The sequence below is a fragment of the Acomys minous genome (genome assembly GCF_964271855.1).
Source record: "Acomys minous genome assembly, chromosome: 2".
In the NCBI taxonomy this organism is placed as follows: Eukaryota; Metazoa; Chordata; class Mammalia; order Rodentia; family Muridae; genus Acomys; species Acomys minous.
In genome coordinates, this window is record NC_140484.1 from 45,789,968 (window position 1) to 45,862,056 (window position 72,089).

Genomic DNA, 72,089 nt, shown 5'->3' on the forward strand with positions numbered 1-72,089 from the left:
TGGATTGGCTGGGTGATCCTAGGTCAGATTCACCCATGCTCTATACCCTGCAGTTTCCACTGGGCTAGCCTCCCTGATGCAGGTGCTCTTCAGCCCACAGTTCAGTATGAGTCACAGAGTCTATGATGTAGAGTGCAGATGCAGCCTGCAGGCAAGTATACATCCAGACTCTGGGGACTGCGCAACCTCCTGCCAGAACTCAGAGACTACTCAGTGACCCAGGTGGATGGCCTGAGGTCATAACCACCTGTGCTCCACATAGTTTATATCCCTCTCACCCAAGGCACTCCAGCTCTGGTGCTCTGTAGCTCCCAACCTGATCCCTCAGCTCAGCTCAGCCAATCAGACACAATGCATGATCAGCGCTGACATCTTGGATTCACCAGAAACTTTATCTTTCTAAACCATAGACCCAAGAAAAATGCAAAGCATTCTATCTGACTGATAAATTAAAATAACAGAGCTGGGGAGGTAACTCAGTAGGTAGTATGACTTCCACACAAGCATGAGGACATAAGTTCAGACTTCCAACATCCACATAAAAGTAGACAAGGAAGTAGATGGCTGTAACCCAGGAACTGAGGAATTAGATGTGGAAAGATCCTGAGAGCTTGCTATCCAATTTTGTGGGCTCTGTGTTCAGTGAGAGGCATTGCTTCAAAAAAAAATTACAGGTTTACCTATGACTTCCCCATGTATATGCACAGGCATGTGCATGCACATATGTACATACACATGCTAAAATACAAACATAGAATACAAATAAAGAAAATTAAAGATGTAATTCTTACACTAAATTTAATAGTAATTTTTTTCTTGCAGATAAAAACAGGACAGTGGAAATTTACCACATTCACCTGTGTGCTTTGATCTACTTTAAACCACATCATTAGTACACTTCAAGAAAACTATAAATATCACAAATGTGTTTGATCAATAGAAGGTCAACCCCCAGAAGGAAGCATTTTCAAGTGCTGCTTTTTAAACCTTTTCCTGCAAAGAGAAATAATCCCTATTCTTTGGTAAACTATAACTGAACTTCTTCAGACTTCAAAAGTTGCAATGGCTCAGAAGGATATGGTTCCCTTATTTACCTGCCTAAGTCCTAATCGCACTAAAAGACTGCAGGTGAAGTTTATTGAGTATTTTCCAGAGGGCATTTTTCACCTCTTTGTTCCTTAGGCTATAGATCAAGGGATTCAGCATAGGAATCACTACAGTGTAGAACACAGATGCTATTTTGCCTGTGTCCATGGACTGACCAGAACTGGGATGCAAGTACATAAAAATTATTGTGCCATAGAAGATGGACACAGCAGTGAGGTGGGAAGCACAGGTGGAGAAGGCTTTCTTTCGTCCCTCAGAAGACTTCATGTTTTGAATAGCAATGAATATGAAGAAGTAAGAAATTAGAATTACAAAGAGGGTAAAAAACACATTGAATCCCACAACAAAAAAGACAACCAACTTACTGATTTGTGTGTTGGAGCATGAAAGGACCAGGAGTGGGGGTATGTCACAGAAAAAATGATTGATTTTATTAGAACCACAGAAAGAGAGTCTGAAGGTATCTGCTGCATGGATTGAGGCGTTGAGGAAGCCACAGGTATAAGAGCCAATGTTCAGGATGTTACATATACTCTTCGTCATGGTTGTGGTATAATGAAGAGGCTTACACACTGCCGCATGGCGGTCATAAGCCATGGAGGCTAGAAGATAACACTCAACAGTGGCAAAACCCACAAAGAAGAAGAACTGGGCTGCACACCCGTTATAGGAGATGACCTTATTCCCTGACTGGAGTGCAGCTACCATCTTGGGAGCTACAGCCGATGAGTATCCCAGATCTACAAAGGACAGGTTACTGAGGAAGAAGTACATGGGAGTATGGAGGTGGGAGTCTGAGAAGACAATGACCATTATCCCTCCATTTCCAATCAAAGTGATAAGGTAGATGAATAAAAATATCAGGAGGAGAGGAACCTGAAGATTGGGGTCATCTGTCAACCCCAGCAGGATGAACTCTGTCACTTCTGTATTGTTCTCCATTGAAGTCAACATGAATTTCACCTAATGATTAAAGGGAATGAAGCTATTGAAGAGAATGTTACAAAGATATAGAAATGAGACATTAACATATATGGAAAATTACCATTTAAGACACATGCTCCACCCTTTCATTTTATTATTATAGTCTTCAATCCCTTGAGATAAATACAGTAGGCCTATTTTACAGGTCAAAATAATAATTTGGAAATATTGATACTACCTAATTAGTAAAAGTCAAGATGAAATTTATCTCTTTGTAGTTTTGAGTTCAAAGTGCATGTGGATGCACACTATCATGTGCTTGTGTCAGAAAAAGAGTGAAGTTAAAAAAAATCTAGTTCCATTCTTCCTTCTCTGTCTCATTTTTCCTTAACAATATGCTCTCAATAGGAACTTTATGAAAAATGTATGTGTGAATAATTAAATCACATTGACTATAGAAATCAACATAACATAGTACCCACTATATCTTTCTCCTAAATATCTGCTTGAATCTTAGCACATTTAATCATCAAATGAGTACTTTGGTGATGATTCTACTAAAAGAGAACTGAGAACACCAACTGAGTTACAATCCCTTTGATCTACAATGCTGTCATGCCTGCAAAATATGCTATGACAATGGTCATACAAATCCCTAGCTGATTTGACTTAAGGCCCATGCCATGAGATGGAGCCCATACCTGACACTGACCAGAGACTACATAGCCCAGAAGCCAGATTCTAGTTTAGTACTTTTATGGAATTTCTGAGTGTGTGAACAAATGGTTTTCTTATTCTTGTGCCTTCCCTTAGGATTTTTTCCTTCTGTTGGTTTGCCTTGTTCAAATTGATGGTCTTGGTTTACAATGTTATATTTTATTGTGATATGTTTTATTGTTATCTCGTAAAATCAAATAGAACATCAATGCCCAAGAAGACCAAAGATGATGCTCCATTGTTATAGAGAGTTTGGAATGACTGTTCAGGCAGCAAACTGTCTCTGTCACTTTTTTCCACTTTGGAAGCTGCTAATCTGCACTTCTTATCTACTCAGGTAATTAATTTTATTTCTTCTCAACTCTCTTATGAAATTGAAGACCAGATAGTTTAGTTTTACAATTAAGCTTAGTTGTTTAGGGGCTAAGGTGTTTTTAGGTCTAGATAGATGTTTTAAGTTGATAAACATGAGACATGATAGATATTGATTGACATTTAGAATTTTAGACACGCCAAGATAAAGATGTTTTCCTCAAGGTTGCCAAATACAAATAGCCAAAGCACTATGAATGTAACATTTATATAATTCCTGATTGTTTCAGGTTTTTCTTGCTGTAGGTAGTTTATTGTATATACGTGTAATACTATAAATGTACATGTAAAAAAAAGAAAAATAATTTTAAAATAAAATAATTTTTAAAAATAAATAAGTAAATAAATAAAAAGAACAGCAATGTCAAGGTACTAAAATAATTTCCATGCTATTTAAATTAACTACAAACATCACATTATTCTCTAGTCTACCTGAGGACACATTTCTGCCAAAATATTAGCTGATAAATACTCAGAGAAAATTATGCGTTTGGCGATAGTTAGGGCTGGAAAATGGCTCGGCTCCTGTCCTACTTTTCTGCATGATGTCCCTCCAGTTAGTTTTCCTCTTCTGGAAACCTTTACATCACAGACTTTGCCTGCCACTACTTACACAGGAGGTGGGAGCAGGCTATGGAAAGTGAAAAAAAACGTGGAAAAGGAGAACGGAAGGAGAGGAATGGGAATTAGGAAACAGTTTTTTTCTGCTTTGCCTTAGTTTGCCTTTAGCCATTACTATCAATTTACTGAGGAGCCCTTTCTATATAACATAAAAGAAGAGGACATCACAGCCATCCTGTCCTATTTGGATGGTCATGCAAGCAGTATGCCTGGTTTCATCAAAACTGGTCCAGCTAGACTGGGACACCTTTATAAGCGATATTCCAGTAATAGCCCCATTCATATCTTCTTCTGCCTCTTTATGCTCTTAGAGACATTTCCTACAGTTTTATTTTATACTTTCTGCCTTCTTTACTTGTGCACAGATTTACAAACAGAAGTGTTTTAATTAACTCTCCAATAAGCAATACATCCCATTAAAGTTACCCAGCCTTTTTGCTTCATATTTATTTTGATATTTGTGTGCTTTACAATGTAGCAGACACAGTATGCTTTCCCTTTAGCAGACAGTATACCGATCTTACGTATTAGGAAATTGCAGCACATGTTGCCCCTTGAGGTCACATAACTACTAAAATGCTCATTTATACACGTTCTTTGGGCCAGACTTCTCAGCATCAACAATATGAACACAGCAGGCTAGGCAATTAATTGGTGCAGACCACACTGCTTCAGAGCACTTAGCAGTTCATTTGGCTTCTACTCACTAGATTCTAGAACATATCCCCCTCCAATATTTCCCAAATATGTTTCTATAGAAAGATATCTCCTGAAGTATAGTGTCCCTAGTGGAGGGTTCTATTTTAAAGATTGTTCAAAAGAATAGTTACAGAACTTTTAAATTTTTTGTGTGGGTTGTAGATATGTCATGAGCTCTCTCTCTCTCTTACTCTTACTCTCACGCCCTCTCTTTTTCTCTGTCTCTGTCTCTGTCTCTCTCTGGGGTACCCCTCTCCCGTTCCTCCTCTCCTCAGGCTCATTTAATAAACCTCATAAAAAGCTATGACATGAACATGGATGATATAGATTATATGTGAAGAAATTGTTGCTGCCTATTGGTGAAGGGATTCCAGGGAGAAAAGCAGGCTGTCCACTCCTGTCATTGCTTGATGAAAAAGATAAGTTAAGATAAAAACAGAACATTTTCAAGACTTAAATGTAGCTGACTTGGGATAAATTCTGAATTATTTTCCAAAACACTGCACTAATGCTTCTGCAGTCAATTTCATTGTATAGTCCATCCAGGTATATTTTGGATTACATCAAGGGAGGGTGAGGACTCCTTCAGTCATCACACCCTAATTGAAATGTTGATGGGATAAATATATTTCATGAAGGAAGGAACAAAGACTATTTTATTTGTCATTTTAAGGTGTTTTTACTTACTGCCTAAATGACTTGCAGCCACAGAGTGGACTTGAATGCTTGTTAAGCAAGTAAATGAATTGCAATACCACAACAAGTAAAGGTTACGGCCCCATTTTTTATATAGGGGCTCACTATATTGCATCAGCTGGTAAAATGACCCTCCTGTTTCATCCTTAGAAATAACTGGCATTAAAGACATGTGGCACCATGCTTGCCTAGGATAATGAAGTCCACAGTTATTTGCTATGGTAATTGGAGGCAAGTCAACTTCCTACTATCAAGAGAAAATGAACTAAAGTAAAATAAGGGACAATTCAGCTATGGCATACTCAATAATGGTGTTAAAAGTAAATCAATTATCTATGACTTTATTAAACTGTAAGTCAAATATTTGAATTTGTGTCTTATGCTTTATCAGCATCATTTGGTGGCAGCATTCCATCTAGCAATGACTACAACAATGATCCTCTTGTCTAAGCAAAGGTGACTTAAAAGCAGTTATTAAACATCTCTGCATCTATTCTTGTAAAATGGACCAGAGGAACCCAGGAAATAGAATCTAGGCCTTTTGTATGTATATTCTGACTCAATTTCTCCAATACCAATCCTTTGTTTCTACCCACAATGTAAATAATGTTATTTTAACTTAATAAATAAAATAAAAGTCATGGAAAACATACCTATGGTCTCAATTCAAACTGGATTCAACCACTGAGCTGTTTGAAGCCTGAAAAATAAAAAGAACTGTTTGCTCTCTGGGACCCTTTGATTCCAAAGAGTACTAGAATTCCTGAAGCTCTGTGATAAAGTGCAAAGACAGTTCAGAGGCTGCTACAGGGATGAGCCCCAGAGAGACACAGCAAACTTACTGAGAAGCTGAGATCTCCAAGAGGTCTATGTAGATACAAGGTCCTCTGAAGGGAACTTCCCCCAAGGAATCAACCCTAATTCAGAGCACAGTGACATGCAAATACACAACCAAAACAATACTTTCCCGAGGGAACTAAGGCCTTACTATAATATGAAAGTTCCTGAAAGACCCCTCAAGGGACAAAGGAAAGAGAATTCCTTCTGGTTGTAGGCTAGGATCATTTATTGGAAAATTTCATAGATATATTTTGGAAGAAATCTTTGAGTATACACATTTTTCCTTCACCTTACACACTTCATATGTTGAGAGCTGCCTATTTACTGAAATTCCAATGGGGAGAATTTTTAAATAGTCAAAACAGGCTGTCAAAGCCTCTATTTTTTCATAAACACAGGAAGGATTACAGAAATCTATATACAAAGAATCCTATGAACAAAAATACTTTCAGAAAACTGTTTTATAATAAACTTAATTATAAATATGCTAGGACATAGAGCCAGCCAGCAATAAGCATAGGATGCTGTTTCATTAATATTAATTTTCTGAATTAATACATGCAGGGGATCTACTACATTCTAGCCTTTGTCCATCTCTGTCCTTTTATTTCACATCCACACAACTCTTTGAAAAATCATTGTTTCACTAATCCTACAATTTTTAAGGCATTCATGTATTTCTAACTTTGACATCAGTTAAAAGGGAAGGAGAAATCCAAGATGATGGTACCAATCACACACTGTGTCTAACCAGCAGGACAGCTACTGAAGGACCAAACTGAGAGCTACGCAACTCCAGTGCTTGTGTTTCTTTGGTTAGGAGATTCACACAGTGTGGAATACAAGTGGGTCCAGGCTCTGGCCGCCTGGATAATCCACAAAAAATGTCTCTGGGTCCCTACAGGCATGTTCTCAGTCTTCAAAGTCTAGCCACCCACCTACATGCATGTATCACCTGAACTATGGGCCACAAAGCACTGGTGTCTGGGTCTTGGAGCCCAGAGGAGACCCCACTGTAAGAAGTGAATCTGACCACAGGTCACTCAGCCAATCCACAGAAAGTTACAGGGTCTATACAGGTTCAGGTGTAGTCTCCAAAGTCTAGCCATATGCCTACTGGCATGCAACACCTGCGCTCTGTTGTCTCAGACTGAACTGTGGGCCACAAAACACCAAGAAAAAAATTAGGGAAAGAACACCCTTCACAATATCCACAAACAATATAACGTATCTTGTAACTCTAACCAAGCAATTCAAGAACCTGTATGATAAGAACTTCAAGTCTCTGAGGAGAGAAATTGAAGATATCAGAAGATAGAAGATCCCCAATGCTCATGGATCAGTAGTATTAACATATGAAAAATGTCCATCTTACCAAAAACAATCTACAGAACCAATGTGATTCTCATCAAAATAACAACACAATTCTTTATAGACCTTAAAAGGACCATTCTCAACTTCATATGGAAAAACAAAAACAAAAACAAAAAACAGTATAACGAAAAATAAATCCTATACAATAAAGAAACTTCTGGATATATCTCCATCCCCAACTTCAGGGTGTACTACAGAGCAATAGTAATTTTTTAAAACTGCATGGTATTGACATATAAACAGATTGGTTAATCAATGAAGTCTAACTAAACACAAAGAAATAAACACAGACACCTACAGACATTTAATTTTTTAGAAAGAAACCAAAACCTTACAATGGAAAAGAGAGCATCTTCAATAAATGGTGCCAGTCTAACTGGATGTCTACATGTAGAAAAATGCAAAAATATCCATATTTATCACCCTGCACAAGTCTAAAGTCCAAAATCAACCTAAAGATTCAATTCAATCCCTATCAAAATACCTACACAATTCTTTACAGGCCTTGAAAGAGAAATTCTGAACTTCATATGCAAAAAAATTAAAAATACAGGTTAGTTAAAACAATCCTGTACAATAAAAGAACTTCTGGATGTATCATCGTCCCTGCTTTCAAGCTGTACTACAGCGCAATAATAATAAAAACAACGGAGTATTGGCATAAAAACAGACAGGATGATCAATAGAATAGACTCAAAGACCCAGAAATATACCCACACACCTATTGAGACTTAATTTTTGACAAAGAAGCCAAAACTATACAATGGAGAAAAGAAAGCATCTTCAACAAATGGTACTAGTCTAACTATATGCCTGCATGTAGAAGAATAAAAATGGGACCATGTTTATCACCCTGCACAAACTTCAACTTCAACTAGGTCAGAGACCTCAACCTGAAACTGGATACACTAAATAGTCTTGAATGCTTTGGTATAGGAGACATCCTCCTGAACAGACCACCAACATCTCAGGCTCTGAAATCAACAGTTAATAAATAGGACCTCAATGAAACTGAATATCTTCTTTAAGACAAAGGACACCATCAATAGAACAAAATGGCAGCCTACAGACTGGGAAAAGATTTTCATTAACCCTACATCTGACAGATGGCTACTATACTTTTCAAGAAGTTAAACACTAGCAAAACAAATAACCTAACTGAAAAAATTGGATAGTGAGCTAAACAGAATTATTAACAGAGGAATCTTGCAAGAAAGAGGTAATTTCTCAAGAAAACATCATATAGACTTACCTGGTTGCCTAAATCATATAAGACACTACATAGGGGCCGTTAATCTCCAGGATACAGAGATGATAGTTATGGTCCTGGTGCCAACAAACTAGTTCAATTCTAGCTACTTCCTAGTGACTTGAAGTCTCATACAAACCTTTTATATTATGCATTGGTTGAAAGAACCACAGAATGAAAAGCAATGAGGAACTTGGGATAATAAGTGTTACTATAAATATCTAATTTTACCAAGGGCTAATCTGGAAGTATCTGTATAAAGCCACACAGCTGTATAGTAACATAAGCAAAACCAGAGCTCTAAATCATGGTGGATTATTTTCTGTCCATCAGTTTCCCTAGAATTTCCAGAGTGATGGTAGACTGCAGAAATTTTAGAGAAATTACTCACTGCAGATTATGACCTCACCTCTCTACTTCAATTTCCTAAAAACCACCACGTATTTTCCACTCCCCTGTCTCAGATTTCCTTCTCCCCATTTGTGTCGCTGATCCCCTACTCATTTGTAAGACTTTACTGTAGAAATTAGTTCCTGTGCCTTCCACGCCACTCATTTTACCAAATTGTGTGCAAATCATGTTTATGTTACCTGTTCCTCCCCCAGAATTTCTCAAAACTTTTTCCTATCCTCCTATAAACTTGTGCCAACTCATTATGTCTCCTTCTACCATCAGTGCTTAAGTGGTCTGCTTTTTTTCATCAGTTCACTGTTCATTTCCTCAACTATTTCTACAACATTCCATGGAAACAGTATCCAGGAAGGTCACATTGCTTCTTGGTATATAGATATATAAATAAATGCAATCACTCAAAAGCCTGTGGCCAGAAAGTCCCCACATATGTAACTAATGTTATGCAGTTTCTGTGAAGGTTAATTTTTATTGTCTTGACTTAGAATCACATTGGAAATTAGGAGAAACCACCAGTTGTGCCTGTCTGGACATTTCAGAGGATTAACTGAGAAAGTAAGACTCATCTTGAATACAGGTGGCAACATCCCATAAGCTGGGTCCTGAAGAAATAAAAGGGAGGCCAGCATTCTGTCACACATCAACTGGCAGGCTGAAGAAACCCAGAGATGTGTAATGCCTCATGCAGTGGCAGGTGCACAGGCTGAAGACACCCAGAGGCAGACAAGCATTCATGTAAAAAAGATACCCAGAGGCATGACGGCACAAGGAAAACCCAATGACAAGCAAATATATGGTGGAGAGATGGGACAGAAAAAGAAGGGAACCATTTGTGCATTATGAAAAGAGGCAGAACTGGAGATAAAATGTGGTGAGGAACAACCAGATTTTGGTATCCTGTGCTGCCACCTGAGGCACTGTTGAAGTCCTGAACCATGCTGCCACTGAGAGTTATGTCTGATTCCATGGTCCTACAGCAGCAGCAGGGGTCTGTGTAAACATCCCCCCATATTGCCACCAAAGGCCATGTGAATGTCCCATGTCTGGGTTGCCTCTTGGAGTCATCTCAAGGGCTGCATAGAGTTGGTCCTGCCCCAATCTGGCTGTGACACTTAGAAAAGCCAACCTTGCACCTGGCCTGGGCAGCTCAGTGGAGTGCAGACACAGAAGAGCCAGTCCTGAGAGTATAATCATGGGAGAGATGGCTACAACCCTCACCTTAGCAGTATGGGAAAGCTGGTCTGCGGGCATGACCATAGGCTAGCTACCCCAGAACCTCACTGGCTTTAGCACTTAGGAGAACAGGCTCTGGTGGTGTAGGCATGGGAGAGCAGGCCCCAAGAGCACCCCACCTTCTGTGTATTAACATTTTTGCAAGAATGCACTGTGTGCATGCTTGATGCCAGAGAGATTATAAGTGCTGGATCTCCTGGAACTGGATAGCAGTTGTAAACCACCATGTGGATGCTGGTCCTCTTAACTTCTGAAAAACCATCCAGGCCCTTTAACTTGCATTTTGTAAGTAAAGCAAAATAACAAATGGTGAAGGCACAGGAAGCTTGAAACCTCAGCCCACGCAGTTGCAGCCCCTGACTCTTCTCACTCTTTTCTCAACCTATTGTGCTGAACCATTAATGACCATTTGTTTCCTACAGTATAATATATATTCTCTCTATCCTATGGATAAATATTGTAGGCTTTGAACCTTTTCAAACCTAGTTTGTTTGGGGTTCATCAATGCTTATCCCTCCCATCCAACCCTCCTCTCCTAGATAGGAGAGAAAAGAGGTTAATGGGAACAGGAGAAGTAGACATGTTTAGACTCAGTTCCTTGGAGCAATTCCATTCTTTGTTGTCAGGATTTCAGCAAATTCATTAAACAGCACACCAGCAATTCAGCAAAGATGACAGAATCTGGAGCAGCAGCCAGAACCCGGAACCAGAATGTGTTCTCTGGAGCATTTCTCTCTAGGAGCATCTTGAAGTGGAGTGATGAACAGCCAAACAATAGGAAGCAATGCCAAAACCAAAAAGTCATAACCTCTTGTTTGGTGGCTCAGAGTTCATACTAGGATGTTTATCAGTATGCAAAGATCATGCCCCTGAAAGAGGCAATCTTCTTCTAGTGGAAAAACACCACGTTCTTTCTCCTCTTCTAGGTCTCTCTCCCCCCAAAGCCCTTGAATCTTGGCTCTGCCTACCACTCTCCTGCCCAACCCAGCCCAAGTATAGGCAACTTTATTTGCCAATCAGGGACAATTTGATAGCCAAGGTTTATACCATATCATTTTTGATATGTGAGAATTTGCTTGTAAGGATCTTGGGCAAACAATAAACATTTGAATACATAGTAGCTCCAGATGAACCCAGTGTGCCTTTTGCGTTTCATATATGTTTCCATAATTTGGGGAAATTTTCTCCTCTGATTTTGTTTAAGATATGATCTATACCATTGACTTTCTTCTCCCTCATATATTCCTATAATGTCTGGTTTTTTTCCACAATGCAATTTTTTCACTTTCCTCTGTGTGTGTGTGTGTTTGCTTTTTATTGAAAATAGATCGATGCTGCAGAAATGGCTCAATGGTTAAGAGTACTGACTGCTCTTCCAGAGGTCCTGAATTCAAATCCCAGCAACCACATAGTGGCTCACAACCATCTATAATGTGATCCTGCAGGGGTAAAAGCAGGTAGAGCACTGTATATTTAATAAATAAATAAATATTAAAAAATAGATTATTTTTCCTCACATAGTATATCCTGATCAAGGGTTCCTGTCTCTTTACTCCTCCCAGATCCTCCTTCTCCATCTTCCCTTCCCTCCCAATGCACTCCCTTTCTTTCTCTCATTAGAAAATAAACGGGCTTCTAAGGAACAATAATAAAATGTAGTAAGATAAAAACATCAAAATTTGACAAAACGAACATAAGGAAAAGAGCCCAAGGAAGGTACACGAATTAGAGACCCATTTGTTGACTCACTCAGGAATCCCATAAAAACATTAAATTGCAAGCAATAATATCTACACAGAGGATCTGGTGCAGACCCACGCAGGCCTTGTGCATGCTGCCTCAGTCTCTGAGTGTTCACATGAGCTTGATCATGTTGATTTAGAAAGCCTGGTTTTCTTGTTATCTTTCATCCCCTCTGGCCTTTACACTCTTTCTGCCTCCTCTTCCATGGGGGTTCTCTGAGCCCTGAGGGAAGGAATTTGGTGGAAGATCCCATTTAGCGTGCAGTGTTAGGAGATCTCTCACTCTCTGAATAGCGTCTGGCCGTGGGTCTCTGTATGTGTCCCCATCTTCTGCAGTAGGAAGCTTCTCTGATGATGTCTGGGCAAAGCGTTGTTCTATGGATGTAGCAGAATATCACTAGGACTCATTCTATTTCTACATTGTTGCTGTTTAGGACAGCAGTGTTTAGTTTCTCTATGCCCCCGCCTATCTATCTTGATCACCCAAGCCAGGTCAGGTATGGGTTCCATCATGAGGAGGAGGAGAAGAAGAAGGAGGAGAAGGAGGAGGAGGAGGAGGAGGAGGAGGAGGAGGAGGAAGAGGAGGAGGAGGAGATTATAAATCAAGTCAGATATTGGTTAGTTACTCCCACAAGTTTTGTGCCACCATTAAGCTAGCATATCTTGCAGGCAGGATACCATTGTAGATCAAAGGTTTTGTGGCTGTATTTGTGTTTGTTTCTCTTTTGGTAGCCTACAGAGTACCTTCCTGTACCAAAGATGCTAGAACGTAAGCATGAGCGATCTATGTAGGTAATAACAGCTCCGCTTGTCCATGTTCAATGAGTTATATGTGTATTCTCTTCAGCAATTGGGCCTTTCTGACAGTTGTTGGAAAGCAACATTGTCTTAGCAACAGCCTGGGCTGCTTAGGGATCTCTATGGGGTCTCTTTGGCAAACAACTCAATCAGATGTAACCTAATCCCAGTAATAGAGGCTTCCTTGGGTGACACGTGATGGCCAGTTGGGGTTCTGTCTGCCCAGTTATTTGGCAATGTCATTTATCTCGCCTTCATATATGTATTTTAAGAAGTTCCTACTATCTTAGTTCCCATACTGCACCTCACGTGCCCCTTAATTTTAGCTATCTCTCCCACATCCCCTCCCACAACCACCTCTCCCTACCCATTTCACCCCGGTTCTCGTATTCTTGCCACTTCCCACTTCCGTCTACATCTATCTAACTTATTTCCCTTTTCTAACAAGATCTATCGGCTCCCTCTAGTCCTTTACACCTGCATTCCTCTTTCTCTGCTGCCTCGCCTACTAAGATGTGAAACAGAAGCTCCATTCTCCTGTTGCCATGTCTTCACCATTAAGATGACTGTATATTCAAACTATGAGCCAAAATAGGCCCTGCTTCCTCTTAAGTTGTTCCTTATCAGGAATTTCATCACAGCAAAGAGAGAAATAACTAATGCTTTGCTGGTTAGACCTGAGACTGGCCCATTCCAAGAGCAGATGCTCAGCCCTTCCTAAATTACATGAACCAAAAGCGCAGAATGTGATTCCTAATGCAGAATTTGGATCAAAGAAAGTTAAAACTGGCTTCTACTTGATTTCCCATCCCTGTCATCAATTACATCCCTTCGTCTTTACCCAGCATAATGTTTCAAAGTCCAAAATCATTATAGTCTAAAATCAAATTCCCGTATGGGCTAAAGTTTAAAGAAAGTGAAGTCCTCCTTGTTTTGGTCTGTACATTGTTGACAATAGTTGTTCAGCAGCTGTGATCCGAAAGTGCCCTCACTGTAATTGGGCTGTTATCCCAAGCAAAAATATTAATCTATACTACAACATCTGCTAAGGTTCAGAGGTATCTAAGATGGGAAGGGAAATGGATTTACTTCATCAAGATGGAAAAGATATATGCAATGTTCCACAACCCTAAATGCAGGTGTGGTCTTCACACAAGATAGGCATCATATGCTTTTTCTATCTGGGCACTGCCTCGCCTCCAAGATTTACCAATCCTGTAGGTCTCAGTAGATTTCCATTTCTCTTTGAGCTAGGTGGATCTCAACACTCCAAATGCTGGGACCCTTTAATACAGTTCCTCATGTGGTGGTGATCTCCGACCATAAAATAATTTGTTGCCACTTCATAACTGTAATCTTGCTACTGTTATGAATCATAATATAAATATCTGATATGCAGGATATCTGATAAGCAACCTTTTAGAAAGGGCATTTGGCCCTCAAGGAGATTGCAAACCATAGCTTGAGAACCATGGATAGTTGTGCTAGTGGCAAGTTCCCTCTAACACCCTCTCTTAATGTCTTGGTGACTGGCAGAAGCTTCTCCAGTCTTGTATGTGAGTACTACTGCTGGCCTTACTGAATACCTGCTTGTAAATCATCTCTTCATTGTAAGTCACTCCTCATTTTCAAATATGTGGGGGTTTGGGTTTCTGTTTTGTTTTGGATGTGTGTGTGTGTGTGTGTGTGTGTGTGTGTGTGTGTGTGTGTGTGTGTGTTTGCAGTTGTAGGGGTTGAACCCAGAGCCTTGAACATGCTATACAAGTTTGTTACCTTTATTTCATCTGGGAAGGGTTTTTCCCACATTAGGTGTAAAGGACTAAACAAAAGCTGATTTTGGTGTTTCTTTTGTGTGGATGGTGGTAGGGGGTAATGTGTGTGTGCAGGTTGTATGAAAGTACCTGTGTATTATTTTTTTCAAGATAGTCTCTCACCATTTAAGTTATGCTGAATATCCTTTGAGCCCTAGGAATCTACTGACCCCAGCCACTTCCCTGCATCCGGATTACGGTGTACATCAGCACACCTGGAATTTTATGTACCTTGAGGCCGGACCTCAGGTCTCATGCCTGAGTAGCAAACATTTTACCAACTGATGATGAAGCCTATGATGCTTCTCAATGCTGTGTTGCTAAAAGCTATGAGTACCTCTTCCGTGTGTTTCTTGTGACACCACAATGGCTGGCTTTCCTGTTCTTTAACGCCAAAGTTTCAACTACACCTACTTGGTTGCTTTTGAAATTCTGCAAAACTAAGATCTTTAAAATGTTCACTTTGAGCATGTGAGTTTCAGATTTAAAAAAAAAACAGACAGATTTTTAAGTGTTCCCATAAGCTTTACAGAGCCCTTGTGGTTTTAGGACTTTTAATCCATCTGGCCTCTATTCTGAGAATGATTCCACTTTGTCTTATGCCAAACTGCACAGTGCAGGCCCCCAGCACACTCATATTCACTGATAGGAATCTTATCTATGCTGGTCTAGTTAGGATGACTCACCACAGTTTTGTTAATAAGAACTAGAAAAAAACCCAAAACTTTTCCTCTCCATATAGTTCACAGAGGAACACATGTCTGGCAACCATCACACACCATGAAAGGAACTCATTACCAAACTTGTATGGAAAAGCAACTGTGTCTGTCAAAGCATCACCCTGGAGAATGCAGGATTTCTTTCACAGAATAGTGGGCCAGGCCAGAACTCTCCATCAACAGCAGATCTCTGAGTTCTGAGTCTGTGATAAACTACTCTCTGTGCACATGGAGCCACGGAGGGAAAAGTCTTGCCCAAGAAAAGGGTTTTATGTTTCAAACACCTAAAAGCTACTTAGAACCAAGAAAAGGAGGTAGGTGATCATTTAGATAATCTACTTCTGGGCTTGAGGGAGGGGTGTTCTTAAGGAGAATATTTACCTGGGGGTGGTTTTCCTGTTAAAAGACTGAGTATCACAGCAGCATCTTTTGTGGAGCAAACATAACCACAAGAGAAAGGTGTTTTCATTCTAAACTGGGTGCTCATAAGTTCTAGCATTTCTCTGATATTTTTAAATATTTAGACTGTAAAGAAATCTCAAAACAGCCAATTCTTCAAACAAAAATAGACACTGAGAACCTGGACATTCCTTCTTTTGCATTAAAACCCAAGTTTACTTTGTCAAACTGCCAAAGTGACTGTGAACACTGCTATGATGTCATCAGTGAAGATAGAGTGCCAAAGACACTAAGAAGCTGAAAGTGCATTTTGCTTCATGTGGTATGTTCAGATAGCCAAACAGGACAGAAAGCCAGATGGCTCCATATCTCTCTGGTCTCCTACATATGTCCCTATTTTAGAGAATTAACTGTCTCTACTTCTTTTTACCTCTCAAAACTCTCTTTTTATTCACCCTAGCAAAGGGGACTTCTAATATCTTGGCAAGAATCACTCAATCCATTTTAACCTTTTTAGAAATATTATTCTCCTACCTATCTAAAAATAATATATTCGGTCCTACTTTAAAAGTGGAACACCTTCTAGTGAAAGGGAGATTGCCTTAGAATTTTTATAATCTAAGATTCTAAAAATCTGTGGCTTTTGCTTTAGTAAAAGAAGCATATTATTATTTTTAAGTTGTGGGAAAAAAAGTATACCACCCCCACCACAGAAAACAAAGTCTAAAAGCCTCACTTATAGAAGCATGGCTCCATATATATCCTATTTTATAAACAAACCAATAGGATCCAAGAAACTCACATTCTTCAGTAACTTGTAAAGTTTTATATAGATTAAAGTATTTTGAAAGAAAAATTACTTAGGGCACATGGCTTGGATTTCCTGTCCAAACTAAAGGACCATCACTTAATTGTTTTTAACATCTTTCCTCAGAGAACCTGTGCACAGATATTTGTCATCTGTCACCATGAGGCAGTTTTGAGTTTGAAGAAGATATATCCTTTATTTTTCACTTTTGAAATGTATTTGTTAGGTATTGAGAGAACAGCCAGATCATTTTACAGAAATGAAATGATGAAAGCAAATTCTAAAAGCCTTGCTATCTGGTAATGATTCAAAGATTTAAGTCTGAAAAATAAACTGGCTAAAGGTCCAAATTAAAGAGAAGAATTATAAACAACGTGTCTCTTGTAGTTTCTTCTGATTTAAGAAGGGGATAACTGCTATATGCAAGGAAAGAAGAGAAGGGGTAAATTCTAACTGCAAATAGTGCCTCGTGTTCTATAACATGGGTAGCAGAAAGTTTATCTACCAAACGAATATGACAGTGAGTCATCAAAACCACAAGCTGCTTTATTTATCACATATGTCAGTTAAAATACACTTCCTCTTAAAAAGCAAAACGAAGAGACATTAATGGTTTAAGAGTAGTGTAATGACTCCTAAACACTGCAAGAGAGCAGACTCTGGGGCCCACATGCGAGGATCCGAACCGGGCATCAGTGGAGGTAAAAAGTGAAAAAGATTTAGTATATTATATATTTTAGCTTTGAAAGCCATAGAAATCAGTTATCCCAGTTTTTTCTCTATAAAAGACCCATTTTTCCAAAGCATTATGCACAAATAATTTTAATAGACTATAATGACAGATGATATTTTCATAATTTTTAAATATAAAATGAAGTCAATGACTCAGAAAAGTTATCTGCTGCAATGAGTTTGAGGGAAGATTTCATAATCTTTATCATTACAGATATAAAGTGTGATGGTTCAACTTTTTAGTGCTTGATAGGGAGGAGTCATGATAAAAAGGTAAATATGAAATCATTTGATTATAGTAGTAACATCTAACATTTGAAATGCATCCATGTTCTTCTGTATAATTGTATTAAGAGTCAAGTATTTTATTTCACATCTGTTATAACTGCTATTGCAAATGAGAAATACTATGTCTTATTTCCAGGAGATATACAAAGAGCAACTTTTTCTCCAGGGAATTTGTGCAAACAAATATAAATTTCAAAGCTAAAATATATAATATACTAAACCAACTCTAATATTGCTTCTTGTGTTTTACTGTCAGATTAAATTACAGCTTTTATGGATGATTAAATTTTAGTACATTTTCAAAAAAAAGTGAAAAAGAGAAAACCAGCAGTGGAATGAATTGTGTACAAGAGAAATAAACCTTTAGCGGGTCCTGATAGCATAATCTAAGTCTAAGTGCAAATACATAACTAAAAATAATGAGAAGTATCTTCAAATTAAGAGGATAAGCCCAGGAACATCTAGAAATTCCCTTATTTGTTCATCATTTTTATTCGTACTCTATTAGCCCACTGAGCAGAAGATCAGGGACAGAAATTACGCTCTTTCCTATCTTGGTCTCAGTTTTACAGGCAACATAAAGTAGATGTGGGTCAAAGGGGAACTACTGTGAAAAAAGCTTGTTGAAGCAGAGCTGACAGTAGGTCTTGTTGTTCTGCTCTTTGAAGATGCCTTTCGAGAGCTGTGTCAGGCAGAAAGCACACACAAAGTGCTCAGGATGAAACTTATGCCCCATGGCACTGATGCAGCGGCCAGTGATGGGCTGCCCGCAGCCATGGCAGAGGGTCCCTCGGCGGTGATGATAATGGAGTTCACAGAACGGACGGCCATCCAGTTCAAAGAAGGAGCCAGAAGAAAAACTACTGAAGCAGTCCTGAGGGTGGAGTGAACACAAAGAAAACGCATGTCAAGAGATAATGCCACCAAAAACTTTCATCTTCAGAATTCCTGCCACTCACCTACCAGGTTTAGGATTTTTACTTAGGTCCTTGATAACCAAAGGGTAGATTACATATTTGCAAATCAGACCAGCAAACACCGAAAATTGGTTATGTGTACTATTTAAAAACAAATAAACAAACTAACTAACATGGGTTCTTATCCTTGGACTAGACCATCTCACAAAGTCGCAGGTAATCCTCTCAGGGAAGAATATGCTTTGATTTTTCCTAAAACTTAATTTAATTGAACATACAAACCCCACAGACAAAGCACTCTGGGTGCCAGACAGTGTTCATGGCTGAAATGTAGTTTTCCAACACTGGGCGGTTGCAGCCACCACACTTGGGTGAGAACATGGCTAAGAAATCCTTTCGACAATATGGTTTCTTGTCCTTCTCATGAAAACCTGAAGAGATAAAATCAAAGATTCGTAACTGTTGCCTGGGTCCTTTAAAGCTACATTAGAGGCAGACATAAGGATATTGCTGTAACTCCTCCCAACTTCAGTGTCCCCATATTCAAAAAGGAGATGATGCAGGCGTCTTTCAGCATAGACTCTGCTTTGCAGTCTAAGTAGGAAGGGCTTAATAGCTTAATGCAAAGTTCCCTTGACCTGAAGTTATGTTCCTGACACTGAAACAACTTGTGACTCAGCTCAAATGGTCATCCTTCGAGAGGATCAACCTGGCCATTATTTGTCAGTTCTTCTGTCTTCGTTGTCTTTGTAGCACTTACTTTGCCTTAAATCATCATTACGGTCTACTTTCCCTTACTGAACTAGAAACCACTCCTCTTGCTACCATTACCCCAGCCCATATTTAAAATACCTTAAAGCAAAATAATACTTAGTAGCAGTTGCCTTTGGTAAGTTATTTATAACTAACTAGTGGAAGGAGATAGAACTCACAGTCAACGCCTGAAGCCAGTGCGTCCTATCTCACCTCTGCGTGGGAAGTGATAGGTCAACCAAGAGTGAATAATACCCTAAGCAAAACTGTGTAAACACGAGAACCCACTCTGTGCCCCACCAGCCTAACAGCATGCGACAAAGTGTGTTTAAAGGACTCCTCAAACTGCCTACTCAGTAAACATCCTAGATGTCCTAAGATGACAGGCTAAATCACAAAACTGTGATGGGACGGCAGGGGTATGACCCAATCACCTAGCCACTGTTCCTGCCCATACTTCTTGTCACTGTTGGATGCAGCTTGCATCACTCATCAATTATGTTTTCTCTTTTAAAAAAAGAAAAGGGCGAGTTGTAAAAATTATAAGAACTATGGACCTAAGACTCAAAATTAGTAATTTTATAACCTATCCTGTGCTATTCCTCTGACCTTGCAGACTCAGGAAGCTCACTTTACTTTTATCTTTTTTTTTTTTCCTGATCCATTCAAAATATTTCTAGAGTCTCTTTAAAATAAACTGAATGTCAAACCCTCACCACTTATGAAAAGACACGGCAGGCATCTTCCTTGCTTTTGGGCAACACGGTATTCTTTTTAATGTCTGCATGCTTCACTCACCTGAGAAATTATTAAAATGCAGAATGCTAGATTACCCCTCACCATGTGCCCAGGTTTTTTGTTTGTTTGTTTGTGTGTTTGTTTTTCAGTGTGTCTGGTACGGTACTGAAGACTTGGCATTTTTAACATGCCCCCAAGTGATGTAAGTTGGTATTTCCTAGAAAACTGCAAGACAAGGGACCTAACCTAGGTATGACCCCATTTAGAAATCTTCAGGGCAGTTGGTCTCAACAGTGAGACAGCAGGGGAGCAAGAGCTTCCGCTTCACCTTGTGTTAGACTCAGGAGGAGAATCAAAACAATCCACTAAACTTGCAGTAATGTCCCCACACTTACTAACCCAATAAGCTGGGAAAGTTTCAGCATTACTGTCCCTAAGGCTCTCTTTCTAGGTCCAATTACCTCAAGAGAGTGAATGAGAGACACTGACAATTAAAAGTACCACAGAGAGAAGAGAGTGTTTTTACTCCAGTGTGACTCTCAGCCACAGGAGAAATTAGAGAGCACCTGCATGGCCCTGATAATGAACAATTAAAAAGAAAGGCATAGGCACTGAGGACATAGTCCCTTAGAAAGGATGCTAAGCACCAATGCATTTAGAAACTTGAGCCTTAAAGAGGGATTCTCTGAACTAAGGAAGAATACAGATGGATTTAATTTCCCAGGAGGTTCCATGGTTAAACTGTTAATATTGAGATTCTGTATGTGACTATGTAGCTTGGAATAAAAGGATGCTATCTAATTAATGGACTGACCATACGGCAGAATACCCATTTACAAATAAGCCAGGAAAAAGGATAGAACTATAAACCAAAAGGAGCTCCTACTTGATAAATATCCCCTTTGCCTGCTGTCTCCATTAATACTTGTGTTTAATGTAGTTCCATGCTAATTCCAAATCATAATGACCCAACCAACCCTGCCAGGTCATGAGGAGCCCAACTCAAGAACAATGAGACCAGACACGCTTTGCAGTCATCCAAAGCATTGCACATTATTCTTTTGCACATAACTATGGCTGTGCTTCAAATGTGCCTTTCCCTGTTTCTAGGCAACGTCTACATCATAAATACCAACAGGCAGGGCTGTCCACCCTCTCCTTATAGGTGACTGGTGATAAGGCTAAGTTCAATTCCACTGAAGTCTAACTCTGGAGAATTAGGTTTATTGGGTTTATAGAGCAGCCACACCCACCTGGAAGTCTCCCTGAACATAAATAAGAACTTTTCTATAGCTGCATAGATGGAATCCCCTCTTCCACTAACCTTACACACACTGTAGGTTCTAGCACCTCCAGAGAACATCAGACTATGTACCACTAGGTCAGGATCATATTCAGCTGGCCAAGAAGTGACCCTTTTTATCACCTCTTTTTATGAAGAAATATCAACAACTACCAAGCTCAGTTAGTGTCTCATGAAAGTAGCCACCTCTGTTCAGATGAAGGTGATGGCTGTTATGGTTGGAGGAAAGCATTCTGCAACAGAGAGTATTCATTTAATGGCTATTAATTTATTCTAGTTTATTCACATTTCTATTGCTATGGGTACATGCAAATATGACACATTTAGAATGATTTAGAACATTGCTTAACCACAGTACAATACAGAAATGAAAGACCTAATGATTTATTAAGTGCATTGAACAAGCTCCAATGAACAGTCAAATCACTATAAAGAACATTATGTCAGTGCTACTGTGTATGGCTCTATTGTCCAGTAAACATCATGTTGGTACTGAGAAAGCAATGTGGTCTAGAAACAGGAGAAGAATCGAGTATTAGTCAAAGAGCAGTTAGAAACTGTTAGCAAAAGTGTGATGTGGAATTTATAGTCATTTGAATTTGAATCCTATCCCCTTCAACCTTCTAGTTAGACTTTAGGACAGAGGTATCAGTCAATAGAGTGCTTGCCTTTTAAACACAAGACAAGGAATTCAGATCCCCAGAACCCACCAAAAATACAAATAAGCAAATAAATAAATACACAGAACAGGCATGGTGACATACCTTCGCAATCCCAGAACTGGGAAACAGAGACAGGTGGTATCTTGGGACTAAACAGACAGACAGGCAATCCTACTTGGCAAGCTTCAGGCCTTATCTCAAAAAAAAATTTTTTTTAATGGAGGCTAAAAAATAATCCCCTAAGGTTGCCCTCCAGTGTCTACATGCATGGGTGCATTTGGGAGGTGTAGGGAAGAGGATGGGAGTCATCAGCACTTACATGGTAAGTCTGAAGCCAGCCTGAGCTACTAGGTGACACTCTGCTCCAAAGGCAAAACAAACAGGGGGGCAGGCAGAGAATATCAAAACCATTCAGGAAAATACAAACCTTGCTAACAGTTAAAAATGGTCACATAGAAAAGATAAAATAGGGATGATGAGATGTTCTAGTTGGTAGAGGAACTTCCTGCCATGCCTGGGGACCTGTGTTCAGTCACTGGGGCCCACGAGGCAGAAGGAGAGAACTACCTCACACTTGTCTTCTGACCTCCACATGCACATCACAGCACGCTCACATTCACACACAAAATAAAGATGCAACAAAAAAATTTGACAGTACAAAAAAAAAGGACAAAATATTAATGAAATTTCTCAATTATGGAAGCTGAGTCCAGTCTTAAGAATTATGAGTGCAAACAGTTGCCACCATATATTAATACACTTCCCATAGACAACTCAAGGGCAGTGACAGAATAAAAACATGTAAGCAATTATCTAAATTATAAAAGAATCACAAAAGAAAGAAAGAAAGAAAGAAAGAAAGAAAGAAAGAAAGAAAGAAAGAAAGAAAGAAAAGGGAAGGAGATGCTACTATGAAAATATCAGTAAGAGGGTTGTTTGCTTGTTTTTCAGTTTGTTTGTTTTTATATAAAGTAAATTACAGGAGTATCCTCTAACTTGACAGAACTAAGACAGAAAGAAACATCCACTTTCACTGTTGGTTCTTCAGGATGAGACCTGTCAGGAACTGAGTGCAAAGTATGCCTCAAGTTTATGACGGGACTAGTTCAAAGTCTGAAAAGGCCATTGGAAGGTCAGGTGCTCCTCCATGCCACAAAACACAGGGATTACCTGCAACAATTTAGTAGAGACTCTGGGTGCTCTAACATACCTAAGAAATAAGTCAAGCTGCCCAGTTGGAGGGGAAAAGGCAATTAAGAAAAGCTCTCAAGGGACAGCTTCCCTGCTGCTGCATCTGCCCTGCCCAAGATCTCCCACCTGCTTAAGCTCAGTGGGTCTCAAAAATCAATCCATCAAACAAACAAAAAAAATCCCAGAACCAAAAACAGCAAAACATCATCGGTTTGGAAAGGGTACTTGTCAGAAGTAAAGGGGTAAAATGAGGCAGATGGGAGATTAGAGAGGGAGGCCATAGTTATCAGGATGCACACTATACATGTAGGGAGTTTTCCAAGAGCACATTCAGTGAGATAAAGAAATGGGGTCCAGGACCCGAGGATCTGAAGTTTTAGAAAGGGAGTAACAGCAGCTCCCAGGAGTATGCTGGGGAGAATGATGAAAAGGACGGCTGCTTAGCAGAAAGACAGCATCTCAGGTTGGAGCAGCAGGGTTGGCCTCTCTTGCCAGATCACCAATAAAATAAAATGGAACAGACATATTCATAGATACAGATGACTGTTTTGAAAAATATTTTACAATTCTATCAGGTAAATTCGTGGTAAGTGCCATGAAAACTACACTAAAGGAAAGTAATTGAAATGTTAGCTCCAAGGGGAAAAAAAATGGGTTCATACCTTTAAGTAATAGGGACATACTGTGTGTGAGAGGAGTGTGGGGTGTATGTGTGCTTGCATGTTTGTGTGAATACAAGCATGCATGTGCCATGATTCATGACAACCTCTGGTGACAGTCCTTTCTTTCTGTTTGAGACAGTCTTTTCTGTTTGTGCTGTGTGCATGAAGCTAGCTGGCCTTCGAGCTTCCAAAGACTCTCCCGTCTCTGCCTCACATGCCTGGTAGGAAAGCTGGGGTCCAGACTTGTACTACCAGACCTAGGTTTTAAGCAGTCACTAGAGACTCAGACTCAGGTCTTCTTCATATTTGTTCAGCAAATGCTTCACCTACCAAGTTATCAATTGAAGCCATGGTCTGTTTTTAAATGATGAGTTCTCACTTCTTTAATTTAAAAAATAAATATAAACAAAAATTAGTAATGTTAGGGAAAGGTAGAGAGATAACATCTAGGCGTGAACTAGGCTTGTAAGTGCCAGTCCTGAGAGCCAAAACACAGCAGACAGTGGTCCCCAAGGAACAGTGCTATTGGCCTTCCCATCTCTCCCTCAGGGTTTGCTGCAGCCTCCCCTCCTACCTTCTGCACCAAACACCTCTCCACAGTGAGAGCAGAAGAAGTGCTCTGGGTGCCATGTCTGGTTCATTGCTGTCAGCACTTTCTGGAAACGGGACACAGAGAGAGGTATTAGAAGGCTTCAGGGTTGTAAAACATGCCCAGGGTTCTTAATGCATCATTATACACCACACAGAAGCTGGCAGGACCGTGCAGTTACTCACATCCGTGATGGGGGCAGCACAGTAGGCACAGCGCGGAGAGAACAGGTGGTGGTAGTCCTTGGAGCAGTAGGCCAGGCCGCTCCGTTCAAAGAAGGGGCTGGAGCCAATCTCCTCCTTGCAGTGAGTGCAGACAAAGTGCTCTGGGTGCCAGGACTGCCCCAGAGCGTGGATCACCTGGGGATATCACAGAGACGGCCATGGCAGTGCAGCCGAACGTAGCTCTACAGGGCACTCTGCATGCTGCAGTCCGTGTGGACCACACCTCCCGAGTTATACAAAAACAAGGCCCAGACCAGTGTTGTGCTAAGGCCATCTGTGGCCATGCTTAAAGGGTAGTAAACGGGATGTGACATCCTAACTGATCAAGAAGCCAGGCAGATACTACTCCTCAGCTCTGAGTGTCTTGTCTCTCCTCCTTCCTGAGTCAGATCGGAAAGCTCTGTACCACAGATTCAGAGCAAGTCTCGGTATCTCTGACTTAAAGTTACATTTAGCTGAAATTGCAGGTCATCTCATTAGCAGCAGTGAACAAAAATAATTAGGAACTCAAACCTGGAAGCCAGGCTGTTCTGGACCCAAATGTTCCCTTTGCTTCTTACTTTCTAGACCTTCGTGTTGCCAGCTAGTGTCTCTGAGCTCTTGGATTCCTTGTTTTTGCAGAAGGTACGATAATAAAACCTCCTTATGAGGTTGATTCAACCATTAAATGCAGGAATATTACAAAGCACTTAGCTCAGTGTCGAGACTACTGTAAGCAGTCAGCGATTGGTAACAAGCACTACAACATCTTATAAAGAGAAAGAGACATCCTTGGACATCCACAGACACTGGCATCCTGGACCACCCTACCTTCCCAGCAATTGGTTTCTTGCAGGAGGCACAGTGGCCCTTGGGTACTGTGGCAATCCCAAGATCCTGTAGTTCCTGTTCCAAACCCCCAAGCATTGAGTCCAGGGACGCCTTATGATCTTGCTTGTCGGGCAAGTGTTTCCTGCTGGCATCTGCTTCCACTGAAACCTGGGACAAGGAAACAACCAGGAAGACAAATCAGCTTGGGTGCACCTTTCTTCTCTTTGACATCTGTTATACAACCTATCAGTTTATCTCTGATAGCTGATCTTCCCCAACCTTCCTCCAAGGTGCTGGAGACACCCAATATGAACATCACTAAAAACACTTTTATTTCTATTTCATTTTAAATTCCTTGGACAAATGAAATCAGATCATTTGTTATTTATTTGTAAATCTTCTGTCTGCCAAAAAAAATGAATGTACAAAGATTATTCTTTGTAGCAATTATAGTGGCCCCAGATAAAAATTAGTTATCTCTTCCTTTTATTCATTTATTAATTTTCAAGCACCTAATTTGTTCCAGTCAGTATTCTAGGAACTTGTTATGAAGCAATATATAAAACATATCAAGTTTCTAGAATTCTCATTCTATGAGTGGCAGGTAATAAACATATGCTGCATGTCAGATAGAGAAAAGTTGTACATTATATAAGAGATAGATTTGAGGGGTGTATTATGATGAATAAAAACTGATTTAAGCAAAAGTGCCTCTGAGGAAGTGATAATTGAGCATAGGTACTCAAAAACCCAAACATTAGTGACATTAGTGAAAAGGTCAGTCCAAAGAGAGAGGGCCTAAGAAATGAAATATTTGATATATTAGAAGAAAATTTACAAGATCATCAGGGCCAGAACAAAAGAACTAAGACTGAACATACAGAAGAGTGTATGAAGAAAAGCAAAGATTACCTAGGTCTTTTCTGGCAGAAGTTTGGTTTGTATGCCAAAGTCATGAGTCCAACTGAAGGGCAGCAAATTTGAGAATGAGGGAAGCAGATGTGCAGGAATACTTGTAATGGTTTGTGTGATGTTCAAGCTCAGTTGAGAGGGAAGGTAGTGAGATTGTCAATGGATTAGAATTATTCAAACACAGATCCAAACTAGGTATTATAAATTCAATCAGCCAGGCTCAGTGGCTGGAAGCAGAGGCAGGTGGATCTCTGAGAGCTCCAGGCCAGTCTAGTCTATATAGCGTGTCCAGAATACCCAAGGCTATACAGAGAAAAAAATCCTGTCTTAATAAAAAAAAAAGACAAAAAATAAATAAACCATTCAATCCAGTTGTACACACACACACACACAAGATAGGGGAGAGACAGAGAGAGAGAGAGAGAGAGAGAGAGAGAGAGAGAGAGAGAGAGAGAGAGAGAGAGAGAGAGAGAGAGACTACCTTTTCCTTTATCCTTTCATGTCCTTTCCATCATGGGCTGCTGCTATATCTACCTACCTAATGTTTATCTTATCAGATAGATACAGTGATACTCTCTCTGCCTTCTCATCTATTTTTTTTTATCATCAAACAGATAGTCAAAGCTTCACACCCAACTACTCTCATTTTGTCTTCCCAATCTCATTTTCTATTTCATTGTTGAGAGCCTTCTTGTTGAAAACACTGATCCTTAAACAGATTATTTTCTCCCCCTTATATGATAGAATTAGTGTTTGAGAGGTATCTATTCAAATGGTTAATACCATGAGATACCAAAATAGTATGTTACATTTTTTAAATTAAATGAGTAAAAATATAATGTATCCTCCATATCTACACCTCTTTGCTTACGTTTTCCAAAATACTTCTAGACACATATGAATTTTCTAGTGACCTGCAGGGGGCAGAAGGAGACAACTGAGGACAGATGATATGGAAATGGTTTTCTGTAAATATTTTACTTACTGTGTATGTATTATCTTTAAAACACACATTCTAAGATACACTGGATTGTGTCAATTCACTCAACTTTAGTGTAAACATTAGCTAATTATAGAGTATTAGCCAACAGAGGGGCTTGTTTGTGACTTTTTTTTCATCTATCACTCCAACAACTATATGTTAGTGTGTGTAGGCACTGAGTGGGATATTGAGAGTCTAATGTCTTGCCCCTGCCCTCCTCTATCACACATTTTAACAGTCTGCCTTAAACATTTCATACAGATTTCGTGGGTATGCATCTTAACTTCCAACAGATTTAAAAGGGTTGGAAGGCTACACAGAGAAACCTTGTCTTAAAAAACAAAAACAAAAATGAAAAACAAAACAAAGCAAAAAAGAAAAGAAGGAAAAAAATTTAGATCTATTTCCTTGATAAATGCATAAGACTCCTTATCTGGTTTCTGCTTTCTGCCAGGATGCACGTGTTTGCCATTTTCACTCCACAGACCAGAACAAAGAACAGATTTTATCTCAGTGTGGCTCAGAACTCATCCTTCCTACTTCGGCCTCCTTGCTGTGCCCCAGCCTGCCCACGGGCCTCTTTGCCCTGCTCAGGCATGTGCCTTTAACAGACCTCCTGCGTCATCATGCCTGAGTCTTCGCCCCCCAGGCTCTCTCTGACTTTTATCATTCTGTGTCCAGGCCTCACCTATTCTTCAACGTCCATTCTAACTCCCATCACAACTGCTCAGATAAAATCCACAGAGCCTCTCAAAATCCCTCAGCTTTGCTCCACTCATTATGGAAAATCGCCAACTTTTTATTCTAAAAGCACTGCAGAATTTCATGACTGGCTATAGTAAGAGCACTCCAAGCCCCTCTAGATCAAGGCCTGTTACCTCGTATTGTGTTATGTTTCATACCCAAATGAGTTTCTCCACCAAATTAAATGTAGTCTAGGAAAATGAATATTGCCTTAGAATCCAAAGCAGATGATGACTGATGATTACCAAGCTAACTTGGTCCCTCTCTAGGACCCAGGGACTTTAACATCCAGACTGTACTCACCTTGGCCTGCATCGCACTCAGGTGGGCCATGAGCTCATCCAACTGAGCTGCCGCTGAGGTTTTAGGAGGTGGTACTGATTCTTTTGGCTCTTGGATCTCACTACAGAGAGAATAAAAGTTATACTAACACATGAAAACTTAAATAACTGTTAAGTCACACATAACATACCAGAGGATGCCATTTTACCTATTAACCTATTTGATATGAATCTAAACAACAGAGACAGGAAGTATTTTAAATATGGCTGTTATTCTAAAGTATTTAATAAGGCCTCTCTGCATCGTGTATCTGTTTCTTTTTGGCCATATAAGTAAATGAATGAATGAATGAATGAATAAATAAATAAAATAACCTACTTGTTCTCAAGTGTATAAAAAAAGCACTGGACATGTCTCCAATTGCTAAAGTCCCAGAAATCTCAGAATAGAGCTGTAAAGCCTGTTAAAGAGTTTTAATAGAATGTTTTTAAATTATACAATGAATGGTTTTAAAGGCAACCAAGAAACCTGAGTAAACATTCTCCTAAAGATGACTAACAGTCACCAGGTATATGAAAAGGTGATCAACCTCATTAATCATCCTGAAGATGCAAATCAATATTACTATGAGATACCACTTTGTACCCAACACAGCATGAGGCAAATGTTGGCAAAGATATAGAGAAAAAGAACCAAAGTAAACTGCCAGTGGTATGCAGGTTGGTGTCGTCACTATGAGAAACAATATGAAGGTTCCTAAAGAAATGAAAAATAGAACTACCATATGACCCAGCAGTCCCTCTGCTGTGAAGGAAATGAAAATAACCCACAGTAAAGAAGTCTGTGATCCTATGTTCCTCACAGAGTTATTTACATAGTGAAGTTATGAAAAGAACCAAAGTATCTGTGGATGAATGAATGATGTAGCAAAGCTAAACTGACATAGACATTGAATATAATTTAATTTTGGAGAAGAAAGAGATCTTGACTTTTGATTCAACATAAATGATCATAAAAGACATGTTGTAACATGGAATGTGGGTTAACCTAAATCTGTATTTACAGGTTGTGGTCACTCATATTTGGTTTCAGAATAAATGATGTTGTATCTCCTTTGAGGTAACATTTATGTTTTACATCAACATATAAAATCAATTTCATCAATCTTCAAGAAAACAGCTTAAGGAAAAAATTAGTTTTTACCTATTAATCATAATTTTAAAGATCTGGCAATATACAATGTTAGTTAAGATTATATACATGCATACACACATATATGTAAGCACCTATACATATGGTATATACATGTGTTATAAAGATTTCTAAAACACTCTTTCAGATAGAATCTATCAACATTTCAAATATAAATACACTTTATTTCACAACTTCACTTTTAAGTCTATATCTTTTTTGTTGTTGTTGTTGTTGTTGTTTTCAAAACAGGGCTTCTCTGTGTAGCCTTGGCTGTCCGGGACTCACTTTGTAGACCAGGCTGGCCTCAAACTCATGAAGATCCACCTGCCTCTGCCTCCCAAGTGCTGGGATTAAAGGTGTGCGCCACCACCACCCAGCGTAAGTCTACATGTTACAGAAACATAGACATGAAAACACAACCTAGGACTATTGGGGGAGAGGAAATGAAGTAGCCAGAGAGGAGACAGGAACATGTGAAAGGGCAATAAGGCAGAGACAGATTAGAAGAAAGTATAATGGCACATATGAAGATGCCATAATGAAACCCACTAACTTTGCGTGCTGTGGTGCTTTTAATGAGAAATGTCTCCCGTTGGAAGGTCCACACTTAGTGATGCTGTTGAGAGAGATTATTGGGAAGTTCAGCCTAGCTGGGGTCGGGGTTTGAGAGTTACAGCCTTGCTCTCCAGTTTGCTCTCTCATTTGGGCTTACAGTTGTGGAGGGATAAACGTCCAGAATGGCTGTGGGACATGGCCGTAAGCCACAAGCACGGCAGTGGGGCGTGGCCATAAGCCACAAGCATGGCCGTGGGGCATGGCAGTAAGCCACAGGCATGGCAGTAAGCCACAAGCATGGCAGCAGGAGAAAGAAGCTGAGAGATCACATCTCAGCTACAAGTACAAAACAGAACAAACTGCAGGGCAAAGCCATAAACTCTCAAAGCTTGACCCTGTTTGTACTTTCTTCAGATAATAACAAATAATCATGCTACCTTAAAGTTAATTAAAAGAAAATAGATAGATAGATAGATAGATAGATAGATAGATAGATAGATAGATTAAGACAGACAAAAGAAGTTGATTACAGTACAGGGCTTTTTGAGTAAACAAAAAGTAAACTGAGCTAAGCTGTGGTGGGACATGCCATTAATCTCAGCACTCAGGAGGAAGAGGCAAGAAGGTATCCGTAAGTCCAAGGCCAGCCTGGTCTACAAAGTGAGTTTCAGGACAGCCAGGACTACACAGAGAAACCCTGTCTTGAAAAAATAAAACAAAACAAAACAACAATAACAAAAATATAAACTAAATGGTGTTAAAGTTAAATAAATTATAATTCATCCATTTTTCAGAAGAGTATGTCATTGCTAAAAATAAAGCACATATAGACTTATATAAGTTAAAAGATAATTCTAAAATATGTTGTTAAATTTAAGAAGTATGAAGTCCCCGTGCATGGCTTCCGGGGCTCAAGCTCTAGGTCTTGTGCTTGCATGGCAGGCATGTTAGCAAATGTAGCCTTTTATTGAAGCCTGCTTATTCATAAACCTCTTCACCTTATAACTGAAGAAGACCTGTTCACGTTCAAAAAATATCCACATTCTTTTAAACTAGAGCCCATGTGTCACGTATAAAAAGGAGACCACAAGTCAAGATTTTCTAACACTAGCTGACTCAGGAAAATTCTATCTAAATAGGAAACAAGAACTCGACAAGCTTACAGTTACAGAGTAGAGACCCATACAGGAAATATTGCTGAAAAGAAAGAAACCTCAAATTAGAGGCCTCTGATCTGCCCCTGGCCTTTTAAAGATAGCAAAAATGCTTTACTATGGCAATAGCCACAAGCACTTCATAATTTGAAGAGTTTTAGTAATACAGATCACAAGACATGTATTTAAAAGAAGAACAGAATGTATACTTTCCAACTAAGGAGTTTCATCATGCCAATTTTTCCTTTGTTTACTTCTGTTATATATTGTGAACTGTTCCTCCCCATCACTACCAAACATATGATTTTTGCTCTTCTTATTTTCTAATAGATATACTTATAAACTATTGCCATATTGCTATTGATGTACAGTGCTTAGAAACATCCCGATACTACAGTCATGGTTGCAATTAGGCACACTCTCAAGGTTTACTGGGAGCAGTGGGACGTTTATGTAAACTAGAGTATACAGTGGAAATAGACAGGGAATCTAGCTTTGAGTTTAGCATCATCCTATCTGGGCATGGCAGTGGTCATGGCTCAAATTATTATCACCTAGGAAATTTATAAAAATCCACGCATGGTTATGGATGGATTTTATATCATTCTCCCATACCAGTCAAAGCACTCCAGTCCAGAAAATTTAAGCAAGTTTGAGTAAGCAAATGGAATTAACACAGTAGAAAACTGATTACACAGGTGGTGAGAGAGCTAAGAAGCAAAACAGGAGACACTGAGGTTACCAGAAACCCACACCAGTGAGTCATCACCACTGATAAGCGAAAAGGATGAAAGCATGACAACATCACCAGAGCCCAGGCCTCTGCTCAGTGTGCTGGAATGACAGCAGGCTGTCAGGCTCCAACTGACAGAGATGCAGCTGCTGATAGAGACACTGGAAAGTCAAGGGCTAGGACAGGGCAAGTGCCCTGCACAGCTGCTGATCTCTCCAGCACTTCTTGCTGGTCACAGCCCATGGCAGCCAGCTGTCTTGGAGCCTGGAAAGTACAATCACCAGGGCCAGATTCCTAGAGTAGGAAAGGTTAGGAGTTGGGGGGATGGGCTCAAGGGAGATCCTAAGGTGGACTGCTATTTTTATAAGAGATTTATTAAAAGAATTATTTAATATCATAAATAGATTAAACAAAAAGCAGCGTAGTAGGGACTCTGAGGGGGGTTCAGCTCCACATGGCAGAGTAAGAGTCCCTTATGCATTTTAGGGAAAGAAAAAGGCTCTGTATCACATGACTAATGAACAGTCCATGGTTTATGCTTGCTGTCAGGCTATCTCCGATATCTGGCTGTGGTGTGTGTGTGTGTGTGTGTATGTGTGTGTGTGTGTGTGTGTGTGTGTGTAGTGGTGCTGTTGTTGTGTCTGTGGTCTGTCAGCACACTATACGTAGAATAAGCTAGAAACTTGGGGTGAGCAAAAACTAGATAAACAAGTTAAATGGAAGACATTTTAAAAAAATGGTCTGGCTCTAGCAGATCCCAGAGTAAGAAAGGGGCCAGAGGCCAGCGACCCAGTGCTGTAAGGGACAATGTCCATAAGATAGTGTTGTGATCAAATAATTGATCACAATGCCAGGCACACTGGAAACTAGCTGGTGCTTGAGCTGGTTTTCATGTTACAGATTTGAGTATTCATATATATTTCTGTTGACATCTTAAGAAAACACATATTTTCTGAGGGCCTCTTGAGTACAGACACTGCTTACTTGTTTGTGTTTGTTTTGTTCTTTTATCTAGAACAGGAGGGTGAAGACAAAGAACAAGTGTTCACCTGCCACTTTCTAGAGCTGGAATAAATAGGCAACGTGTACTAATAAGTTAACTTCACTCTCACCACAGTAGAAAGTGACCTCAAGTGGGCCAGGGACATATTAAAATGACTTTGTGTACCTGAGGTCCGTTCCCTGACTTAGCCTCCTGTGTGTGCTCTATGTGCTGGGATTCAGAGATGAGACAGTGCATTGGAACACTCTGTGACAAGCACAAATCCTTTACAAAGGGATCTAATTTTTCTTTTTTTTTTTTTATTTTTAAGTTTTTTTTTTTTTGGTTTTTGTTTTGTTTTGTTTTTGTTCTCCCTCCCCTCCCCCACTCCCCCCTGCAACAAGGTTTCTTTGTGTAGCCCTGGCTGTCCTGGACTCACTTTGTAAATCAGGCTGGCCTTGAACTCACAGAGATCCACCTGCTTCTGTCTCCTGGACTGCTGGGATTACAGACATGAGCCACTGCACCTGGTGGTGCGCCACAGCTATGATTAAAGAGAGAAACACTAAAGAAGTAGCCTTTCTGTTTCTTGTTTTAGATTACTGATTCTGCTTTGGCCAGACGAAATGATTTAGCAAGTGTATCTATTTCATGTGTAACTTTTAATAAAGGGAAACCTTCCACTACTTAAATAAACTTGGAGCAGGCCTGGACAACAGAAGTCTGCACTCGTTTGTCTGTGATGGAGCCTTGTCATGTAGCCCTGGTCCTCACCCGCATGTTGCTGGACCCTGGCTTAAGTTTCCTCAGGCAGGTATGTTCTCTCCTTTGAAAACTGCTGCGTGATAAGTGGAACTGAAATGCCAACACATCTGTGCTGACTCTGAAGGGTTCACCCTTTTCAGATGGTAAAGAAAATGCAGAGACACCAATACCACTACCCCCTCCCCTGCGCCCCCCCGTTCCAGCCTGGACACCTGTCTGGAGGCAGATACTTTGAGAGGCTGCCAAGTCAGTGTAGAAGGATTCTGCTCCTGCTTAAAGGCTCTGGGAAAAGGCACACTAGAGAGAAAATCCAATGGTAATTTTTACAAACCAAATTATTGGCAAGTATTAGTAAGAAATTACCCAATAACTTTTAATTTTGAAGTTATTGGTTAGAATCCAAAGCATACCTGTACACATTGGGCTCCTGGGTATTAGCTGTACACATGAGCTGCACCTAAAACATAAGTGACAGAAAAGAGCAAAGAATTACATCTGTATAAGAATGCTGGTGCTTATCACCATGAGTGAGGGAAGTTTTTAGTTTACAAAGGAATAACCAGAATGGCATGGTGGTGTATACTTTTAGTCCAAGCTGCTTGGGAGGATGAGGAAAAACAAGCATGGATATGAGATTAGTCTGAGCAGCACAGTGCGACCTTGTCTTGGTGATGATGTTGATGATAATCTCGACGACAATGACAATGATAATCAATACAAGAAAGAAGTAGCATACTGCTTAAGTGTTTCCAAAGACAAAATTACCATCCATTAAGAGAGAAAAATGAAACTGAACACATACTTACACAGCAATGGTTATGTTTTAGGGCTTAGAATGTTGTACCCAACACAAAATAAAACAATCACCAAAACCAAATACTCTGGAAAATGAGGGTGCAGCTTAGTTGGTGGAGTGCATGACTCCATGAGGCCTGGGTTCTAATCCACGTACCACATAACCCTGGTGTGGTGGTATACTCTTGTTAGCCCAGCACTTAGGAGCTGGACTCAGGATCAAGATTTCAAACTCATCCTCCCCTATACGGTGAGCTCGAAATCAGCCTAGATTACTTGAGACCTAACTTAAGAAAACAGAAACTGAATATTCCAGAGCTTACATTCTATTGATGAGAAGCAGATATAAAAGTTAATCAGGGAGTAGAAAATAAGAAATATGCAGATAGTAGCAGTTATAAATGCAATGCTGTGGAAAATTTTACTGAATGGGCGACACTTGAGCAGTGACTTACATGAGGTAAGGAAAGCAAGCAGATAATGTGATCCATGTGCAAGGAATTAAAGGGATGACGGTTGAGGAATAAGGACGAGGCAGGGAGAGGAGGTAGATCTGCAGGTGATGATCACACGTCACACAGCTCAAGTGGAGATACTTAATACATGTTGTTTAATCTCTAATTTTAAGTGGGGAGGGGGGAGTGACTCTATAATCTAGTCTGGAACTCAAGTACTCAAGCTCCCGTCTCTTCTTCACCAGTGTTCAGATTACAAACGTATGTCCCACAATTCCCTAGTGAAATACAAAGGATTTGCCAAATAACTTGCTTAAATTGTATTGGTGAACCTATAAAATAATTTCAATCAAGAACGGGGTGTGGTGGCTTATGCCGTCATGCCTTTATCTCCAGCACTTGAGAAGTTGAGGGAAAAAGATCACAAGTTTGAGGCCAGCCTGAGTAACTGTCTCAAAATAACCACAATAGCAACAACAAGAATTGTGATCAAAATCTCTTTTCCTTACTTTTTAAATTATTTTTAGGCAGAGTCTCATGTACAGATATAAGCCACCATTCCTGAAGAGACAAGAGAGAGAGAGAGAGAGAGAGAGAGAGAGAGAGAGAGAGAGAGAGAGAGAGAGAGAGAGAGAGAGAGAGGCGCATGCACACACACACATATAATGGGGCACTTCTTAATTTTTTGATCACTTAATATTTAACTCTTGGACTTCAGTTTGGTTTTTTGGGGAGGGGGCTTGAGTTTTATCCAGGGTGATAAATAAGGGTATATTTGCATATTTCTACAATTAGACATCCAGTTAGACCAGCACCATTTGTTGAAGATGTTATTTTTTATTTTTTTATTTTTTTATTTTTTGGTTTTGGCTTCTTTGTCAAAAAACAAGTGTCCATAGGTGACTATAGGTCCATAGGTTTATTTCTGGGTCTTTGATTCAATTCCATTGATCCACCTGTCTGTTTCTATGCCAGTACCATGCCCTTTTTATTACTCTTGCTCATAGTACAGCCTAAGATCAGGTATGGAGATACCGCCAGATCTTTTATTGTATAGGATTGTCTTAGTAATTTGGGGTTTTTTTTATTTTTCTATATGAAGTTGAGAATTTTTCTTTCAAGGTTGGTAAATGATCATCCTGGGTGAGGTAACCCAGACCCAGAAAGATATGCATCATATATGGTCATTTATAAGCAGACATTTAGTCACATAGTACAGGATAACTACATACAATACACAGACCTTATGAAACTAAATAACAAGGAGGGCACTAGGGAGAGTGCTTAATTCTCATTCAGAAGGCCAAATAAGACAAATAGAATAGACACCAGAAGCAGCTGAAGAGGAGGAACAGAACTGGAGCCTACACTACAGGCCCTCTGAAAGACTCCAGCCAGCAGGAGATCCAAGCAGATGCTGAGACTCAGCCAAACTTGAGGATGGAGTGCAAGGAGTCTTATGGAAGAGCTGGAGAATAGAAGGATCTGGAGAGGTCAGGAGCTCTACAAGGAGATCAATGGAGCCAACAACAAATCTGGGCAGAGGACAGGGCTGCTGCACACTGATGCACCAACCAAGGACCATGCCTGGTGCAGACCTAGACCCTCTGCTCAGATGTAGTAGACAGGCAGCACAGTCTCCTTGTGGGCCCCATAATATGGGGAGTCAGGACTACTTCTGACATGGGCTCTGGCCCCACATGTTGATCACTGCCCCCCGTGAAGCACCTTGCCAGGCCACAGAGGAAGAGGATGCAAGCAGTCCAGATAAGTCTTCATAGGCTGAGGTTAGATGTTGGGGAGCAAGGGCTCCCCTTTTCTGAGGAATAAGGGAATGAGGCAGGGGGTATTAAGGAGGGAGGGATGGACCAGGAGGTGACAAGGGAGGGGATACAATCAGGGTATAAAATAAAGAAATTAAAAATAAAAATAAAAAATAAATAAAAGAAAAATAAATTTTTAAAAAAGAACATTTAAAGAAGCATAAGAAAACAATTACTCTCAACATAAAGTCACATCCCTTAATTGGCAAGTTGGTCATTATTGTCTCTAACATTTTGATTGTTTACTTTAAATATATATATATATATATGTTCTTTATATTTGTGATCTTCTCCAAAGTTGCACTTTATGGTTAATAGATTTAAAATTGTCTTTAACTTGTGCTTTTCTCTAGGGCATGACACCTTCAATAGAGATCTGATCTCTCTAATGTTGAGGACTCTGAGTGTTCAGGGCACATTCTGCTCTGGCAAACATAGTCTCAATTTTGTTTTCTCTATTAATGTGTAAATACATTCTGGAAAATATCTTCTTTTAATTAATTTTCTTAGTACACAAAATAATGGACTTCACTGGGAAATTTGCATACATGTATATTAGTGTACTTTGCTTGCCTTTGCCCTCCCATCACCCTCCTTGTCTCCCCTTCCCCTGTCTCTGGTTCAACTGCCGCCACAGGTCCCTTTTTTGCTTTTATAAAATTTATAGAATATATCAAACATATATGACATAAAATCCAATCTTTGTTTTTTCATCCCTTAACACTCTTGTACCCTTGTCCCCTTTAGTCCTTCCACATTTGTTGTCCCCCCCCCTTCTACTTAGTGCAAGACAATAGTCCCGAGTGTCACTCTATCCATCTCCATTCACAGCATCGCCCTTCATTAACAGTCTAATAAACACAAAGCTGTCTCTACGTGTGAGTCTTTTTACCATATTTTGTAAAGGATAGGTCAAAGCAAATTTAAACTTCCCTAATTTCATTAAATTGTGGGTTATAAATGTAGTCAATAAAATAAAGCCAAAATCCATCAAAGTCAAGATTTTTCAGAAACACATTTTCAAATTAAGCAATTTAGCTACATGATCTCTTTTCTCTTGGTTTTTGCTGGGAAAGATTGAGCTGCCTTCTTCTGTTAAACTCAATTGTATTTGTTAAGAAGCACTTTTTTGCTCTATATTGATTGAATAATGCGATTACAGATCTCCACCTAATTTTGCACGCAAGGTAACCTAGGATTTATGAAATGAGTTTTTCAGAGGGTGGAGCATTTCCAAAGCCCAGAGGATCACAGCCAACGCATAGAAAAAACTAATGCAGCCATGCTTACATGTTGCTTTGTATTTAATGTCATTTCTAGAAAAAAAAAAAACAAACAAACAAATGACTGGGATGACATTTGCCAGTCTTGATAATTTTAGTTTTGATGGGCAGAAGAATACAGCTGTTTGTTTAGATGACATCAAGAATTCTGTGCACATCATAGCCAGTTCCAGATGCACTCTGCTCTGCTGGGTTTAAGTTAGTGAGAACACTTTACCATGATGCTACTAACAATCTGTTTTCTTATTCTTACCATAAAATTTTGCTATCCTCAATGTTGAGCTTTTTGAACTTACTCTACTGACATTTAGTAACATTGTTTGTTTTGTTTTTTAACAGGAAAATAACTTCCAAGGGTTTTATTTTTGATGCTGTGCATTGGGTGAAAAATACATTTAAAAAAAGTTTGGAATATTCTAATTTTCTAAATGTTCTCATTTTCCAATTGAGACCTCTGGCATCAGTGATTTATGACTAATATTATTTGATGGCTTCCAAAGAGAATCTACTCTTTCCAACTTACTTATAAGCAGAAGAAAATACAGAATTGAAAATGAGCTAAAAAAATCATTTACAAGAGTGGTTTGCTCAAAGTGTTAATTTATATTTCATAGTGATCTGCAAATACACATCCTGCAGCTATGCATGCATGAACTGCCATCTTCAGGAACATGCTCCTGAAATTAAGTGTGAAAACTTAAGTACATCCCATTTCTTCTTCACCTTTTTTGTGTTTCCTGATCTTCAAGAGGACAGTGATATCTTTAATTGTTCCCAGTGGTGACTGAAAAACATCAAAAGATGTTTTTGTGCAAATTACACATTCCTCATAACTGCTCTGTGAAAAGAAAACCTGAAGATTTGGCTTGCATTTTGTCTTATGCCAACTGGCAGATTTAAGTGCTAGCCAAAAAGAAAACAAACACTTATAAATTTATGAATATAAATAAAAATGCTTAAATAACATTCACCATATAGTATTTGTGGTGAAAACTAAATTCTATTCCTTGAACATCATTTGTATGACATTAAGTGTTATTTGCTTATTATTCGCTGACTATAGATGCTCCATGTATATGCATCACCATACCATAACATGGCAGCACACCAAGTGGCCGGCAGATTTCTTCTGCTGCCATCTGCTAAGAGTGGTCTTAGATGGTAGCACTCTTAGACTTCATGGACATGACCCTGAATACTGTCATTAAAGGGTGTTGTTACTGAAGTTTTGTTTGAACAAGATCAGGAAGAGTCATCATTAGTCACCCTTTGGAGTTAGTCATAATCAAATTAATTCATTAATTCAAATACTAATAATAAAACTTTAAAAACAATTCAAAGTATTTCATGAAAGAAAATCAATGAGGTGTCAAAACAAGAAGCAAAAGCTTGGGTCTCTTTCAGGTAAAAAAGGATGCAGTCATCCACAAAGATCAGTGCCAACATTGTGGCTTCTACTACAAATGAGGTGGGAAGTCACTGCCAAATGATCCTTGGTCTTACTGGGCATGTCTCTAGACACACTGTAACACGGCTACGGGTTACCAGAAAGCAACATCACAGTAGCCAGCATGAACCAGGCAATACTCTGCTACTGTGCCCTTACTAGAGAAACAACAACAACAAACTTTCAAAGGCATACTCTATGGTGATTTTCTCAATTCTCATCTTTGCAAAAGCAACTGTCTTTAGATTAATATTTAAATGATACTCGTTTTTTTCTTTCTTGAATATATACTTCTCTTTAAATGAAAATTTATATGGGATACAATTAATTTCAGAAATGTAGTCAAACACTGATTATCTACAATACTATAATAGATGAAATGTTACCTTCAAGGGACTTGTGTTACCCTGAGATGACAAGGTCTTTGCAGTTTGCACAGTCTCCTGTGTAGATTGCTGATCCAGGGGACAAGAAACTGGATTTGAATATTCATCACTGTCCTGGAGGGTGGAACGGTCCAGTTCCTCCAATAAGGCATCTATACCACAGGAAACAAGAGGGGCATGGTGTAAAATCTGTGTGTCTCCAGGATTATTTTTTCTTAAATATTCTCTTCTTATATTGAGTAACAATTTGCAAACACCTTCCTCCATCCTTACCTCATGTCAAGAGTGTGGCATATTCTAAAAGATGGTTGATGTTTGATACTTCCTGTGGTTGCATTCAGTTTCATAATCTCTCTACAGTTTGGTTTCTTACATTCTAAGTATTGTATTGGTTTTTATCCAAATAGGGCAGATCTGTTCTCATTCTCTCTCTCTCTCTCCCTTCCCTCCCTCCATGCCCTCCTCTCTCTCTCTCTCTCTCTCTCTCTCTCTCTCTCTCTCTCTCTCTCTCTCTCTCTCTCTCTCACACACACACACACACACACACACACACACGCACACAATTTTCTTTCATATGAAAAAAAACAGAAGCAACTTCATTGCAATTTCTCAAAATATACCAAGAAGCAAAACGTTGCTAATCCTGATCTGTCAGTCTGTTACTTCAAGAGTTAGCCCAAGAACATAACAAAATAATTTGTTAAGTATTTTACTGTTTTTTTTTAATGGTGGTTCGTTTGTTTAGATGTAGAAAGGAAGAGAAGTTGAAAAAAAATAAAGTATTACACAATTAAGTAACATGTAGCAATGCGAATACTTGGAAGTCCTTTTGCAGTTTTCTTGGGGGAAAGCCAAGAGACTTCACAAGAATTTTTTCTAATACCGTAATCATAATGAATAATTGTGATTCATGAAATTTAACCCATGCCAATCACAGTGTATGATGAGTGTACAGTTTGCATTTAATTATTCTAAGACTTTGAGGTATAGGACATTATTGTCCTCACTTCAGATGCATGAAAGAGGCAGGGTAACTCTCATAGGCTCCTGAGCACAGAATCAGATCTCCAGTGAGAACTATCTTATCCCTGCCTCAAAAATGTAAACTTGTACACTGGAGTTGCCATCATCACCAGATTGTCCGAGTTCTTGTACTCACAGCACGTTCTCTGAAGGTCTTTCCTTCATCGGCATACTGAAGCAAGTCAAGATACTTCAGTGTCTTTTTTCAACTGCGGTGGATTTTTAAAATACATGTTACAGTTTGTATAAGGTTGCAAAGCATTAGACTGTAGGATTTCTAAGGACCTACCTAGCTCTGAAGTTCTCAAAGAAAAGGAACTTTACATGCGATTAAAAACAAACATGTTTATGTATTTCATATTTGGAGAAAATATGGTTCTGGTATGTCTAGTTTTTAAAAGAGGCTGTCATAGATCAACTTGGCCTGCATGGCCTAAAACTCATGATCTTTTTGCCTCAACTTCCTGAGTGTTGGGGTTATATGGCTGTGTCATCATATATGTGCAGCTCAAGAAGTGTCTTAGCCTCACTGCCTTCCCTCTTTACAATGCTGAACTCAGAAACTTATAAATACTAGACAAGGTGTGTTTTGCAACTAAGCCACATCCCCAGACCAAGGATAGGTATTTCTCAGTATTATAGGGGAAGAGCTAATCATTTTATTTTCACAAAAGAAATCTTCTGTAGAACTTTCTCAATCATCCATATTTATCACAAAATTTTCACCTTCATATACCATTTTAAAAATAACCAAACTGAATCCTTCATACAAATCTCCACACCTGATCTCAAGTTGTATTATAGAACAACAGTAACTAAAACAGCATGGTACTGGCACAGCAATAGGCTGATTGATCAATGGAATCGAATCAAAGACCCAGAAAGGAATACACACACATATGGTCACTTGATTTTTGACAAAGAAGCCAAATCTATTCAATGGAAAAAGGATAGCATCTTCAACAAATAGTGCTGGTCTAACTGGATGTCTACATGAGGAAAAATGCTATTAGACCCATATTTATCACCATGCCCAAAACTCAAGTCCAAGTGGATTAAAGACCTCAAAATAAAACCAGAAACACTAAATCAGCTGGAAGAAAAAGTAGGGAAGAGCCTGGAACACATTGGAACAGGAGACAACTTCCTGAACACCAACAACCCTGGCCTTAAGGTCATCAATTAGTAAATGGGACCTCATGAGACTGAGAAGCTTCTGTAAGGCAGAAGACACTGTCAACAGAACAAAGCGACAGCCCACAGACTGGGAAAAGATCTTCACCAACCCTACATCTGACAAAGGTCTAGTATCCAAAATATACAAAGAACTCAAGTAATTAAACTCCACCAAAACAAATAACTCAATTAAGAAATGGAGCTCAGAATTAAACAAAGAATTCTCAACAGAGGAACATCGAATGGTTGAGAAACACTTAAAGAAATGCTCAAGTCCTTAGTCGTCAGAGAAATGCAAATCAAAACAACTCTGAGATTCCATCTTACACCCATCAGAATGGCTAAGATCAAAAACTCAAGTGACAGCACATGCTGGCGAGGATGTAGAGAAAGGGGAACACTCGTTCATTGCTGGTGGGAATGCAAACTAGTACAACCACTTTGGAAATCTATTTGGCACTATCTCAGAAAACTGGGAATAGGGCTTCCTCAAGACACAGCTATTCCACTCCTTGGAATATACCTAGAAGATGCTCCAGCACACAACAAGAAAATTTGCTCAACCATGTTCATAGCAGCCTTATTCATAATAGCCAGAGCATGGAAACAGTCAAGTGTCCCTCAGTCGAAGAATGGATAAAGAAACGGTGGTACATTTACACTATGGAATACTACTCAGCTATTAAAAACAAGGAAATTCCAAAATGTGTTGACAAATGGATGGAACTAGAAACAATCATACTGAGTGAGTTAACCCAGAAGCAGAAAGACTCACATGGTATATACTCACTTATAATTGGACACTAGCTCAAGAGGCATGTCCCATGAAAGTCTTCACTTACCAGGAGATTAGGATAGGTGTGAGAACATCCTATTGGGACTCTAGGTGAGAGAAGTATGGGAGAATGGGGAAATAGAAGGATCCAGAGGGTCCTAGAAACCTACAAGAAGAACATCAGGACAGGCGGATCTGGACCCAGGAGTTCTGCTCAAACTACTGTACCAACCAAGGACAATACATGCAGTAAACATTGAACTCCTACTCAGATCTAGCCAATGGACAGGACATTCTCCACAGTTGAGTGAAGAGCGGGGACTGACCCTGACTCAAACTCTGGTGCCCTATGTTTGACCACTTCCCCTTGGTGGGGAGACCTGGTGGCACTCAGAGAAAGGATAAACAGGCTACCAAGATGAGACATGTTAGCCTATGACCATATAGTGGCAAAGAGGTCCCCCTTAGTCACAGACATAGGGGAGGAGAATAGGATAAAAGTGGGAGGGAAGGAGGAACGGGAGGATACAAGGGATGGGATAACAATTGAGATGTAATCTCAATAAATTAATTAAATAAAAAAATAACCTAACTGAATTAATCTCTGTGGGTCAAACTGTCCTCCAAGAAATAAACGGTTATGAGAAAACAAACAAAAAAGACAGAAGGGCACATATATATTAAAAGAAACCTAAAATACATATAATTAATTTCAATTTAGACCATTAAACTTTTATTTAAAAACTTAAACAGCCAAGAATACTGATAGCATTTGTGAGATTTTACTGAACTTGTGATCAAAAACTTAAAGACAAATACAAAAATAAATCCTTTTTGGCAATTCTGAATTCATTGTTCAGCATGAGTTTAATATTTATAAGAAGGCAGATAATAAAAAAAGTTTAAAATTTTTAAAGAATAGTCAATATTAAATATTACCATTTTAGGAATCTGAAAATATTAACATTAAAGTGACATCAGTTAATGTTGTGGTAAATAACTTTAGGTGTGGTAAAGTTATTTCATTACATTGAGGAACCACCATAAAGGTTATTAGCTATTATGGATGGGATACTGTTATGGTTGTTTTTATAAATATGTACATGTTTATGTTATAGATTAAGGCTGATATATGTACAGTTAAATATTTGAAATTCTTTGAAAACAATAGATAAAACAAACAAGCATATGAAATAAGACTATCAAGAGCTGATTATTGAAACTGATCAGATTTCATTGAACTGTTTTCTCTAATTCTGCATATTTGTTTATTCTCTACAATGAAAGTCCTGTTTTTCATATAGAAAACAGAACAATAAAGGAAATGTTTTATCTCAAAATTTTATTAGCCAGACTCAACTGTGAATTTAAAAATTTTGACATTTTATTCCACATCTGTCAAAAAATACAGCTATTCTTTTTTTCCTAGACTTGTTTTGCAGACCAGGCTGGTCTCCAACTCACAGAGATCTATCTGCCTGTCTCTGTCTCCCCGAGTGCTGGGATTATAGGCGTGCACCGCCTCACCTGGCCTCTTTTCTAAGCTTCCCTCCAATAAGAAATCAGAGGCCTTCCTGGATCAATAGAATTCATTTATATTAAATATTATGGGACAGGAGTATTATTCAGCAAAGGGTGTGAAGTTATCCTTAGAAGCATCAGCTTACCAAATCTATTAAAATTCTTTCTGCTTATGAACTACCAGAACTTTCACTTCCTGTTTCCACTCAGTGCACATTTCACCAGTACTCTGAAGCTACTTTTCTTGCTTCATGCAGTCTGTAATTCAAATTAGATGACTAATTTTGGTGTGACAAATATGTGATTACTGAGGATGAGTGAAACAAGACTAAAAACTGCAGTTTGTCTCCCTTGTCCTTGGCCTATGGAAATTAAATATCTACCTTAACCTGTCAAGAGTACAGTGAAGTCTCTTGGGAGTCTGCACAGGTTATAAAGATCCCATCCTTAAATTGTGAAGATTTAGGTAAAACCTTTTAGCTGAACACATGCTACTCTCACCCAAGGCAATACTGCAGAGAGGGAATATTTGCTGACTTGAGCCAACCTGTCCTCGATGAAATTTCTACACAAGTATAAAGAAAAGTCCACCCCAAATTTTGTGGTTGGATTTTGGTTCTGTTGCTGCTTCTTAAAGCTGGGCTCTCACTCTAGCCCTAGCTGCTCTGGAACTAGCAGGGTAGCCCAGGCTGGCCTCAAATTCTGGGCAGTCATCCAACCTAGCCTCTTAAGTGCTGGGATCATGGGTGTAAACTATGGTACTTGGTAAATACTCCCTGCCTTTTGTTTCTTTTTGGGTTTTTTGTTTGTTTGGTTGGTTTGGTTTGGTTTTTTTGTTTTGTTTTGTTTTGTTTTTGCGACAGGGTCTCACTATGTAGCACTAACTAGCCTAGAACTTGCTATGTAAACCAGGCTGGCCTCAAATTCACAGAGATCTATATCTGCCTTCCATGTCTGGCTTTTTTTGAAATAGGATCTTATATAGGGTAGGCTGACCTCAATTTTTCTATGTAGCCAAAAATAATCTTGGCCTGTGGATCCCCTTGCCTCCACCTCTGGGGCATTGGGATTTTGGGCAGGCAACACCACACTCAATGCAAATGGTGACGATCTGAAGAGACTGTTGAGGTGTCACTATCAGCAGTCCATTGAATTGTGGCCACTTGGATAAGCTGCAGTTAGCCTCCAATGCTGCATACTTTTTACACTTCTGAGCAAGATGCCCCTAACAACTATTCCACTCAGAAAGTGTAAAAAAGTAGATTACTCCACTGGCCACCGGCGCAAACACACTTCTAACATAGAACAACCTGTACCATTGTCATAATTGCTCTTAGTGTCAGTCGCTCTTGACAGTGAACAAGCTATTTTGTTTTTCCTTATGTAAAGAAAAAACAACCTATTTCAGAAGGTTAGTACAAACATTAAACTAACATATTTTAAGTTTTCCCAGTATTAGTTGCCCTTTCACTTTTTGACTTGAATTTGAATAAAAATTTGGTATCCATAAATAAAGCAAAATAAGATCCTATCAGGAAAAATAACGGTAAAACTCCATGGAGAAATGCAAATTTCCTCAATACCCACACCAGGAATGCATGCATCAAATTCTCAAAGAATAAATAACCAATATTATATAGAAAGAGAGTCTGGAAATACATCAAAATCCAAAATACAGCATTAATCACAGTATCAAAATACATTTTACTGACAAACAGTTCAGCATTTATTTAAAAACCCTTTTTTCCTTTATTAATTTCTATCCCCTACTTCCTTCCTCTGTTTCTCAAGCTCCTAAAACACAACCCCAATAATTATTTTTAAAGACAATGTATAAGCTATGCATTTTGTTACTGCTGGCATTTTTAGCATAGCTACAAACACACAATGTGGAATTAATACTGCTTGAAACCTGGATGAAAGTTAGTATCTCCATGTTAACAATGCCAAAAAATAAATAGATGATAGATAGATAGATAGATAGATAGATAGATAGATGATAGATAAAAGTTGTCATGGTGTATGAAATCAGTCCCAAGGAGGCTGGTTTTATAGCTCCAAAGCTTAGAAGTCTGTGATCTCTGATCATGGTGGCCGTTGACACTTGCACTGCTGTTTTCATTCTCTCAGATGGAAGGAAGGACTCCATTTCTGGCCAAGTAATAATCTCCTTCAAGACTTTTCTAAACAAAAAGCAACAAGAACTACTACAGTGGTGGAGCCTCTGTAGTTTAACAGTAAACTAGAGAGAAATGAAACCACTTCGGCCTTTCTGCAGCCTCTGCAGCCCCTGAACTCTGCACTGTTTTTTCCTTGTCCTTCCCCTACTCTCTCCCTCCTTATTTCCTTTCTTTTACACTTTCTTTCTTCCCTCCTTCCCTTCTTTCTTTTTTTTTTTCTTTCTTTCTTTTTTTTTTTTTAGGTTTTTCGAGACAGGGTTTCTCTGTGTAGCCTTGGCTGTCCTGGACTCCCTTTGTAGACCAGGCTGGCCTCGAACCCACAGCGATCCACCTGCCTCTGCCTCCCGAGTGCTGGATTAAAGGCGTGCGCCACCACGCCCGGCCCCTTCTTTCATTTTATTTCCTCTCCCTTTCCCATCCTTGTAAATTTTTTTTCTTCCAATACCATACCTCCACAATCACGCAAGCTGTGGAGTCACCGTATGGTGTCCAGCAGCTGCCAAGGGGGAAAGCCCTTTCGATTACAATTCCTTCTAAAAGTACTTCTCCAGGCATCTGCTCTGTGGTTAGCTCTCAATTCTCTACCTACTGTGCCTCTGCGTACAGCGATCCCATAGTTCCTCCAACAACAACAATGGTTACTCCTGACTCTCTTGATGCAACTGAGGACAGAAGTGAGAACAACATCTTGCAGCACTACCCGAAGCTTGGCTAGAGCACCCCTCATCGTCACACATGGGGTGCATGATAGCCATCGCCCCACTTCCTTGAAGCATCTTCTCCAAAAGCCCCTCACTCACCCAGCTCTTCCATGGTCCTACACCCACGCTGCTCTAGTTTTGAAGACTGCGAAGAACTGCTTTGGGATGTGGTGAAGAGGGGACCACGACGGAACTCAGTGAGCCAGTGCAGAGCAGCCTCCGGGACCCTTTTTGGTTCCTGTATTTGCTTAGCACTTCCTCACTTTTGATTTGTTGAATTCTTTTTTTCTTTTCTAGTAGCTCAGTTTTTAAAATGGTGCTGACAGAAAAAAGTAAGTTGTGCAAGGTTGAGGGTTTGGTTCCAGGGTAGTTATAAAGACTGAAAGTTGATTTTTTTTTTTTTTTTTTTTTGCAAAAATCAAACACCTACCACATACATGGGCTTATCTTGAACTCATAGAAATTTCAGGTTCATACTTGTGGGACTTTCCAAATTTAAGTATCTCACTGCACACTGATGGCTTTTTTTTTTCCTTCTGAAAAACTAGAGGACCATGAAAGCATATGCTCCTTTCTTAAATTTTCTCATTAAATAGCACGAACTTCATTTCACTATCCCTATCTACTTACTCAGAAATCAAGCTGGCCTGATTTTTCAGACAAACTGGAAAAAAAAAAAACAACTTTTAAAATTGTGTGTGTGTTTTGTGTGCACGAACGTGGGCGCGTGCGGGCACGAATGCGGGCCCTGATGATTTGTACGAGTCAGGTCTCTCTACCATCTGGCTACTACTACAAGATCAAATTCATCAGCCTTGTCAGCAAAGTGCCTTTATCTGTTGGGTACTCTCAGTGACTGAGATTATAAATTCTTTAAAGTTGAATAGAAGTGGGCTCACTTTTAAATTCTCTGGTACTGGTTTATACAGTCGTCCAAGATGCAAACATCTACAGGCTAAGGAAGAAAACAAAACACCTCATCACCGTGTTTTTATTTATCTCAAAAGGAAAAAGGATTTGTAACAGGCCCACTCTGAGAAGACAGTGAATTAAGAACTAGAACACAGCCCTGTGAGGTAGGTTTCGTACTGGTGTTTACTAGTAGAGAAACAAACAGGGAACACTATCTAGCTAAAAGAACAGAATAAAGAGATAGCTTTGCTATTTAGTGCATAATCAAAATTTTGCTTCAGTATGTGATCTTCCTTCTACAGTGCAGTGATCATCTTTTAGAACAAGTCATTTGTCTTACTAAGACCTTTTTGAGAAACGCCCTTTTTGTATTACTTTAAGCAGCCATTGGATGTCAGTGCTGTTCCAAACATGCTCATTGCAAATACAGCTGGAAAAAGCATTTCTACAGACACCGTCGAGTTTTACAGCTGAAAATGACACTAGTCCTTTGAAAGAGGAAAACAATACAGATTATAAAGCAGTAGCCTTATCTGTGTGGCAAATGCGCCAGATCCTGGGGCGGGAGGGAAGAAGAGTGAACTTCACTACATGTCTACAATTTAATGACTAACGTAAAATCCAATATTTGATCTCCAAACTTGGTAATTATCCGTGCTTTTGTGTAGATTTTATCTGAAGATATTTCCATCCTCCAGGGTTGAGGAGTACCCTTGCAAATTGTTCCCTGGTTACAATGTGAAAAGTGGAAACCAAGGAATGCAAACAATGTTATAAAAGGGAAAGAAGTGCTTACAATGTATAAAAGACACAGGAACACAAGAGGCTGCATTACCAGCAGCTGCGGCGTCAACAAATGGAACACACACACACCCGCACCCCCTTTTATCCATCAGGAAGCTACTTCGCTGCACATGCTAGTAAGAGGGGCTACTCTGACTGTGCTTCCTGTGCGGCAGAAAACGTCTGCAAACCGCAAAGGCATGCAGCCTGGGGCGGAGGACGTGAGAAACCGCCAGCCTCTCCACATAAATCACTGGGTGTCACGCTAACTCTTCGCCAGCTCCAGCTCAAGGACCACAGCCAACGCCAGCTCCGTGGCGCCCCCGGTCCTAGTAGGAAACAACTTCTCAATTCGCCCTCCGTGGTTTATTAAAATTGACCTGATAGGAGCAGGACGAGTCCCTGACCTCCCGGGCTTCACGAATGAGAGGCTCAATACAAGATGGAGGAATGAAGACCAACTTAGCTAGCAAGTCTCGGAGGAGGCATCAAGTGACCAAACCAAAGTAATTTTAGGACTATGACGAGAGTGCTTCGGAGCACTTCACAGAAACGCGGAGGTTATGAAGAAGCAGTATTCTCTCCCGGGCAACCCTAACCAGTAATTGGCTCAATCTTTGCGCCACTTGTACGCAGGCGTCGCGGCCTAACCCGGAAGCACTGCCTCTCTGGAACGTACACTCGGACAGTGGATAGAAAACTACCTTTCCCGTGGTGAGTCAGTCAAAAAAAAACTCCCAGCCTTCTCTCGGCCTCTAGTTTCCCGTCTTTTCCCTGGAAGCACTGAGTAAATAGGACTTTATCTCCCAGGATGCCGTTGGCTAGGTTGGGCCCCCGCGCATGCGTCTCAAGACTAGCCCGCGCTGTCCCCTTAGCCCCGCCTCTATCCTGTCGCCGCCATTTTTTTTCCAGAAGACTTTCATCCGGCAGCCGACGGGGCCTTTTTTTCTTAAAGGAGAAGCGGCAACGCAAATAATTTGCCCCTTCCCGCCTCCAGGGCTGGCGGTGCTGGGGACGGAAGGGACAGAGCAGGAAGGTGGGGGGTCCAGGTTGAGGCGGGGTAACGTCCAGGCTACTTGTTAGGCTAAGTAAGAGCCCTAGAGGGGACAGCGGCGCCTCGGGGAGGCAGGTGCGCGCGCAGCCGGCGGGAGGCGGTGCGCGCGAGGCTGGGAAAGGTGCGTTTTTGTCCCTTACACGGCCCTCGGCAGCCCTGCCCCCCTCCCGCCGCCCCCAGCTGGAGCTGAACTCCTGAAGGGGGGCAAAAAAGAAAAAAAAAAGGTCACTTTGGGATTGTCGCGAGACGCGGCCGTTTAACGGTGAGAACGGGTGCGCGGGGAAGGAAACCTCGCGCTCTCCCTCGGAGCCGTTTCCTGATTGGTTGACGGGCGGGGCAGGGGCGGGCTCTCGAGCGCGCGGCTGCGTGTGAGGCCGCGAGGGGGCCGGGCCAGAGGCCGGTCCTGTCCCCCGATTGGCCCGCCGCAGGTCTGTGCGTGTGCGCGCGTGCGCGCCGCAGGCGGTCGCGGGCTTGAGTGGCAGGGAGCGGTGCGGGGAGGGAGGGGGGGGAGAGCCGCGCTCGGAGCGGGCGGAGGGGCGGGGGGTGGGGGGGGAGAGAGGCGCTCCGGAGTGAGAGAGCCGGACGCTCCGGGAGCCGAGGGGGGCGGGGGGGAAGCTGCGCCGCGGGCGCCGCCGCCTCCGCCGCCTGGGACGCAGGGGTGGGGGACGGACGAGCCCCGATGCCGGGGGAGACGGAGGAGCCGCGATCCCCGGAGCAGCAGGACCAGGAAGGGGGCCAGTCAGCGGCGGCCGACGCGGCTTCGGAGGAGCCCCGGCCCGGCGCGGTGGCGGCGGCGGCGGCGGTGGTAGCGGCCGCGGCGCCTGCAGGGACCGCGAGCAGCCGCGTGCTGAGGGGAGGTCGGGACCGCGGCCGGGCCGCTGCGGCCGCCGCCGCCGCTGTGTCCCGCCGGAGGAAGGCCGAGTATCCCCGCCGGCGGAGGAGCAGCCCCAGCAACAGGCCTCCCGACGCGCTCGGGCAGCAGCCCGCGGCCGCGAAGCCCCCGTCTCCTGCTCAGGGCAAGAAGAGTCCGCGACTCCAGTGAGTAACAGTCTTTGAGGCGTTGGGGGAAGACCCCCCTCTAGTCCTCACGCTCCCCTCCCGGCTCCCGTAGCGCCCGCTCCACGTGACACCCCGCTAGCTCTGCCCCCTGCCGGCCCGGCACGCCAGATGTCATGTGGCTGGCGGCCGGGCTCCCGCTGCTCCGCAGCCTGTGGCCGCCTGGCCCACGCCCGAAGTCACCCGGCGCTGGCTGCACGCACGCCCTCTGCCTCCCGCCTGCACGGCTCCCTCTCTCTCTCTCTCTCTCTCTCTCTCTCTGGCTTCTGCGCCCCCTTTGTCAGCCTGTCGCTTCCACAGTTACATCACATCCTCGTTAGGAAATCAACTGCACCATCCTAGCCCTGAAAGTGGTTTTGCCTGTTCTGATTAACTAGTTGCTTGAGAGTCACTTCCTTGGATGCCTTTCTAGCCCTCCTGAATGGTCACGTTCATTTTTGCCGTCGGGGTGAAAACGTGACTATGCCAGTTTTAGTTTATACAACTAAACTAGATGTGTAGTTCTTTTTAGCAGCACGTGAACTTTTCCTTTATGCGTGTATTTTAACGTAGGTACTTGACTCTTAGAAATAGGTTAATCTGAATTACTACTTTGAGCTATATAGAGGCCCTTTACAGATGGCCAGGAGTGTTAGTATTTTAAATTGCTCGTTAGATTAATGCTTTAAAATAATTAAGTACTTGACTTTATAAGTTACACATTTTAGTCAAATTAGCTATTCACTGTCGACAATTTTATGACATTTGATTTACATGTGAGAAAAGAGACAAAATCTAAGAACAAGGGTTTCTGTTTCAGATAACCGGTAAACTTCCATAGAGGCAGTGCAGGCCTTGCCTTACCTAGGAAATTTTTAAAGCTTAAAAACAGGCTTGTTCCAAAATTAACATCTCTAACTTGGAATGTTTGGTATTTTGCTATCCAAGTCGTTCGCACAGTTTTGAATGGGATGTAAGTTAACACAGTTAACTTATTTAAGTTAAGAAAACTTAGGACTGTAGTTCTGTGGAGAGTAAAAGTGTAGTTACAAATTTTCAAGCTGAATCGAGAGTTGTAACTGCGGTGTGTATACACAAAAATCTTAAATGTCTCACAAATTTGAAAATAATTTGTAAATAATTAATCTCATTTGGGCATAAGTTCCGTAGACAAATTCTTTAATAAACTATGTGGCCCTCAGTTTCTTCATCTGTCACTCCTGTGGCCTGAGTTTGTGTGTATTAAATACTTTGTGGAACCATTTCACACAGTCACTCACATCAAAGTACTAATTCAGTTTGCTGTTTTGAGCAGTGGGAGCCTCACAAAGGCAGGAGTTCTTCGTGGTGGTGTTTTTGTGTCAGTTTTGTAAAGTTTCATGGTTTTGTATTATCTGCCACTTGAGAGTTAGGTACATGTGAATCAAGTTAAATTATACCTAATAGTGTTTTACTAGGTAGGAAGTACTAATGGACCTCGGAACCCTACAATATAATTGTTGAAACAGTTGATGTTGGAGGAATAGGATTGCTTGCTTGTTTTGTTTTTGTTTTAATCACACTGTTCCTTGTGAAGAGGAAGAACTGTTCTTTAATGGCCCTTCCCCCATCCAGTACTATCCAAGCTATAGTGATCTTTACCTCCTTTTGCCTTCAGATTTATCCCTCTTGCATGTTTTTAAAATCATAAATTTATCACATTCTTAAATTTTTCATTCTTTTTGTTGCAAATTTTTACTTACTCAATCTCAACATATTTCAGCTTTGTGGTCCTTGTTTCAAACCTAACTGGGACTAGTACTGTTACTCCTAGTCAGTAGAAAGCTAAACTAGACCTGGCCACATCTTCAAGGACCTTGCTGAGGAAAGAAACATTTATTAGCACTCATTAATCTAATTTGTGTACATGGTTTGCAGATGTTCTATGACAACATATTTTTAAAATTTATCTATTTATCCTCTCAGACATGTGGGTTTGAGTGTCAGTGTACTGAACTCTGACCTTGGTTAATATCTTCCAAATAAAAGGACATTTAAAAGAGAAATGAGAAATATAATTTATTATTAAATTATTATAATACTTATTCTTTTCAGATCCTTTTTGCTCCCTAGTTACTTTTCATCCATTTCCCATAATCCTGCTTTTTTATCTTACAAGTTCCTATGTAATCAGCTATTAACCTATATTTGTTTCTTTCAATTAAAGAAATAGCCCAAATGTACAGAATCATTTAAAATATCAAAAGCATAGATTTGGACCACCTGAAATTTGTGTTACTAATGGAAGGCAAATTACATAGTAGAGAAAAGCTTGAACTTGATGTTCATTTCAGGCTGAAAGTCTGATGTCTCAGTTTGTACTGCTCGTTGGCTGAGTGACCTTGAGCAAGTCACTAGCATCTTTAGAACTATTTGCTTCTCACAAATATTTTGAGTTTGTGGGACGAGTTTTGCAGCTGAACAAATAGGTTATACTTTAATAAGTTTGACTGTATAGCAGCTTGGTTCACACGAAAGAAAGGTTTTGAGATTAGGAGAATACATGCCATGAATGCAGGAAAGTAATTGCAGTGAGTACATTCAGGAGGAGGACATCAGTTAAATACTAGATGTAGTATACACAAAGACGTAGATAGCAAGTAGTTAGGAAGCTAGATCCAATTTGTATGAAGTTTATGGGTTCATGTTATTTAAGAATTAAGCTCCTAGTTTGCTGTGTTTTAGTTCCGATTCTCATGTCAAGTATGAATGCTTCAAGAAGCATGTAGTATAATAGTTTGAAGGTTGAGAGTGTAAGGTTTTTCTCCTTTGGCTTGTTGTTTCTTATGTATTGTTGTTGTTTTTGTTTTTCTTTTTTGTGTGTTTGGCTGGTTTTGATTTCTGTTTATTTCTTTGAAGACAGTCTCTCATTACATAACCCTTGCCTGGAACTTTCTATTAAACCATACTGACCTCTGAGTGATATATCTATCAGTTGGCCTCTGCTTCCCAAGTGCTTTGGTTAAAGTTAGAGGCCTGGCTTTTAAGTTAAAATGTCCATGTCTACCAGTGAAATCAAATTATATATACTTATACTAGTGGTTTAAAATTGGATATCTGCATTCCAGATTTTAGAACTCTTTAACAGACAAGTCTTAAAATATATAATTTAATTATTCCATACCCTTCTTTTTTAAATTTTTTATTTATTTATGGTATATGAGTGCTTTTTCTGCAGAAGAGCACATCAGATCACATTATAGATGGTTGTGATCCACCATGTGGTTGCTGGGAATTGAACTCAGGACCTCTGGAAGAGCAGGCAGTGCTCTTGACCACTGAGCCGACTCTCCAGCCCCTCCATAGCCTTCTTAAACTAAGACTTAAACTAGTTTTTGAAGTCTTCTTTAGACTGTTTTAATCACTGGTATATGGAATTCAAGGTTCTTTGTAGAGGTTTGTTTGGGTTGGTTGTGTGTGTGTGTGTGTGTGTGTCTGTCTGTCTGTCTGTCTGTCTGTCTGTCTGTCTGTCTCAAAAGTGAAGTAATAGTAAACCTGTAGGTGGCATTTCTTGCTGTGTTTTGCTTGAAGAGTGGTGGAGCAGGGTGAATGAGGCAGTGAATATTCTGAATTGACAAACACAGCTCTTTGTTTCTAGAACTCTTCAGTTGCACAGCACTGGAATCCTGAGTGGTTGGGATCCTAGGGCAGTCAGGATGGTAGTAGAAACATTGAACAATTTCAGAAACATCTCAGGCATCCAGCAGGTGTGTTTTTAGTGAAGATGGTTCACAATTATTTGTGTCCATTGGGAAGTTTGTGACAAAACTAAAGTCATCATAGTACTAAGCTCTTTAAAATGAGGCAAAATGACAGCTATTCTTTTACAAAGCATCTTTTAATTATGTTAAGTTTACTTACAATCCTTCTGCTGGATAGTAACTTTATGACAGAAATAGGAAGCCAGTTTACTTCTGAGTTTGGTTAGGGGGTATGGAATTCAAAATTACCCTATCTACTAGTTATGTGTGCTAGACTCTATACCACATTAATATAATTTTTTGAGCTTTTTACTTGTATTTAATTTATAAAATATAACTAATTATTTCAGATGTGTATATACTGACTAGTGGATTTAGTGATCAATTTTGGGGACTCTTAAAATGCATTAAATTGTTGGTAGGAAGGTTGTTGAATAAATACAAAGTAAAGGAAGTAGTGTAACAAAATGTCAGTATTTACAATGAATAAGAGTTACTGACATTTTACCATTCTTGGTACACCTACCTCCTAGCAAGTCTCGGGTGTCACTCAGTCTTTCCTATTGTACTGTATAAGGACATTCATTTTCTTTCATAGCTGCCTTTAATAAAATTAGCAACACTTCCTTGTGCTTTTTATCATTAAAAACAGCTATTTCAGATGTTACTCTGTTTGTGTGCTGTTGATAAGGTAGCCACTCTCACATTGATCAGTATTGATTTCTTCAGTTACAGTGGCTATTTCAAATGATGAGCAACCACATAGAACAATGTAGATAGGCTATTTCTACCACTGCTGAACGTTAGGCTTTGCTTCAAATAACTTTATCAATGCCTTCTATATTATTCTAGAGTTGAATAGAAAATAAATACTTATGTTTTAAGAAAATGTACAAAATTATTCATTTAACATTTTTATTTCTTTCAGGTGCATAGAAAAAATAACAACTGATAAAGGTAAGATTCATTCTTCTTTCCTGTGTAGAAAGCACTGACTGTCTTATAGTCTAATAGAAAGGGCACTATTCTTCGCCTGTTTATTGAGTGCTGTTCCATTCAAAGGGGAGGGACTTCATGCTGTAGACCTACTAGAAAAGTTAGACTCTGTTTAGATGACAGCAAGCAGATTTGGACAGTACAGTGAGTATAGAAACTCAATAATGGGTTATAATTTAAAGGCCTCTATAATTTTTTAAGCTAGCCATTTTTTAAGCAGTTAAAAAAAATTACATGTAATAATAGTAAAGTAACATTCCTAATCATATTTCATTTCTTGTTTGTACTCTTGACCTCATCCACTATGGACAGTTTTCAACTCCTGGAATTAACTTAATTGCAGAGTTCTTATTCAGAAGTCACTTTGGAGATCTTACTAAGCAGGAAAAATGTAGATAATTAATGAGTACTGGTGTAGGCATAGTTCTTACTAAGAGAAGTTTAAAACAAGAAAACAGTTGCTTTTATCAGAGCTGAAAATAGACTTTTCTTGAGGAAAATCTTGAACTACTTCTGGAAATGACTTTTGCTTGAGTATTTTAATCTGGAAGTGCTAGCATGCTGGGCAGCTGGGGAAAGATGAAAACTTCATTCTGGGTCTGGGTGTTTTCAAACTCTCATCTCCTCCATGTCTTAATTAGTCTAATTAGTGCCAGTGCATCTTAAAAGAGGAAACTTGTCTTCTCACCTGCTGACTTCATCGGTCCTCCTCAACTCCTGTGTTCACCTAGTTATTAATTGATTCTGTTCATAATTTTGTCTCTTTAGTACTTTCTGGACCTTGTTTTCTTTACTGTATTATCTGTTGCTGTATAAATAGTGAAAATAAGAACCTTCCAGACAAAAATTATACAGTAATTAGCTTTGCATTCTACGAATTAAAGAAAGTTGAAGGAGAAACGTGACAAGTCATCTTTTGTCCCTTAAACTTGGTGACTTACGGGTTTAACAACTTACTGTTTCTTGGTAGGACTGTTTCCTCTTGTTTTCAGTCTTTTGAGGAACTTCCCTACCATTTTTCATATTAGCTTGCTAATTTAGATTTCCATCAATAGTGCAGAGTTCTTTTGTCTAGATCCTTACTAACACTCAACCATTCTTTCTGATAATAGTTATGTTTGAGTTGATAATTTCATTGTGAGTTTATCAGTATATATAACCATGAGGGGTTTGTTGTTTAGTGTTTGTATTTGAGTATTTGGCATATACTTGTAAATCCAACCACTCAGATGCCTTAGAAGGATTGCCACAAATTCCAGGCCAGCATGATTACAAAGTGAAACCTTGTCTCCAAGAAACAAGAAAAACAAAAAGTAAATGTATAGCATATAATTTAATACTCCATAGCCTTTAACAAAAAGGAAGCTGTCATTTACAGATGGAAGTAGAGAGTGTGAAGTGAAATTAGCAAAGCATAGAAAGATAAGTGCTATGTCACTTTAATGTTACATGAATTGTAAATTACTGTTGTAGAAGTAGTAGAAGAGTGATTACCAGAGGCTAAGAGGTTGGGGAAGGGAACTGTAGATGACAGGGTACACATTGTGTTTAGACTGCAGAGTTCATTTTAGTGTTTTATTGTACTGCACTTTAGCATAGTAAGTAATAATGTAATAGACACTTCAGGATTGCTAAAGTCATTTTAAATGCTCACACAAAAATGGTTAATGAGTGAACTGGCACTTATGTTAATTACCTTAATTGAAGCATTAGAATATGAACACAAAACATACTGTGTGTGTGTGTGTGTGTGTGTGTGTGTGTGTGTGTGTGTGTGTGCGCGCTTTGAATGTAACTTCCAAGTTTCTCCAGCTTATCTGGCAATCACCAAAAGCTGGGACAGAAGAGCAGCAACAAAGGGTGCAGCTGCTTGTGTTCCTTGCAGAGTGGATTTGCTTCCTCCTGTGGCAGAAAACCACACTTTGAGTTTTTACTACTCATACATCCTGGAGAGTAGTGCCATAGGTAAAGGTCCCACACAGAGAGCAGCTGGTGAGTTCCAGCTGTGAGCTAGAAGTTTGTGGGACTAAAGGCCTTCAGAGACATCTCTGAAGGTTTTATCCATGGCTACACTGAAGGTATTTGGGGTGTGCTATTAAAAGTTGCCAGACAGTGCTGGTGCATGCCTTTAATCCCAGCACTTAGGGAGGCAAAAGCAGGTGGATCTCTGAGTTCTGGGCCAAGTCTGGTCTACAGAGTGAGTTTTAGAACAGCCAGGGCTACACAGAGAAACTCTGTCTTGGGGCTTGTGGGGACAGGTGGAAATTGAAAGAGTCTTGCCTCTGTTACTATTGTAAAGCTAAGTAGGTGCTGAGACAAGGTTAAAGTAGAAGCATTTACTACATCACTAAATAAATTACTCATCAGTTAAAATGAATTTTGAGAAACTCAGCGTCAGCTAGTAGGGTAGAAGTTCAGGTTGGTTTTAGAGTTTTTAGTCTAAACTCTAGGCTGGAAACTTGAAGTTTCTGATACAGCCTTGAAATTGAATTTCTTCCCCAAACTTAAGTCTTAAAGTCCTTCAACTACTGTAGATTGGTATTCAGGCCAACAACTGGGCACTACAACATGGGCATATTAATACTGAGAATAAACTTCTTACTGTATGTGGTAGTTAAGGTCTATAATCCCAGGGCTTGGGAAACTGAGGCAGGAGATTTAAAAATTTTGAAGTCAATTTGAGCTTCAGAGTGAGATCTGTCCCAATCCCTGCACTGTGTGTGTGTGTGTGTTTGTGTGTGCACGCGCGCGCACACGTGCGCGCACTGGAATGACAGAATGACATTTAAAATATTTATGCCTTTCTTAGCTCTCAGTGGCTTACTTCTTTTGCTTTTGCCATGATTCCCCATACACGATGTGTACTAGACCTACCTGTCTCCAGGACTATGAATAAAGGCTTTTGTTTTTTAGTTTGGGGAGAGGGTGCTGTTTGTTTTGCTTTGGTTTTTTGTAAATTATTTAGTTTTCTTTTAATTTTCCTCATGTCTGATTCTGTAGGACTAACAAACTATTAGTACAATCTTAAATTCTCAAAACACAGGTCAAATTTACCAGTTTTTGTAGAGATTTGGTCGTTTCACTTGGCAAGCAGCTGGTCTTTTTGGTATTAACTAGGATTCCTCTAATTCAGCAGTTCTCAACCTTCCTAGTGCTGCAACCCTTTAAGTATAGTTCCTTATGTTGTGGTGACCCTCAACCATACAAGTGTTTCTTTGCTCCTTCATAACTATCGTTTTGCAACTGTTGGGAATTGTAATGTAAATACCTGGTATGCAAGATACCTGACATACGACCCCTGTGATAGGGTCATTTAAGACCCTCCCCAAGGGGTTTCTACTCACAGGTTGAGAACCACTACCCTAGTAGAATTCAGTTTTGATACCCAGTTCCATTACTATCTACTAGGGGGTAGGTAGCATACCATGCCACAGGTTGCTCTCACAGAATTGTTCACCACTTCCAATGCAAATATCAAGTCCCACTAACACTAAAAATGTTTCCACATTTCACTTCATTGGGCCAACTAATTTGATAGAGCAACCCATGGGAATTGGGAAAACAATTAGAATAGAAAGGAAATAACAAGGGATATCAATGCATAGCAAGGAATATGAGACTAAACTGTAAGGAACATCTATCTATACCCTTTTCTCTCTTGATGGACCACCCTCCAGGAATTTGTATTCACTCAACCCACTTGTTTTGTTTTGTTTGGTGGTGAGGTAGGCGGGCTCTTCTGGAAGCTTCACTGAGTGGGTATGGTTGATTTAATCACTGGCCATTAGTGGTTAGCTAATTTATTTAGCCTCCGGCTTTTGATACATAATGTAGAGTAGAAAAGTTTCAAACGTTTGATCACACCTTAATCTTTATTGTTTCCTATCTTAAATCTACCCAGAAACTACTAGGCACCAGTCTTTTAATTAACATACAAAGACAGTTACTGGATACACTTAAAAATTTGTTTTGAAGCCAAGTGGTAGTGCACGCCTTTAATCCCAGCACTTGGGAGGCAAGCCTGGTCCACAAAGAGTTCCAGGACAGCCAAGGCTACACAGAGAAACCCTGTCTACAAAAAAGAAAAAGAAAAAAAAATTTGTTTTAAAAACAACACAACAACAACAACAACAAACAGGGCTATCACATTTTGTTTCCTTTATTTTTCTTTTTAGAAAAGTATGAAAAGGCAGAGTAGAAGTGTGAATGAGATGGTTTTTATTTTCTCAAGAGTAATGTGAGATAGGAAGCTTTTGAAAGTAGGAGTCTGAGGCAAACGGAGTAGCATATAGTAATCTGAGCAGGCAAGAGAAAATTGGCTTGCCCTACCTAGTTCTAGGCCCTGTCTTAATATAAAAATGAGTAATGTGTATGTGACATTTCCACAGATCAGTTCATTATCTTTAAAGAGAAATTGTTGTATATCTTGTTAACTGGACCTGGGAAGAGGGCGTTTTAGATTTTCTCTTAAATAATAAAAACATATGTAGCATGGGATCTCTATGATCAAAACTTTTTTGAGATAGAACCTATTTTCTGGTTTTACCCAGGCTTGCCTAAAAACAAAACTAAATTCTCCCTTCTCAGGCTCCCAGATGTTGTGGTTATAGGCATGTACTTAACCAGACTAATCACAAACTACTTTGGAAAACTTGAACTTTTCATTCTCCTCTATAATCTCACTTTGGGAAATGGCATTGTAACTCCAATTATTGAACCTTTCTGGAGTGATTTAAATGTATAATGTGGTTTGGGTTTTTTGTTTGTTTGTTTGTTTGTTTGTTTGTTGCTCTTTTTTTAGTTATATTTCTTTTCCGTAATGTGTTTATTTGGAGCCTCACTGCTCCACTTGACCTGAGTCTTTTATTATTGTCTATGTTGTTGAAATGTGACTGGTTGTATTGCCTCTTTGTGTGTTCTTTTGACTTTGTGATTGTGTCATTTTTATTGCTTCATAATCATTTTAGTGATATTTAAGAGCAAGCTTAAACATTATGTTTAACAAAAAGTCCTCTGAATACTCTAACACTTTGATTAATTCTGGTATCTTTTTAATTCTGTCTAACCTCTTGGAATTTGAAGAGTGTACCAGTGAGTTGGATGTAACTTCAGAGCTCATTTCCCCTATCCTTTCATTTAAAAGTGAAGGCGCTGAGACAGGAGGAATTTTTAAATTGGTGTATTGCATTGCATAAGAATACTAAATACATAGGATACTAAATTTGGAACATTAAAAACAATTTGTTACTTTTCTGAGATGGCTGAGTAATTTTTCTTTGGGACTCACTGGACATTTCTGAAATCACCTAACTTTGGAAAGAGTCGTCTGACACGTATGGTAGCTGCTGCCTACTTATAGGTTCTCTTACATGTGGCTTGTAAATGGCTAGACAAGCATTGTTACATGACAATCTTAGGGTAGCTTTGTAAAAGGGAAAGTACAACTGTAAAAGTGATAATGTCTCTAAGTTACGTTACACTTAAAGTATAACTCATCACTAGAATTCTCCACCATGTCAGGCTTTAGTAGCACTTTTAACATCTTCAATGTTAATGCCTTTACAGGCTGTTTTTTATAACCTATTTCATTGCTAGTTCTGATTCTAGAAATAATTTTTTAAATTCTTATTGAGAATTCCATAAAATATACAGTGAAATATGATCATACCTGTTTGCCATTTTTCCTCTCCATGCCTGCCCCCACTGGCCCCAAACATAGGTCACTGTTTTACGTTCAATTAGAATAAATTTTTTGAGACAATGTCTTGCTAGGTAGTCTACGCTGACCTCAAATTTGTGGGATCATTCTGCCTTAGACTCCTAAGTGTTAAGATTACAAGAGGGCCATCAAGCCCTGTTTCTGTATAAACATGCAAATCTGAACCTATCTGTGATAGTACACTTGTAATCCAGCACTTGAGAGGGAGAGGCAGGAAAATCAGTTCACATCTACCTTAGGCTACATAGTTCAAGCCAGCTGGACTACATGATACCCTATCTCAAAGAATGAAAGAAGAAGGGAGCGGAGAGAAAAAATCTGATCATGCTACTTACTTACCGGAATTCTTATTAGAATAAAATACAAATCCTGCCAGGAGCTTCCTAATGTGATGACAGTTTGTCATGTCTTCTTAAGGCATTGTGAACTAACTTTTCAATTCATTCCTTAGGGTTTTTATATACATCTGTACTTTCTGCTGCTCTAACATCAAGCTATTACTTACCCTTTAGGTCCAGGGATATCTATTAAGCACTGAGCTAATTGTCAGATAAAGAGGCCATTAAGTTAACACAAATATAAATTAAGTGCTGCTGTTTAAAGAGAAAGCAAAACCAGTCTTTTTCTGCTTTTTAAGAAACAAAACTAATTTACCTAATGTCAGTACTATGAAAGTCAAAAGGAATATGTTGACTGGTTGGCTGTTGTTTTATCCTAAACTTTTAATATCACTTAAGAATGTGTAAGTTTGTACTTTACAGTCTGTAAGCTAGTTTCTGAACTGAATATTGAAAACCAGATAATAGAGTCTAGCTTAAATGTTAACATACATTTACATATGTAGTGTATTTAATGTAAAATAAATGAACTATCTGGCTGAGGGGTGCAGGTAGCTCAGGTGGTAACTTGCCTTGCATTCTGGAAGCCTTTCTGGAGTTAATTTCCCCTATATTACGGTATTCTCACCTAAATCTCAGCACTCAGGAAGTAGCTACTGTCATTTGGCCTGCTTCTGGTCCTTTAGTGAGGCACAATTATTTTCCCCTTTTATTAAAAATAGATTCTCTTTCCTCATACAATATATCCCAGTTGTAGTTCCCCCTCCCTCTACGCTTCCCAGTTCCTCCCTACCTCCCTTCCCATCCTGCATCCACTTCCTTTCTGCCTTTCATTAGAAAAGAACAGGCTTCTAAGAGATAACAACCAAACATAACAAAACAAAATATAATTAGATAAAACAGAAAAGCATCACATGGAAATTGGACAAGGCAAAGCAACAAAAGAAAAAGAGCCCCAAGAGACTTCACAAGAATCAGAGACCCACTCATTCACGTATCCTGGAGTCCCATGAAAACACTAAACTGAAAGCTGTAAGACCTGGTGCAGATCCACGTCAGGCCTGTGCTTCCTGCCTCAGTCTCTGTTAGTTCATGTGAATTTCGGTTAATTTAGAAGGCCTTGTTTCCCTGGTGTCCTCCATCTCCTCTGCTTCTTAAACTCTTTCTGCTGCTTCTTCCTCAGGGTTCCCTGAGCTCTGAGAGGAGAGATTTGATGGAAACATTCCATTTAAAGCTGTGTGTTCCAAGATCTGTGTCTCTGTGTAATGTCTGGCTGTGGGTCTCTGTATTTGCTCCTATATGCTACAGGGGAAAGCTTATCTAATGATGGCTGAGTGAGGCATTGATCTATGAGTATAACATTTTTTTAGGAACAATAGTATTTGGTTTTGCCCTAGACCTTTTAAGCTATCTAGTCTCAGATTCTGGTCACCCAAACAGTATTAGGTATGGTTTCCATCTTGCAGAGTGGGCTTTACATCAAATCAGACTTTGGTTAGTTACTTCCACAAGCTTTGTGCCACCATTGCCCTTACATAATTTTACAGGCAGGACAGATGGTACATCAGAAGTTTTGCGGCTAGATTGATGTTCTCACTTCACTTTGGGTATCCTGCAGAGTACCTTCACACATCAAAGACTCTAAATCTTAGAAGTGAAGGTTCTATGTTGGTACCAACTCACCCTCTCCATGTTTAGTAAGTTGTGTAGGAGTTGTCTTCAGCAATGGGGACTTGCTGTCAGTTTAAGGAAAGTAATCTATTGTTTTGTCAACAGCCAGGGTTGTTTGGGGATTTCCATGTGACCCCCTTTGACCCACAGTACAACTGGATAAAATCTAGTCCCAGTACTGGAAGCTTCTTTGTTGATGAGAAATGGTTAGTTAGGATTCCATCTTCCTCGTTATTTGGAGACTTCATTAGGAGCACCGTCATATATTTTAGGCCGTTTACGCTGTACTAGGTCTTCCATACCACCCCTCAGATGGCCAGTTCTAGCCATCTCTCCCTGTGTTCCCTTCCTCAACCCCATCTCTCTTCCCCCTCCCTACCTGATCCTCCCATTCCTTTCTACCACCCCCACTCCCAGTCCACCCATAAAAATCTATTTCCCTCTTCCAGGAAGATCCAGGTGTCCCCATCTAAACCTAACTTCTCTAGGTCTTGGATTGTAACTTGGTTATCATTTATTCAACAGCTAATAGCCACATATAAGTGGATTCATACAATATTTATCTTTTGAGGTCTAGGTTAGCTCACTCAGGATTTTTCTTTTCCTACTTTGATCTATTTACCGGCAAATAACACTATGTCATATTTTTTAACAACTGACTAATACTCCACTGTGTTAATGTGCCACATTTTCTTTATTCATTCTTCTGTTGGGGGACATCCAGATTGTTTCCAGTGTCTGACTATTATGAATAGAGTAGCAGTGAACATGATTGAACAAGTGTCCTTGTGGTAGATAGGATATATTGTCCTTGGGATGTATGTTGAAGAGGGAGTATAGTTAACGTCTTGAGATAGATCCATTCCTGGTTTTCTGAGGATCCACCATATTGGTTTCCATACTCCCAGCAGCAATAGAGAAGTATTCTCTTACTCTGCATCCTTTGTTAGTGTCATTCTGACAGGTGTAAAATGGAATCTCAAAGGAGTTTTGATTTACATTTCCCCAATGACTAAAGATGTTGAGCATTCTCAGCCATTTGAGGTTCCTCTATTGAGAATTCTCAACTTAGATCTGTACTTCATTTGTTGACAGTATATTCTTTGGGTTATTTTGATAGGATAACTTGTTGGTTTTTTTAATACCAAGTTTCTTGAGTTCTTTATATATTTTGGATGTTAGTCTTGTATCAGATATAAAGTTGGTAAAAAAAAAAAAAAAAGACTTTTCCTATTCTGTAGACTGCTGCTTTGTTATTACTGTGAAGGAAAGCTGTTCTGTGGTAGCCAAGGCCCACTAACAGCTGTGAATTCCTCTGGATTAATCCACTGAAATTAGAACTCTTCATGATCCAGTAACTTGTGAAGGCCTAGCATAGATACTGTTCAGATTTTAAAAAACAAAAACAAAAAAATCCTTAGTTTTGAGTACCTGAGCCCTGGGGCAGCCCATTATATCCAAATCATGAGCCAGGAGCAGAATCGTTGAATCATTCATAATTTTTGTGTTGAAGTCTTGAGAATCTTCTGTTTTCCTATACAGTATTACATGTCTGCTTGCATTTACAAGGGCCCAGTTTCTTCAAATTTTCAGCACTCTTTTTTTTATAACCATCCTAGTCAGTATGAAATTATGGTCTCATCAGGCTTTTGATTTGCATTTCATTAATGACTACTGTTAAATATCTTTACATATGGTTTTGGTTCGTTTGGGTGTTTTTAGCTTGTTTATCTTTAATTAAATATTTGTTCAAATCTTTTGCTTATATTTCTAGTTATTTGTTGGTTTTTTTTTTTTTTTGATAAATTAAAAGATGAGCTTTATGTGCTAAAAGTATTGTGACAGGCATAGTTTACAAATATTTTCTCTCATTTATAGACTGTCTTCACTCTGAGCTTTTAAAATATTAGCTCTTAAACTTAAGTATATTATCCATTTTGAATTAATTATTAAGAGCTAAGAATCTAGCATCCTATATGTAAATACTGTTTTCCCAATAACATTTGTCGAAGGGATTGCCCATTCCCACATTCAGTAGTATTGTATCCTTATTGAAAATCAGTTGACTCGTCTGTGTGTATCTGTGTATATATACACGCAGATGGAAAGATTGCTTTCAGTTTGTCTTGCCGTTTTTAGTCTTTTGCCAGTACCACAGACTGTAACTAATTTTGTTCTTTCTCCACAAGAGTTTTCACTGCTCCAAGTCTCCAGAATTTTCATACGAATTTTAGGATCAAATTAACAGAATCAGATTTTTTTTTTCACATCTGTTTTTAGGAAGATTATCCTATTGGAAATATTTTTTCCTCTTAATTGGTAACAATTTTCTGAATTTCCTATGGGGATTATTCATTTGGTAAATATATTTAAGATAGAATTGTATGTATTGATCTTGCATTCTGCAACATTTCTGAATTTATTAGGAAAGGTGATATCAATCAATTATGAATATAAGGTCATTTAATCTATAAGTAGTAAAAGATTTTTATTTTTTCCCCCTGCTTTGAGTTCCACTTGTGCTTTTCTTTTGTTTTCTTTTCCCTAATTTTTGAGGCTTGAACTTCTAAAGAAGATAAATATCATCCATGACTTTCAGCTTAGATAAAATACTTGTTCTTGCCACTGAATATGATGTTAACTGAGAGTTTTTGTAAGTGCCTTAGGAGTGTATATTTGCTTTTGACAACTTATATCTGTTGAAATGTTTTTATTATGGTATTAATGTTTTATTTTGTATATCAAAAATACATAGTGATTCTCTTAAATGTGCCTCAGCATTTAGTTTATAAGGAATATTGATTGGTATGTAGGGGATTTTTGCCATGGTGTTAGAGTAATGCTAGCATCATAATGTCTTTGGAAAGTGTTCCACGCAGTATTTTTAAGAGTTTGAGATAGTCTATAGGGTGTTTTTCTTTGTTTTGTTTTTAAATATCCTATAGGATTAACTACTAAGTTCTGAGCCTAGACTTTTGTATGAGCAGAAACACTCAACCATCTATACTAGCATGGGCAAATTCAGGATTAAATGAAAGATCCTTGAAATTAGAACCATAAATGTTAAGGTAAGACTTAATGTTACCAAAAGACAGACTCTTGCTTGGCACAATTGGGCTCAAAGAGTACAATGCACTATCTGCAAAGGTTATTCGTAGGCCTTACAATCTAACAGAATTGGTATTACTAACACCACAACATCTGAGTGTTGGAGTTCCTGTTTCCATGAAGCCTTACCATAATTATACAGTATGTTGTCGTACTATTTGTATAATTATCAGAATGATAGGTAAGGCATGATACTGCACTGCTACGTTGACATCATTATAAATGAATTGGGGTTTTTGTTATTTTCATGTTTGAAAGCCATATTTTTGAGGTGTCTTTTTTTTATTGGGTTATTAAATAGACTTTGCTTCTGTTTGACTTTTATGCAGTCAGAAATTATATGCCTTTTTTTTTTTTTAAGAAAGGTTTTCACATTATTATTAAAAGGATATCCTACTGTTCAAGGGGTTCACTTCTAATATGAACTACCTTTACTTACTAGCTTTATGCACTCTGGATATTTAAGCTAATATCTAGTGCTAAAGTCTTCAATGCTACATAAGGGTGTATAATCTATTTCATTTCATTCACCCTAAAAATGTGATAAAATATAAGATAATAGAAAACTGTTCGCATGCCTATATACAGTATCTCACAGAGTCTGAAATAGAACAGCACTGGAACTACACTTTACAGTGAGGTTACTGTACATATAAATTTAAATTTGTGGTGTGAATGTGAGTAGTTGAGCATCAAGGAAGGGCATTCCTGTTAGTAGAGTCCTTTTAAGTAACTCTTGGCAACATTGTAGTTGTTGAAACATCTTGAACTATTCTTCCTACCGCTAGTTCAGGTTTTCATTTTGAGACCACTTTCTTAGTTTAACTTAGAGTTAATGGTTAGAATTCTATGAATCAGTTTCTTGGAGTGATTTTACATGCATTTTTTTAGTAAACAAAGTACTGTTTTACAATGAAAAGTATTTTATGAGTGGAGCACTATTAGGATAAGTGCTGTTTTAATGTTGGTGCCTAGGGTTGTTTGCCTGTGCACTGGTACAAGGGTATCTTACTAAGTGGCCAAATCACAGGGCAGTATGACTGCACCTCCCAGCAAGCATTTAACTGCCTCCAAGACACAAGTGAGGCCTTACATTGCAGGCCCCAGTCTTATGTAGACAACTAGAGTTACTGTGATTTTTTTTTTTTTAAATCAATGTGCCAGCCAGCTGTGTCAGAGTCGAGACAGCATTTTACATCTTCTCTGTCTTACATTCTTCCCTCCCTTCTGTAATGTTTCCTGAGCCTTGGAGTAGATGGTGTAGGTGTCCCGGGTAGGGCAGAGGACTCAACAGTCACTTATTCTTAGTACTCTGGTCACTTAAGCGTCTCTGTATTAACCTACTGCTTGCTCACTGCATTAAGAAACCTGTCTAGTCACAGCTGAGAAAGCACTAATCAGTAGATGTAAATATAAATACAAGCAGTGTGACATTGTGTCTGCTTAGGAAAATAAACACTGATAGATTTCCCCTCTGCGAGCATGTCCTGGCTCCCTAGCAGCTAAAGGTTTTGTTTGACTAGATTGTCTCTACCAAACATGAGTTCCCTCTTAAGGAATGAACCTCAAATTCAGTTCAGAAAGCAGTTGATTACCCCAATAATAGTCATGTCATTATTGTAGAAACAGGTATATCTTGACTGCCAGATCAGTATTGTAGAATTCAGGATGCATGACTGGATGAGACTGTTCATTTTTCCAGCACTGTGCATAGCACATTTCAGCCCATGGAGTTAAGTCAGCAAGCACCAAAACATCCAATTCAGTTCCAGCTTAATTTTTGTCTTGTAGTCAAAAGTTTGTGGTGTCTTCAGCAGTAAAAATTTGACCATTCAGTTCTGGTGGTTCTTTGGAGGTTTTGTTTTTGTTCTTGTTTTTGTTTTTAAATAATCTTGTTGGCCTTAATTCATGATCCTTCTGTATCATCTGAGTAATGGATTATAGGAATGCTACCTACCACATGTGTCTTTGTTAGAGTTACTATTGTAATGATCTAACACTTTGACCACAGCAACTCATACAAAAAGCATGGCAGTACCCAGGCAGACATGGTGCTGGAGAAGTGGCAGAGAAATACTGGGCCTGGCTTGAGCACTTGAAACCTCAAAGCCCACCCCACGGTGACACACTTCCTCCAACAAGGACACACTAATAGTGCTACTCCATAATAACTAAGCATTCAAGTATATGAGCCTATGGGGCCGTTCCTATTCAAACCACCACAATGCCCAAATAAATTATCCTCTTGTCTTATTTTTATTATTTCAGAAAACCTGTTTTCATTTTTGCTGCTATTTGTAACTAGTAGATTTGTAAGAATGGTTATTGGTTAACTAAAAACTTGAAACTTATGTTTTCATTCATTTAGATCCCAAGGAAGAGAAAGAAGATGATTCTGTCCTCCCTCAGGAAGTTTGCATTACTACAACTAGACCTAGCCGGGGCTGGCGCAGTAGTAGCCGAACATCTCTCTCTCGCCTTCGAGACACTGAGAACACAAGGAGCTCTAGATCCAAGACTGGCTCATTGCAACTCGTCTGCAAGTCAGAACCAATTACAGATCAGCTTGATTATGGTATGGTATAAATACATTATGGTTCTTTCAATTTCTAATTGGTTCTTTAATCTTAATGCTGAACATTTACCTAGATGTCTTAATTTGGGGGAACATGTGATAATGTAGGTAGGATTTGTTTTAGACACGTTGTATATAGTTCCATTCTTAGAACTGCTTTATACAATATAATTTTACTTAAGTCTTTGGCTATGAAGATAAATATTTTGGGTGTGTGTTTCTCAATAAACTTTGGTTTAATTTTCTAGACGTTCCAGAAGAACATCAGTCCCCCGATGGCATTAGGTATAAAGTTTATTTCATACTTAAATCTTTGCTGCAGTATATGAAATGATTGAGACTGTTTATTTGATAGAATTTTGATCTGTTACCTCAAATTAACTTGTTTTAATTTGTCAAAGTCATATTCCACATTTCATCTTGAATGGGCCTTAAACATAAAACTTTTAGTTTCCTAGTTCCAAAAGCATGTCTTGAGTATCTTCTTTGGGTGACCTTAACCTGTGTTGGGCATCAGTGTAAAATAGAAGTGTCTTTCCCATTGTCTTTCTTGGTGATTTGGTGATTTAATGTTGGTTAAGTCTTGTGATGTAGCACATTATCAGGCAGCATTACAAAGTCAGTTATCTAAGTCTTAGTGCCACTGGCCATTTATCTCTGATTTGTATTAAAAGTATTATGTCTTATTTGTATAGTCTGAATTCTAAGTATTGCTTGTAGTAATGGAGCTTAGAATGTAGTTCAGCCAAAAAATAAGGATGGAAATTTTAGGTAATGGAAATTTTTGGCTATGTCTAAGTGTTCTAATTCAATCCTATTAGGCAGTCCTTGAGACCAGAATTTACCATTTCTGTTTGCTTGTTTGTAGTAGTGATGAGGAAGAGGAGGAGGAGGAAGAAATGTTAATCAGTGAAGAGGAAATACCATTCAAAGATGACCCAAGAGATGAAACTTACAAGCCCCACCTTGAAAGGCATGTTTGAAATTTGTTGTACATGCTGAAAATACATAGAAATGAACTGTTGAATGTTTTATTTTTGTTGCAAGACTAGGTATACAAATAATTTTAAATGAATTTTGGTTTTGCGATTTTAACATCTTTTGTATATAAATCTCTCTTTGATCTATTGAACTCTAATATTATGAACTATACTATTTAGTAGATAAGTATATGTTTTAATACAGTTTTCTTGAATGTGTAGAATTGTTTTGTTCAGAATCTTATTTCTCTTTGGAACTATATAGAGATTTGATTTTTATGTTTTTAGCCTATCTTAGTTTGAGTTACTATTGCTATGAGGAAACATGATGATAAAAGGCAAATTGTGGGGAAAAGTTTATTTGGCTTACTCTTTCTATTATTATTATTATTATTATTATTATTATTATTATTATTATTATTATTACTATTATTTGGCTTACTCTTTCTAGTATTATTATTATTACTATTACTACTACTACTACTACTACTACTACTACTACTACTACTACTGTTTGGATGTTTAGTAAATGAGCATGGGGAGAGAAAGAAAGGGGGGTACCACAGAGACAGAGGAAGAGAGAGCTGAGAGCTTCGCTTATTCTTTCACATCTATTGTCCATCACTGAAGGAAATCAGGACAAATCTACCGGGGCTACCACTTGGAGACAGGTGCTCATGAAGGGGCACTGCTTACTGGTTTGTTCAGCCTGCCTTCTTAAAGAATCCAGGACCACCACCCCAGAGTTGGTCCCATCCACAGTGGCCTGGGTTCTCCCCCCATGAATCACTAGTTAAGAAAATGCCTTACAGGCTTGCCTACAGACCAGTCTATGGAGATATTTTCTCAGTTGAAGTTCCCACCTTTTGGATAGCTAGGTTGTGTCAAATTGGCCATAAAACTGGCCGGTATATAGCAGTATTCCTCCATGGACATAATGTATATACATGTGGTATGTATGTGCACAGTTGGTATGAAGTTGTGGTTTGTAAGCTGAGACTCATGGCTTCAGAATAAGATACAAGATAATGATAAACCCTAAGTTTTAACCTGGTATCATAGACTACCATTAATGAAGTCATTGCTGGAATATTTGTGTTGAAACATTTTTCTTTTTTCAGGGAAACCCCAAAGCCACGAAGAAAATCAGGGAAGGTGAAAGAAGAGAAAGAAAAGAAAGAAATTAAAGTGGAAGTAGAAGTAGAGGTGAAAGAAGAGGAGAATGAAATTAGAGAAGACGAGGAACCTCCTAGGAAGTGAGTAGACAGTTTCTACTAAAAGTGGAAAGTGACTCTACCTTTTAGAGCAGCTAGTAGACAGACTTCAAGCTGTATACGTGAACATTTGGGGGCACATGCATTTAATCCTAGCACTTGGGCAGACATCTGTCTGTATGAGACCCTTTTTAAAGTAAAAATTATGAGTGTCTAAAATGCTGACATTAAGCAACTCTCAAGTTTTTTTGGAGCAGCTTCTCAGGAGCTTGAAAGGTTGGTTTTAATTTTGGTTTAATGCAAGCAAAATATAAGTCCAAATGAGCAATAGAGACAGTATCTATAGGGATACAGAGAGGATAGAGAACGCCAGAAAAAGATGTGTGTCCTCAAAAACTAGCAAATAGGGTAAATGATGCACAAGCCTTGGCTGGATAAAACCTTTCTATCTGGTGCACACTTTGTTGCAGAAATTAAGTGCTTTATTATCTTCTTGGTTGCCTATTTTAAATGAATTGCATTTGAATAATAAACATTTTGCAATAATTAGCCTTCAAATAGTAACATTGAAATTTATCCAGATATTCCATAGTAATGCCTAGTTTACTACAAGATAAAATAATTTGAGTGAAATCACCTCAGTAAATCTGGTTGATGGCCAGATGCCTTTAGTTTTTGTATTGTTGGGTATCCCCTGTGTCTACCAT

At 39.3% G+C, this 72,089-nt stretch overlaps 3 protein-coding genes and 1 long non-coding RNA gene across 6 annotated transcripts in view; 2 read left to right on the forward strand and 2 right to left on the reverse strand.

Moving 5' to 3' along the window:
• Positions 1-1,098: 1,098 nt before the first annotated feature.
• Positions 1,099-2,049, reverse strand: LOC311609433 (olfactory receptor 5B21; the record flags this gene model as incomplete). Its single annotated transcript, XM_084802533.1, has 1 exon — positions 1,099-2,049. The coding sequence occupies one exon, from the start codon at positions 2,047-2,049 to the stop codon at positions 1,099-1,101; it is 951 nt and encodes a 316-aa protein (XP_084658659.1).
• Positions 2,050-17,045: 14,996 nt separating this feature from the next.
• On the reverse strand, positions 17,046-49,297 carry LPXN (leupaxin). Of its 2 annotated transcripts, none has more exons than XM_084771765.1 (9): positions 48,966-49,297; positions 39,882-40,033; positions 34,103-34,149; positions 28,331-28,430; positions 25,390-25,557; positions 24,541-24,714; positions 24,341-24,422; positions 18,740-18,888; positions 17,046-18,414 (listed from the first exon to the last, which is right to left on the reverse strand). In XM_084771765.1, exons 1-9 carry the CDS (start codon positions 49,060-49,062, stop codon positions 18,145-18,147), a joined length of 1,239 nt encoding a protein of 412 aa, XP_084627891.1. In that variant the 5' UTR covers positions 49,063-49,297; the 3' UTR covers positions 17,046-18,144. The 2 variants fall into 2 exon arrangements, with proteins under 2 accessions (XP_084627891.1, XP_084627892.1); XM_084771766.1 differs by lacking the exon at positions 48,966-49,297 and adding an exon at positions 47,357-47,611.
• Positions 49,298-49,333: 36 nt separating this feature from the next.
• Positions 49,334-50,028, forward strand: LOC311591969. The gene is made up of 2 exons (XR_014777261.1): positions 49,334-49,458; positions 49,589-50,028. It is a non-coding gene; the product is annotated as an uncharacterized lncRNA (long non-coding RNA).
• A 641-nt stretch (positions 50,029-50,669) lies between these two features.
• Positions 50,670-72,089, forward strand: part of ZFP91 (ZFP91 zinc finger protein, atypical E3 ubiquitin ligase) — a 30,926-nt gene continuing 9,506 nt past the window's right edge. Inside the window, exons 1-6 of one of the 2 annotated variants that reach the window (XM_084771764.1) lie at positions 50,670-51,044; positions 55,710-55,738; positions 68,982-69,188; positions 69,437-69,473; positions 70,060-70,161; positions 71,290-71,424. In XM_084771764.1, the coding sequence (XP_084627890.1) occupies positions 50,686-51,044; positions 55,710-55,738; positions 68,982-69,188; positions 69,437-69,473; positions 70,060-70,161; positions 71,290-71,424 (869 nt within the window). In that variant the 5' untranslated portion in view covers positions 50,670-50,685. Of the gene's footprint in view, positions 51,045-55,709; positions 55,739-68,981; positions 69,189-69,436; positions 69,474-70,056; positions 70,162-71,289; positions 71,425-72,089 lie in introns of both variants that reach the window. The other variant, XM_084771763.1, reaches the window with a different exon arrangement.

Excerpts from the sequence above, each read along its gene's own strand:
- LPXN (XM_084771765.1), bottom strand. The coding sequence starts at position 49,062 with ATGGATAAAAGGGGGTGCGGGTGTGTGTGTGTTCCATTTGTTGACGCC. Across the intron at positions 40,034-48,965 it reads TCCTGTGTCTTTTATACATT|ATGCCTTATTGGAGGAACTG; the intron begins GTAAGCACTTCT and ends CCTGTGGTATAG. Across the intron at positions 24,423-24,540 it reads GTGCTGCCCCCATCACGGAT|AAAGTGCTGACAGCAATGAA; the intron begins GTGAGTAACTGC and ends TCCCGTTTCCAG.